The following is a 58,132-nucleotide window of genomic DNA, read 5'->3' as shown; positions in this document are numbered from 1 at the left end:
ACTACAAGGGAGGGGGGGGGGGATACATAATTACATGCACCAAATTATGTAACGAGAACCGACCGGGATAGATTAAATACTGGTTTCCTAGAACATAAAGCAAACCACGGTTCAAACAGTATATACAATGTATTTACAATACATAATTAGTACATAATATACAATATTCATCACACAAAATCAGAATGGCTCTCTCTCTCACTATCAACTCGCTAACGAATGACATGTAATATGTACATATATATAACTAACTAATAATACAAAATGCCATAACGACACCCTAAAGTCTCTGTAGCTTGTTGGATGCTGTTGTGTCGTCTCCAATGTTGATGACGCCGTCCTCCCTTAGACTTGTCCAATCTCAGTGAAGTCCCCTCCAAGCTCACAAACACATATAGAATGTAGCAGGTCACACAGATCCAGCCGGTACATAAACAGGTCACACAGACCAGTCAACAGCAGGTCACACAGACCAGTCAACACTCAGTCACACAGACTTGTTGGACACAGGTCACACAGACCAGTCCACTGTACGGGTATAAAGTGTTACCCTCTCCACGGCCACACAGGTCCAGGTAAGTATATACAGTAATAGGTCACACAGACCAGCCAAAGACAAGGGTATTAGGCTTTACCCTCTCCATGACCACACAAGTACAGGTAGTTATATATGTAGGTGAAGNCGTTGTCCTTCATCACTCTTCACTTCTCCCGTGATAAGTTCTTGTTGTCAAACTTTGGTTTCTGTCTCTTGAAGAAACTTGCCATATTACCTCTGGCCTCTGCAAATTGATTAGCGAGTGTTGCCATGTCCTTGATACACTTTGGTGATCTCTCCTTTAAAAACAATTTCAAGTCATTACCACATGCTTGTAAAAATTGGTCCCTTACCACCAAATCCTTAAGTCCCTGATATGTCTTCTCTACAGCCGACATCTCCAACCACCTAACCAATTCGCTCTCCAGCCTGACAGCAAATTGTGCAAACGTCTCACCATGATCTAGTCTTCCCGTTCTGAATTTTTTCCGAAATCCTTCCTCTGTCATCTCAAATTGCTTTAATAAAGCATACTTTAACACATCATAGTTGAGACTCTCTTCGACTGGTAATCGAGTAAAAACATATAACACTTTCCCTTTTAGAAGAGCACTTAGGTTAGCTGCCCAGTGAGTTTCCTTCACCCATCTCTGTGTCGTGGCATAACGCTCAAATCTCTGCAGGTACGAATCTATATTGTCTTTTCCTTCTTCGAATGGGGGGAGTTTTGGCCCTTTTGTCGTGGCTTCTATCTGCCTCATCTCATCATGTCTGTCAACCCTAACCTGTTGTTGTTGTTTCTCTAACAACTCCATCTGTCTAGCATGTTCCCTGTTAGCCCTCTCCTCTTGATCTCTCTCCTACGCTCGTTTCTCTTTTAACATCTCCATCTCATGTTGCCTCTCAGCTTCCTTTTCATGTCTCTGAAGTTCTGTTTGCTTCAAATTTCTCTCAGAGAGTCTATCTTCTCTGTCCTTATCTTGTGTATCCCTCACAAACTGTTGAAGATCTTTACCAGTATAACCCAGGCCTTCTCCATCTTAATGAATTCTTTAAGTGGATCCATGGTGAACAACCCCCTGCCAATAATACCACCCAAATGTTCAAATACAAGTAACTAGAATTCTGCAATTAAATAGTTACCACAAATATACTTACACAAAACGGAATCCTGAACAAATGATCACTAAATATAATTTTCACTTACCTCAGATCCATTGGCGTTAGCCTCATAAGTGATTACATGGTGACCAGGTACCTATCTAACCAACTTATAGATCTATGTCTTATGCTTAAGTAAGTTAACCTCGCAAATAACCTTTCACACCTATGCCTAATGTAACTAGGAATCATTTAATCAATCCCACCGCTGCCACCAAATTATGTAACGCAATAGTAGAGATGATCAGGTTGACGCACCACTGTTGTCGCCTGCTTCTGTCATTTGGGACTAAGTTATGTTGGCTCTGGCTGACTTTTCTTAAGAGGCTCAGAATAAGTTATACGATTGGTGCGTGTGACATGATGTTTTATTGCCCCTCATGATCGCAGTATAAAGATGAGGTAGTATAGGTATTAATCACTGATCTGTTATGGACGGTGGAATGGTCGTGGCGAATAAAGTGATTACTCATTTGAAAGATACACAGGCATTGTAACACTCATGTAGTAACATTAGATAAATTATCAAAAAGGTAGAAGTTCTGCATTATTTGTGAGAATTTACCAACTCTGGCCAGAGTTTTATGGACTTCCTTAATTTAAGAAAAACAATTGTCTTTTTTTTTCTTCACTATAAAAAAAATAATTCCATAGGATAGAATTTCTGAGTTCAGCAAAATTTTCTTTACTTTTTGAAACTTCATTAATGCTTTCTTTTGGAAACACTTTTAATACGTAATTAAGGAATTTGAGTGAAGGAATGATCATGAAACTTTGGGTTAAAGCTTCATATAATATTTCATGATTCAGGTTGACTATATGTTGTTTTGACCTGCAGGAGCTAGATGAGTTTTGGCCGTATCAGGATCTGTTTGGTAACTTTGTACAGCGCTTATCTTACTGCGTGTCCCCAGAACTGATACCATTGATGGAGATCCCAGGCGTAAAACTGGTACGTACATCACTTGTATACTGAGTATTATTAAAGTAGGTCAAATGTTACAGTAAGCACAGACACAGTTTTAAAGGTGCTGATCGGGGAAAAATTTATAAAATAAATTGGTCTAAATGCGTTCTCTGGCCTTCCAAGCGTAAATTTAGCACAGATCTATTTATATATGTCACGTGATTGTTTCGAAAGTGAGGCAGTGAAGATAACAACAATAGCACGCCGTCATGTGCCATGTCGGACTCAACTAGCGGACAAGACAGCAATACTATATGTAAATAATTGTTTTCAAAGGTCATGTATGATGCAAGTGTAGTATTCCTACCTATATGTTGTCATATATAATGGTATTGATACCTCGTGCCTGTCATGACTTTTGCATGCATTTTTTTTTCTCGCCGCGATGTTTACATTTGGATTTGTTGATGATGCGCGTGCGGTAAAATTACATCACTGATCTGGGTCAAATGAGAGTTTTAGACTGTCAGGTGACGATTTAGGATTTCTTTAATATAATAATATGTCCGATAATAAAAAAAAAATATTTTAAAAGAAAACCAAAAACAATTTGGCCTAGAGGCTATGGTTCCCGCAGCTATGTTTCTTAGTGTATTTCCTTGGTGTTCAGGGGCGAGCTAAACAGATGTACAGCGTTGGATATAGGACTCTGGCACAGGTGGCCAATGCCGACCCAGAAAACCTTGTCAAGAAAATCAAACAAATTCCTCGCAAGATCGCCCAACAGATTGTCACTGCTGCCAAGGTGTGTGTATATTTTTAATTGGGAGATTTTCGTATGAATAAGAGTTTTCAAACCGGACAAATTTTGGTGACTGGTTGCTCGAAAAATCTTCCAACCGAGTAACCAGTTATTCAGTCAATATGGTAATTCAGCAATAAATAACAACACAATGAGTGTATGTTTAGTTTTGCTCTGTTTAAAACATATTTACATGTGTTTGGATTAGCATGGTAGTTAACTCGCATGTTTTAATCTCTAAACACTTAAATGCATGACACCGATATACGTTATCTCACTAATTATATATTCTAACGGTCAGAATAAGGCTGGATGCAGGGTATTGTTACTCTACCTTGTATGGGGTTATATATTAATTTTACCAGATTACCAATCATAATTTGATTTATATCATAAACTCTGTCAGAAATACCTACATCTTTTTATAATAATAATAATAATAATATACAACATTTATATAGCACCCTATATAGTTTATACACCCTTCGGAAGATGGGACGTATTATGTAATCACATACGCAGTTGATTGGGCGCGCACGGTGTCCTCTCTATATCTCAAGTAATTTTCAACGGATTAACTTCAAACTTCATAGGAAGATTATTTACCATAAAAGCTTGAGCAAGTTCAAAAACCACCATTAACAGATCGAATTGTATGGAGTAATTCCCCTTTATTCAATTGCTGAAACTATCCGCTCGATATCTCGACTAATTTGTAACTGATTTACATTAAACTTCATGGGAAGGTCAATTACCAGGAGAGCTCGGACAAGTTCGATAACCACCATGATCTGACAGTAATATATTGAGCTCGGACAAGTTTAATAATAAGTAAATTCTCTTTTATCAATTGCTAAAACAGTGTTGCTCGATAGCTTAAGTAATTTCAATGGATTGACTTCAAATTTCATAGGAAGGTTAATTACCATGAAAGCTTAGGCCTGTTTGATAACCACCTTTATCAGATCAAAATTTTCTGAAAAATGCCCCTTTATTCAATTGCTGAAATAGTGTCCCTTCAATATCTCGAGTAATTTTCAATGGATTAACTTCTTGAGGTTAATTACCATGAGAGCCCCCGACAAGTTTAATAGTCACTGAAAGTTTAAAGAAATTATTTTGTTTTGTTTGCAGATGCTTCTGAATGAGAAGGCTGAAGCTCTTTGGCAGGAAGTCGAGGAACTTGTGATGGTGCCTGAGGCTGCGTCTTCTCATCCTTCACCAGATCTATCCTCTCAGGGGTCTATAGCATCCTCAGATATACTCGCATATCTCACTGACTGGGGAGACTAGACGACCTTGTTAAAGTCCCTGTGACGGTGCCTTCTCATCCTTCACCAGATCTATCCTCTCAGGGGTCTGTAGCATCCTCAGATATGCTCGCAAATCTCACTGACTGGGGAGACTAGACAACCTTGTTAAAGTCCCTGTGACGGTGCCTTCTTATCTTTCACCAGATCTATCCTCTACGGGGTCTGTAGCATCCTCAGATATACTCGCAAATCTCACTGACTGGGGAGACTAGACAACCTTGTTAAAGTCCCTGTGACGATGCATTCTTATCCTTCACCAGATCTATCCTCTACGGGGTCTAGCATTGTCGGATGTACTTGCCAATCTAACCAACTTGGGAGACTAGACTACCCTGTGACGGTGCCTTCTTATCCTTCACCAGAGCTATCCTCTCAGGGGTCTGTAGCATCCTCCGATATACTCGCCAACCTCACCGACTGGGGAGACTAGTCCACCCTGTGACAAGAGTTTTCTCATCCCTCACCAGATCTATCCTCCCAGGGGTCTAGACCATCGTAGGATATACTTGACAACCATACTGACTTGGAAGACTAGACAACCTTGTTCGAGGTACAGTGTCTTTATATTTTTTACCAGATGTATCCCTCAGCAGGTGGGTGTCTTGGTGTCCTCAGACTTAGTTTAGTCCCCCCCCCCCCCCCCAGAAATCAACAATATTTTTATTGCAGTACCAGGCAATTGTTATATATGATACTGATATATTCTATGTAACATATTTATTCTAGACATTTTTTTTTAAAGATGTTATTTTTTACAAATGAATAAAAAAAACTGTGATTAAAAAATTAGTTCACTTTTTCTTAAAGAAATATTTTATGTTTTATACCAAACTCTTTTTATTACAAACCCCTTGAAACAAGTTTTATTTCTGCACCTTCTTCTTAAGAACTGAAAGACCAAGAATCATATTTGGCCAGCAGCTACCTAAGATGGAGTGCTATGTATTTCATGAAAACACAAGTTAGATATGTTTAAAAAAAAAAAAAGTCTTGAGCTAGAGCCATGATACAAAATGATACTACATGTATATTTAAGAAAGGCTTAGTTTTCAAATTTTACCCTATTGTTTCCAGATTTGACCTCATCTACATATACCACATTTATCCGGCGATAAGCCTATGTTTGGTCAAAAGACCACCCTTACATATTTACAGTTAGCAGTACAGTAAACTTTTGTTTGTCCGGCAATCTCCTCCTACATTTTTCGACCCATCTCTTTGAAACTTGGTATACATCATAATCATGATATGAAGTTGTGTCACCCTTAAGGTCATAGGAGTGTATTGCTAAACGGAAATAGGAAGTACATCCCTAGTTGAAAATCCAATGAAGGGAGACAGTATCACAATTTCCGCATAATCTAATGTTTAATATTAAAGTGATGAATATCGTATGCTTATTATTGACAGAACAGTGTGTTCTTTCAACATTAAAGTATTGCAAAGCAATCCAGGCATTAATTCAGTTGTTTTTTAATCAATGAGTCACATGTGTCCATTTTTCTGTACTACCTATTTCACTACTGTGAAGTTTTTCAAGAACGATAACTCTTGCATGCAATTACTATGTGTACAAATGTATATGCTTTTATTATAAAATGTCAGTTTTTAAACATTTATAGATAATTAATTGTACACAATTTCAGCATTTATGAAATTGATATACATTAATGCAATACTAATCTATGTTAGTATCATTTATATTGACATTATTTTGCAAAAAATTGTTTCAATTTTTTTTTCAAAATTCACTCCTTTTTACATAAATTTCCTTTTAAAATCCTTAAAATTCAGACAACCTATATTTTTTTTGTGGCAGAAATTTTTCTTTACTTCAAAACAATATATCTACAAAATTTGAAAAAATTCTACTGAGAAATGGCGACACAATCCTATTACCGTAAAAGAATTTTGATTCGACAATTTTTCCGAAAGTTATTGCCCTTTGTTCATTTCAGTATTTTTGTCCGGCAATATCCTCCTACATTTTCCGACCGATCTCTATGAAACTTGGTATACATCATAATCATGATATGAAGTTGTGTCACCCTTAAAAGAATTTCGATTCGACAATTTTTGCAAAAGTGATTTCCCTTTGTTTATTTCAGTATTTGATTTTTGTCCGGCAATCTACTCCAATATTTTTCGATCCATCTCTTTGAAACTTGGTATTCATCATAATCATGATATGAAGTTGTGTCTTCCTTAAAAGAATTTTGAATCGACAATTTTTCCAAAAGTTATTGCCCTTTGTTCATTTCAGAATTTGATTTTTGTCTGGCAATCTTCTCCTACATTTTCTGACTAATCTCTATGAAACTTGGTATACATTATAATCATGATATGGAGTTGTGTCTCCCTTAAAAGAATTTTGATTCGACGATTTTTCCAAAAGTCATTGCCCTTTGTTCAGATCAGTATTTGATTTTTTGTCCTGAGATTTTCTCCTACATTTTTAATAGCATGTCAGCTAACCAATCTTAGAATGATGCAGATCTTATTTCAATGTAAGAAAGTATATAACACTATGATATTCGACAGGCGTTTATTGTTCGCCCCGCGGTACTCTTGTTCATTGTCCTGTAATAAGCCCACCCCCCTTTTCCCAGTCAGAGATTCTGTGTTGGCCTCCTGGGCTTATGGCAGGATATATGGTAATATGCAATACAGGGGGGGGGGGGGGGGCTTATCACTGGTACAATATGAGACATGTAACATGCCAAAACAACCATATAATATATACAGACAAACTTGTGTACAGTTAATTTATACAAAACTACAGTATTCAACCTAATAACTTACCATGACGTTAAAAACAAGTTGGGAAATACAGCAGGCACAATTTATAAGGACAAATTTACACTTCATGTTGGACTTGCATCAGTCATTGTACATATTCGTTACTCAAGACGCCGCCGCTAACTGGGACGGTAACCAATTCATGACTCTTTGTTTAAATGATTATAACAGTTACTGGTTAAGCTCGTAATGGAGTATGTTGTTTCCAGATTTTTGTTTTGCAACTTAACAGATTATTATTAATTACGTTTCGAAGAGCCATGACATACAAAGCCTCAGATATATAAATATATAATATAAACTTATTTATTTTACAATAATTATGAAACAAGTTATTTCAACTTATATAAATCACTCTTGTTGACCCAGATGTAAGCGCGCGTAGCGTCTAAATGTGGGAGGAAACTGGAGTACCCTGGGGAAAACCCATGTGGTCGAGCAGGTGACCCTATACCTTTTCACGTCCGATCGGGGAATCGAGCCCCGGTCGCCTTGGTGGAAGGTGAGTGCGCTATCCACTGCACCACCCGACCACCCAGATATAGATCTAGGATACATGTAAAGGAACACGAGAATCTTGTTGTCTTGGATACCTTTGGGGATATGGGCACATATTAGGTCGAATATGGTGCATGTACCTTAATCATGAACGAATATTCAATGAAAATATCACACAAAATCATTCTCACTGATTTTATTACATGTGTAGTAGTATAAAAAAAACACTTTGGTGAAACTGTTTGTAAACTGCAAAATGTACAAATAAAATGTGTAACATCATTACATAACATTTCACATAATTTTAAATATTCCAAACAAAAACATTAAAATGTACAACATATATAATATACATTACTGATATCTCAACTTTTGAAAATCATGACATTTTACTTTTCAAATTGACAACCTCTTTGATGATGATAACTCAGCTTGACAACCATTGGCATCAGGATATCTCCACCTGATATCAAATGACATCAGGATATCTCCACCTGATATTAAACGATATCAGGATATCTCCACCCGATATCAAATGACATCAGGATATCTCCACCCGATATCAAATGACATCAGGATATTTCCACCTGATATCAAATGACATCAGGATATCACCACCCGATATCAAACGACATCAGGATATCTCCACCCGATATCAAATGATATCGGGATATCTCCACCTGATATCAAACGACATCAGGATATCTCCACCTGATATCAAACGACATCAGGATATCTCCACCCGATATCAAATGACATCAGGATATTTCCACCCGATATCAAATGACATCAGGATATCTCCACCTGATATCAAATGACATCAGGATATCTAAACTTAACAATCAAATGAAATCAGGATATCTCAACAAGACAAGAAAAGGTGTTCCGATATCTTAACATTATTGACAAACACTGACATCAGAATATCTGAGTGCGATAGGCAATGAAGTAAGGATATCTCCAAAGAAAAACAATGGCTGAAATTTTACATCCTCATGAAAGGGATATCTACTGATTGGTGCACTGTCATTAGACGGGCAGTTTGGAACTGCACACCAATGTTTTTGTTAATCGAATCCCGAAAGTATTTCGAAAACAACATATTGTTATTGTTTTTCAATAAAGAAAGATCTGCTTTTGTTTCATGTTAGCGACAATTGTTTTGAACCTGTAAACTCTATTGAAAACGACAAATTATACATATATTGAGCTTGACGATAATAGGGAGATCCTCATTTATGTCAAAACATTGTAACTGATGTGGAATGTTTATAGTATATAAAATCTTAGAAGATATGATATATATATTAATGTATAACCTTGTGTATTACATCTCCCTCTCTCTCTATTTCTCTCTTCCTCTCTCTTTTCCTTGGGAACATATATATTTTTAAGTGCAGAATTTAGTTGAATATATGTTTCTACATACATACCACCAGACAATATAGTATTTCACCAAAATTGTTACTACACTTTCTAACACAATATTTCCACTAATTCATTTGTCAAGTACAAAATTTGTTCATTTCCATAAAGGATATATATTTAAACATAAATAGTATTATGCTTGGTTTTGAGTTTGATCTAAGAACAACATATAAAAGGGAGACAATCTACATTGTCCTGTAAAAAATGGGAAATGATGTACATGTAGGTTGCTTCCATGTTACTTCATACTCTGATATTACGAGTAATACATGTATTTAAATGAATCTGATCGTTGGATAAGTTTTTAGTTTGTACATGGAATTCGTTGAAAATAACTTTTTTAACCTTGGCATTCAAGATTAAGCACCATAATGGAACATTGTTTGCCAAATGCAGCATCCTTATTGACTCTGACTTTTAGCATGATTAGCAACTTGTCTCGCTTTCTGAATAGTTGCCAAACATTTTTCTCGTCGCACCATTTTGTTTCCATCAAACTGACCCTCATTTCTTGGGATGCCGTGTGTTCCATCAGGAAAGGTCACAATACCTGTATAATGAGAACAAAAGTATCATGGTGAAAAATATAAGAAATGTAATAGATTTAGGATACAAATATTAAAGTTACCCATTCTCCAGAGTGGCCCAAATTTATATTTCTGAATGCTCTTTTCTTCACAGACAATCAAACTGATTTTATATTATTCTGTTTTTAAGTTAAGTTTATTTTCTGATACAGGATCTGTACGATCCTATACACCGGACTCTGACATATTTAACCCTTTCACCACTGTAGACCAAAATGGACTCATCAAGATCAATGCATGGTAGAGTATACTAAAGTTACATAGGGGTGAAAAGGTTAAAAAAAACAAAAAAACAAAAAACATAATGTACACCTATCTGAAAGTTTGGTAATGGTCATCATTTGTTTAACCTAGTATGTGTCTGCTGTGTAATTATGATTATTTGTTGTTATTGCTTTTTTTTTTTTTTACAAAATTAAGGTAGATATCTATCCCATGTATTGTTTAAGTAGTTTTGATTATTAAATGAAACGGAAAATTAATAAAATTTCAAATAATTATATAAACAAAAATACTCACCTTGACCACGGATCTTGCCGTCTTGAAATTCACCTTCAAATTTCATCCCATCACACCTGAAGAACGCTCCCAATCCACTGAACTTCCCTTGCTGAAACTCTCCTTCAAACCTTAAAAGAAAAAGAAACAAAATAATATATGCCTCAACACACCTAAAACACAAGTTAGGAAGGCTATTAGAATCAAGATTTACAAAAGATAAACCCAAATTGACCCTACTTTTTCAGTTATCTTGAATGCATAAGCTGTTGGGCTATACCATAGGTGTTGTAACATGCGGGCGGTCACCCATACAACTACTGACCACGCTCGATGATGCTGAACTATAGTGAGCGGGTCCCCGGGTTATACTGCATTACTGGAAAAGCTAGCTTGCCAGTAAGGCAGTATTTCCCCTCATTTATCTTAGCTGTTACATGTACACTATCCCCCCCCTCTCCGAGAAGACTTGTCTCGAGACTTAGCCTTGGGAATCCTGTGGGTCTTCCCTTTGTATCAATGCACAATCCCTAACCACCGGGAGCTGGCCTGACATGATCACAGAGTCACTATGCTGCCACCAAATATAACATGCAGGCGTCACCCTTCCAACTACTGACCACGCTTGACGTTGCTGAAGTAGTGAGCGGGTACCCGGGTTATACCGCATCACTGGAAAAGCTAGCTTGCCAGTAAGGCAGTATTTTCCCCTCGTATTTCTTAGCTGTTACAGTGTCAACTCTGAAACCTTCAATTAGGGAGATCTCCCTCATTCCACATATCCAATGAGGGAGAAAGAGTGTAAAACACGACTGAAACTGCTTTGTTCAATTTGTCTTTTCATGTATCAAAATAACTCCAAAAAGCATTCATTTGATTCAGACACACCTGTTATGATCATTACACACACCCTGCTGTATAAGTAGGAGATCACTTGACCACAGGATGTAGATTGTTGAGTTTGTGTGAGTTTGGAATGAGGAAGTTTTAAGGGAGATGGATACATTTTGGTCAAAATGAGGGAGTCTCCCTTCTACTGAGGAAGGGTTGACGACTAAACTATGCTCACCAGCTAAAAATGCAAAGTATTACCTTGAATTATCAGAAAACACCATGACACCGAGTCCCTCACATAGTCCGTTCACAAACTTCCCATAGTACTGTGCACCATCTGGAAATTTCATGTGACCGTATCCTTCACGCTGTCCATTGTCCGACCACTCCCCATTGTACTCGCTCCCATCTGGATATTTATATGCGCTTTTCATGGTTGATTAGAATGGCTTAAACTTTCGAAATAACTGCACACTGAAAATGACAATACAGAAAAAAAATATCAGACAATGGTTAATTTAAAGATAGAAAATCTTTTTTCAAAGAGCATAAATCACTTAACTTCTTCTTTATATCGTTTTAAAAAAAGAAGACACTAGCAGGTTTATAGACATTTTATTTGCTAGTCCATATCACTAGTTAAAACATAATAATTTTAACTGATGTCATGAAGATATGGTAGAAAATTTTGATAACTATCATGCAATATAAACTATCTGTATTTTAACGATTTTTACCAAAAGGAATATTCTTAAAGCTTTTTATTGTGATAACATATGTTTCAACAAGTCCAAAGGACCAGATAGATTAGATAATTCACTAGACCTTGCTTAAATCTACTAGTCTCGGACTAAAGGACTAGTGTTAGTGTCGAAGCCTGGACTTGTGTCAAAATTATTTTGAACAGTGAAATTGAAGGTAGTGGGAGGCAAGCAAATTGGTCTTATTGTATTCTAAACGAAAACACTGGAATACTCCAATATTAATTACTGTAAAGTTGATCATTTTTGCGAGGGGTTTTAATTTCACAAGAATTTGCGATCACCAAGATAGCGCAAAATAAAGTACCCAGGAATATAAACACCTCAAAGGGGATAACAGAAAACATCTGTTTACGCTTTTACTTCTGAATAATGAAGATAAATCAACAATTCAGTATCGTATAATTTTGTGTTATTTCAATATTTAAAACACTTGTAAAATGAATCCCATCACCAAAACACAAAAGTATCCTTGTGAGCGCAACATTTATACCGGACAACGTTGCACGATATTTAGTCCCCACATTAACTCTAAGCTTAATTGGGGCAGCCACGAAATATTAACCCCACGAAATGAAATAACTACCATGGTATACAGTGTATGGCTTATATCACACTTTTATACACGTAATCGCGTTTTATTAGGATATATTGGTACTAGATACAGAAAACAAATAACAATGACTGGTCATTTCCTGATCAGTCAATAACAGTTACCGGTACTTCCTGGCCCATCATTATGGTCAACAAATAGGGGCTGAAGTCGTAAATATTTTGACATCTTCAGTCGATGACAGGATACGGATGGCTTCCTGGTCGGAAAGATTTTAGAATTTTAAAGATATGTGGATAAGATTTTGACCTGGCGAAAGTCTGAAATCAAATCATACAAAGAAACGATTTTGAATAAATACAAAATGTACTGGTGTATATATACATGTATATGTGATAGTGTATCAGTCGCAGGGGAATCGGTGCAGAAGCTATAGGAATAGGATTTGGTATGGACCATCGTTTAGCCAGAGGAATAGTACAGTCTTGTAGAAATAAATTGTATGATACTATTGAAATAGTTAAACTGTAATGTTCTCATTAGGTATTTACAATACCAACATTTTGTAGCAAACACATGTAGATTAGAATATCTAAGTTATGCCCATATCAGGTTTTGTTTTTGGTAAAGGTGTAAATCACAACAACATCAGAGGTTTTTGTTTGACAAGGTAACACAGGAGAATGACCAGGTAACACTGGAGAACGACCAGGTAACACAGGTGAATGACAAGGTAACACTGGAAAATGACCAGGTAACACTGGAGAACGACCAGGTAACACAGGAGAATGACCAGGGAACACAGGAGAATGACCAGGTAACACAGGGGAATGACAAGGAAACACAGGAGAATGACAGGTAACACAGGAGAATGACCAGGTAACACAGGAGAATGACATGGTAACATGGGAGAATGACAAGGTAACACAGGAGAATGACAAGGTAACACTGGAGAATGACAAGGTAACACAGGAGAATGACAGGTAACACAGGAGAATGACCAGGTAACACAGGAGAATGACATGGTAACATAGGAGAATGACAAGGTAACACAGGAGAATGACCAGGTAACACTGGAAATGACCAGGTAACACTGGAGAATGACCAGGTAACACAGGTGAATGACAAGGTAACACTGGAAAATGACAAGGTAACACTGGAGAATGATCAGGTAACACTGGAGAATGACCAGGTAACACAGGAGAATGACCAGGTAACACAGGAGAATGACCAGGTAACACAGGAGAATGACCAGGTAACACTGGAGAATGACCAGGTAACACTGGAGAATGACAAGGTAACACAGGAGAATGACCAGGTAACACTGGAGAATGACAAGGTAACACAGGAGAATGACCAGGTAACACTGGAGAATGACCAGGTAACACAGGAGAATGACCAGGTAACACAGGAGAATGACCAGGTAACACAGGAGAATGACAAGGTAACACAGGAGAATGACCAGGTAACACTGGAAATGACCAGGTAACACTGGAGAATGACCAGGTAACACAGGTGAATGACAAGGTAACACTGGAAAATGACAAGGTAACACTGGAGAATGATCAGGTAACACTGGAGAATGACCAGGTAACACTGGAGAATGACCAGGTAGCACCGGAGAATGACCAGGTAACACAGGAGAATGACAAGGTAGCACAGGAGAATGACCAGGTAACACAGGAGAATGACCAGATAACACTGGAGAATGACAAGGTAACATAGGAGAATGACAAGGTCACACAGGAGAATGACATGGTAACATAGGAGAATGACCAGGTAACACAGGAGAATGACCAGGTAACACAGGAGAATGACAAGGTAGCACAGGAGAATGATCAGGTCACACAGGAGAATGACAAGGTAACACAGGAGAATGACAAGGTAGCACAGGAGAATGATCAGGTCGCACAGGAGAATGACAAGGTAGCACAGGAGAATGACCAGGTAACACAGGAGAATGACAAGGTCACACAGGAGAATGACCAGGTAACACTGGAGAATGACCAGGTAACACAGGAGAATGACCAGGTAAGACAGGAGAATGACAAGGTAGCACAGGAGAATGACAAGGTATGTAAACCTGTAGAATGACCAGATAAAACAGGAGAATGACCAAGTAACACTCAAGTATGACAAGGTAACACAGGAGAATGACCAGGTAACACAGGAGAATGACAAGGTAGCACAGGAGAATGATCAGGTCGCACAGGAGAATGACCAGGTAACACAGGAGAATGACAAGGTCACACAGGAGAATGACCAGGTAACACTGGAGAATGACCAGGTAACACTGGAGAATGACAAGGTAACGCAGGAGAATGACATGGTAGCACTGGAACATGACCAGGTAACACAGGAAAATGACCAGGTAACACGGGAGAATGACAAGGTAACACAGGAGAATGCCCAGGTAACACTGGAGAATGACGAGTTAACACAGGAGAATGACATGGTAGCACTGGAACATGACCAGGTAACACAGGAAAATGACCAGGTAACACGGGAGAATGACAAGGTATGTAAACCTGTAGAATGACCAGATAAAACAGGAGAATGACCAAGTAACACTCAAGTATGACAAGGGAACACAGGAGAATGACCAGGTAACACTGGAGAATGACGAGGTAACACAGGACAATGACATGGTAGCACTGGAAAATGACCAGGTAACACAGGAGAATGACCAGGTAACACAGGAGAATGACATGGTAGCACTGGAAAATGACCAGGTAACACAGGAAAATGACCAGGTAACACTGGAGAATGACAAGGTATGTAAACCTGTAGAATGACCAGATAAAACAGGAGAATGACCAAGTAACACTCAAATATGACAAGGTAACACAGGAGAATGACCAGGTAACACGTGAGATCGAATGACCAAGTAACACTTCAGATCGAATGACCAGGTAACACTTCATATCGAATGACCAGGTAACATGTGAGATCGAATGACCAGGTAACACTTGAGAACAAATGACCAGGTAACACTTGAGATCGAATGACCAGGTAACACTGGCGAACGACCAGGTGACACAGGAGAATGATCAGGTAACACTGGAGAATGACCAGGCAACACAGGAGAACGACAAGGTAGCATAGGAGAATGACCAGGTAACACAGGAGAATGACAAGGTAACACAGGAGAATGATCAGGTAACACAGGAGTCTCAATGATCAGGTAACACAGGAGGATGGCATGTGCAATGTAACCCTGGAGAATCACTAGGTATTCTTGGAAATGGCAAGGTAATACAATGTATCAGGTAAAAATACGTTGTATTATCCACCTCACAGCTGACAATATAGGGAATAAACAATTGACAAAGACTATAGGTTAGCATGCATTCAACCATTTCCCTCTTACCTTGAAAATTATTCGGCGGACGAAGAATCTCCTTGTCTTCTATTTTACTTGACCATGTGTCACCTGAAGTAGTTGGCTATTATGTACAATCGTGACGGGTGTGGTGTTGATTGCAGGTGTTTATATTTCTTCCGTGATGCGTACTACGTCACAAGAACATGTGCTTCCTGAGGTCATGACGTAGCATTGTATACATGCAACATGGTCGATTGTGGGAATATACGATGCGTCCAAGAGAGAAAGTCTTTCAAGAAAGAATTGTTGTCTTGGAGTAAAAAAGTTCCCATCGCCGTCGGTAAGTACATTTTAAAACATCCTCGTCGTCTGAAATCATTCATTTGTCAGGCTAAAATCGTTTAATCCAATGACACGGTGTCGGATCCATTGTCAAAATTTGTTCCTTTTAGCTATTCTGTCAATTATCCACTCCCCCCTACAACGAATGCGACAATCAACATTAATTTGTTTTCCATTTATTTTGGGTTAATCTAAAACCAAAACATTGTATTTAACCTTATGTTTATGATTAGATAGCTATTTTAGTATAAAGGTATTTCTTTTAATGAGCTTTCGTCCAGGTAAAAATCGAGATAATTGATTCAGCATCCCAAATATACAGTACCCGCTGAGGAGCCTGATGTAGTGATCGATGACGTCGCTGTATATTACCATAAAAACATAATTAAAATATTGATCCAGGTTTGATACGAGTAACGTATTTTATGTTTCAAAATGTTTCCAATTAAATCGGTAATAAAAAAATAGATGAGGATGAAGTGCAGAAAAAACATATGGTTCACATTTGTGAAGATACTGAATGCCAAAAATGGACGCTGTTGAAAATTATTGATCGAATGACAAACTCATTGTCGCACGCCGGTTGTTGAGCAGTTTGGCTGTCGTGACCTTCTGTGGAACCGAAGCAATATGCTAATGAGTGTCAATCTCCGTAAATGTATTGATTGCCTTACTATATGGACAAGATAGGTAAACTGTTTCCATGCCAAATTATGTGAATATTTTGTTCCTGGTGCAGAATTTCAGTGCTACTGTACTGTATATAATATGCAGTAGATATATATATGTAACAGTGACCTCTATTATATTTTCTGTTAATATTTATATGTTTATTTTAGCAGTATATTTAATTTACCAAAAGTGTTAGTATACATCCATGTATAGATTTTTCCTTTGATTAGTTTTGTTAGAAATTTTTTTTTATTGTTTATTTTTTTTGCCAAATATGATTTTTATGCAATAAATGACTGTCTTATAAATGATATAACTAAAAGAAGCAATAAATTGGATTATACTTGATTTTGCTTTGAAATCAGCAACCGATGGTTAAGATGATGATGATTGTCAGATAAATATACATTAGATATATATTTTAATGTTTTTGTACTGTACCAAATATTACTACACGTTAATCACTATTTGTGATAATTTTTGTATTGTAGAAATCAAATTTCAAACAACAATAAAAAAAGTATCAGAAGTTCAAACTTCAATTTGCTGGATTGATCTTTCAAAAATCGGCATTAAAATCAGAATTTGGGTTTTATGAAGAAAAAAATGCACATACCTTAAACTGTTGGTGAACACTATTAAACATTGTATTACACTGTTTAATTTTACAGTGTTCAATTTTTCCCATCTGCAAAACTCCACAGCATTGATTAATGTTGTAAGCAAGTGAACTTGATCACCCCTGAGGACACATTTTAACTCCTCAAATTCAAAAGGCTGGAGTAGTTCATTATGGAATTTCAGGGGTGAATGAGTTAACGAAGTGAAACCTGTTTGATTGCTACCTAAAGAGGAAGAAATTATATGGTCATCATCATTATCTGTTTTAAATTTCAATTCCACCTACAATATTTGATGTAATTATATAATGATGCATGGTGCCATGCTTGATTGAGGTTATACCTCCAGAGATTTTAAAAATATAACTCAAATACTTAGGCAAACGAAAAAATGTATGTTTCAGGTACCTCGACAGACTGTTTTTGTATGTACTCCGACCGACCCTAGTTTTTGCGTCCAACCCATTTTATTTCACTCAAACATAATACACCAAGTGATGGAATAACTTGTCCACTGGATGCAAATAAATTAATGGACAAACAAACACTAAGTTCTTGGCAACTATATATACCCTCTCTTCTTCATAGGCAGGTATCAAAACCAAATTAAATTCCATCATATTATTTAAAGGCCTAAAAAATGCGTTGTCATATCTGTAATCTCTAAAATTCTTAAAAAATTAAAAAGAAAAATAATTAAAAACTAAATCCTGGCCGACATACCCAATTTTTTCAGTCATGTTACCTGAAACAAGTAAAAAAAAATATTTTTCTTTGTTTTTGACTTTGCAATTCCAAGAAGTCGTCTTGGTTTTGTTATAATAAGACCAAAATGGCCTAGTATAGTATATTATCTACAAGCTGACTGGCTACCATGGAACATAATATAATGAGACAGCGACCAATGCTTTCCCTATTGCTCTCCGGTTTGACCTCTTTTTATTTTTATGGGAGTTAATTTCATAATGACATCTTTCTTTTTGTTTTGGTATTTCCTCAAAACTTACAATGTTCACAGGGTTTCTAAAGATGTCGGTTGCTGGATACGATGGACAAGCTGCAGGGAAATATGCTATTGCTTTGTGTGAAATGAAGGTCAATGTTTTTTATTATGCTCACGAGAGTTCCTCATGGTTCTGTTGTCTCTACCCGAATCTCGATGTGAGGACATGCCGTTACTGGGATTTGACCTAGATTTACATGGCGTGTGTTGTCGATGAAGCAGAGCTAGGACGCTTACCTTTTCATTTGGTCCTCCATGTAAATCTTTCCTTTGTTCATATCTTGTCCTAGTTTTATCAATTTTGAGTTCAGTTTATGGTTTTGTTGACGTTTCGTTATTCTATTGTTGTTTTTTGACCAATTGTTGTCTTTCCGCATTAACATTGTTTTTGGATCTTATTCACAGGTGTTGACTATGTCCTACTTTTATTTCTTGACTTGCTTTTCCAACTGATCAATTAAAAATAGATCATAAGATGTTGTCACACAAATTTTTCGACCTTCTATAATTTGCTTTTTGAACTAGAGACATACATGCGTGTCTTATGTGCTTCTTAAATTTGTCAAAGTGAAAATTAATGAGCCACATGTGATGCAGTGTCTTTTCCAGGTTTGAAAAAAAAATGCTGGGCATTGATAGTGTGATATTGGCAGCATATAGAAATTTATTGCGGGATGTGCACATCTGGTCAGTCCTAAATCTGTTTCAATATATGATGCTACATCATTGATTCCCCTGCGTGCTTTGATATTGGTAAAATCAAAATATTTCCGAAATGTGGGTTAAATTACAGAAATACTAATAACATACAACATTCACGCCAACAGACTCAGAATGATAAAATCTCAAAATTTCTATAAAATATTTTTGATAGGGACATGTTTCCAGGTCAGTTGGGTTTTAGTAAATAATCAATATTTTGTATAAGGCCTAGGCCTTGTTGTCATGTTTTAGTAAAATAAGACTTACAGTATTATTTATTGATGAAAGGGATATTGGTAGATTTCTGTGCTAATTTTCAAAATGATATATAGGGATTGAATGGATTTTAAATTATAGAAATACTAATAACAACATTCAGGACAACAGACTCAGAATGATAAAATCTCAAAATTTCTATAAAATATTTTTGATAGGGACATGTTCTCCAGGTCAGTTGGGTTTTAGCAAATAATCAATATTTTGTATAAGGCCTAGGCCTTGTTGTCATGTTTTAGTAAAATAAGACTTACAGTATTATTTATTGATGAAAGGGATATTGGTAGATTTCTGTGCTAATTTTCAAAATGATATATAGGGATTGAATGGATTTTAAATTACAGAAATACTAATACATGTAACAACATTCAGGACAACAGACTCAGAATGATGAAATCTCAAAATATAGCAGTAGCTGTTTTGATAGGGATATCTTCTCCAGGTCAGTTGGTTTTTAGCAAATAATCAATATTTTGTATAAGGCCTTGTCATTTTTCAGTAAATTAAGACTTGCAGTATTATTTATTGATGAAAGGGATATGGTAGATTTCTGTGCTAATTTTCAAAATGATATATATAGGGATTGAATGGATTTTTTTTCATGTACATTGTGGCAATGAATAGCAGTAGCTGATCTACATATCCTGTGGAGTGTGTTAGCGCTCCTCAGAAGATACGTCTAGATCAGCTACTGCTATTCATTGTCGCATGAAGATCAGCTACTGCTATTCATTGCTGCAATGTACATGAAAAATAAATCCATTCAATTCATATATTTACATTACGATGAGCTACAATAAAAAAAAGTTACCACACTTTATGTAAATTTGATATTTTTGATATTAGTATCTGTACTATCAGACAGAAAACCGTAACAAAGGAACAGCTAGAACTCCAGCCTATACACAAACTTCAAATGTTGGACTTCTGCCGATCAGCTGATTTTGTTGAAACGAAAATATATGTATCTAGAATCTAATTATTATCAACACTTAATAGTCCTTTCATTGTTGAAAGTTGATCTTATTTGATGTTTTTTGCATTAAACACAGCATATTATATATTTAAAAAAGTTAATGTCCCCACTATTTCAAATCATCGGTCTCCATAGTAACCATCGAGGACACTTGGCGGCCTAGAACCCGTCTGCAGTAGGCATAGAGCTCATTAAAAGTTAAATGTTCAGCCGTTGAATGTGCTGTTTACCAAAAAGCTGCAGATGTAAATGATGATAGGTTGGTGGATGAAGTGCCCTGTGTCATTACAAAGTTTTGTGAGTTTAATGTCACGGGATTACCCAGCCGGACGTGTGGTTGTTAGAAAGTTCGTGACCACGAGGAACCGATTGCGAGTCGGAAGTCAGTATTTAATATGACAATATTATAAGTAATTTTTTTTTTATTGAAAATTGAACAGAATAATAATAGTACAATGGTGCACCATTTATGATTTTTGTAATGTTTATTATTATTCCTGGCAACTACATGTGTTATCTCGGAGAAGGGGAGATGACTTTTCTCAGAAACGGTATCATGTGTAGTAAGTAATATGAAGTGGTCATTGTGTGTGAAATCAGCTGATCGGTTGCACGAGAATCGTTGTATTCATAGTGCATTCATAGTCTAATGGAAGTTGTTTTCATTTGGTAGATTCATGTGCAGAAAAAACATTAAGAATGTAAATATATATGTATGTCTCTTGGAAGTGTGCTGTTATTATAACACATGAATCTGAAAACTCTAAAATGTCTAAAAGGAAATACTATTTCAACTTGCAGAACACAGCTATCGTTGGATATGTTTAACAAGACATGAAGATAGTTTTTACCATCACAAAATTTGTGTGGTATATTCATAGGTCTATGAACTGCCAACAAAAAGTAAAGTTCTTAAAATTCAGGCGTGTAGAATATTAATGCTGTTGTCGTGAATTCGATGTATGTTATTTACACACCGTCACAACAAGTAGTTGTAAATGCTCTCAGCTCCTGAAATCAAAGACAAGGTGGAGGAAAATCACTCACATGTTGTATGTTCGATTCAAGATGTATAAGAGACCGCGCCGAGATCTAGATGTCACATCCAGGTTGTCGGCGCGGTTATCGGTCTAAGGGAGATAACTCTAACAAAAATTCACCACACTGTTACGTGTTAGTAGATAAAAGCTATGCTAAACTTTATCATTGTTTGCATGCAACACAGTAAACGGTTCTGCTGAAATATTATTCATAAACTACACAAAATGGCAGAAATTCAACCCAACATAATATGTGCTGTGATTTTTCTTCGTACTGCATTCATAACGCATTGGTACATTTGTACAACAATTTCACAAATAATATATTGTTTAAATACAGTTCAAACATTGCTGATTCTACATTAAAATGTTTAAAAAAAAATAATGGTTTCAAACCCACATGACATTGCTGTGTACCGTATTATATTAGGGACACACTTATATCACACAGAGAGAAGGGTAAACCTCTTGTCAGTTCAGCCCAAATCAAATATTGCCAATTCTGTTTGAAAGATACGAAATTATAGCTGCTTGATTTGAGGAAAGTTCAAACGGCCCAAGGCAGCAAACTTGACTTGCTGCTTCATCAGCATTCAGCAAAAATCACAGCAAATAGTCATATCGCCGATGTGGGACTACAATGGCCTATTACAATACAAATTCACAAATCTGTCACTGCATAACATCAGATATGTCATTCTATTTACTTGCATGTTCAAAGTAATCGATTATCAAGTTCATTGTGTTGTTACGATACACAAAGTGTTGCAATATGTTACCATATATATATCGTTGTAGCCCTACCCTAAAGAATAACAAAAAAAAAATAGGTGGTCATACTCGCAATTTATGTAAACTATTGTGTATTTACAGGTAAGAAAGAATTGCAGAAGATTTAGGCAGCCAGACTCGCATCTTATGTAAACTATTGTGTATTTACAGGTCTAGAAAGAATTGCAGAAGAATTAGGAGGTCAGGCTCACATCAAGGAGCTGTTATTGCCATTTAATGGTAAGTTAACTCATTTGGAAGCATATTCCGAGATACAAAACAGCAAAACATATATATGGCAATATGCTGCATACTTATAAGCTAAAAAATAAATATTGAAAAATGAAAATCAAGAACTTTATCTGCCATGTGTTTGGTCAGTAGCATGCTCGGATGAAGGGTTAACAAGCTTGTTCAATTGAAGATATAACCCATATTCAAGATCACAGGGGTCATGTATGTTAAAATATTCTAATAACTTCTTTTGAACAACCACAAATGGTTTTTTAAAAATCTGCAAACAACTATTTGTCAATAAGCAAAGAGCCCAAAGTGATGATATATGAACATGCAGTAGCCTGCGGGTATGAAGGGCTACCAATGCATGTTTGCTCAACTGAATGACCTTGACCAACTTTCAATTTCACTGGTGTGCAATGTTTAAAAAATCTTCAAACAGTATATTCTCAATAACCAAAATGTTCAGTGTGATTACATCTGGCCAGTAGCATGCTGGGATGAAGGGCTTCCAAATTTGTTCAAATGAATGACATTGATCTCCTTTCAAGGTTGCAGGGGTCAAATATGTTAAAATCTATAAAAAAAAATATCTTCTTCTTTATACCCAAAAGACCCAGGGGGATGATATCTTGCCATTAGCATACAGGCCCAGTATGAAGGGCTATAAAGTCTGCTCAAATAAATGACCTTAATCTTGGTTTTGTCTAATATATTGGTAGTGTTCGAGCTTTCTTAAGATCAATGACATTGACCTAAATTGGTAACTGACACTTGCTATGAACTTTCAAGGTCACAGGGATTTAATGTTTTAACAAATCTCAGACAATTTTGTCTTAATAATCAAAAGACCCATGCCATGCATCCTATGCCCACTTTCAAGGTTACTGGTGTGAGATAAATACCAGGTGAGTGATTCAGGCCCATTGGGCTTAGCTTCTTAAAATCGTCTAAAAATATCCTGACATAAATATAAATAATTATATAATATCGCTTTTCCTTATATACCATGTTTATACTTCTTAAATAAATATTTCACCTTTCAATGTAGAAACAATTTAGACTCCTTGTCCTGATGTTTGGGCAGTATTTTTTCAATTTTGCAATCCAATTAAGTGCCAGTTATAGTTTATAGACGATAATTGCTGAGTGGTTTCAAATGGCCATCCCTCTATGGTTAATGAAGGTTCCCGGTGCGTTCCAAATATTGGGAAACAGTGACAGCCATTTTGACTCGAGCAGATGATGCTGAAACGAAAATGCCAACAAGCATTCCGCCGAGTAATTAGAAGGTGGCGACCCAGTGGTACCGATTATCCTACATGGAATTGGAAATGCCTGCAGCGCTCCAGGAAGGGCTGCACGTTCGTGAATTGCACTGTCTGCCGATCAGACTTCCCTTGCAAGCATGGCAGTAGGTTTAAAATCAACTGAAATGGTACCAATTATTTATTTGATATTTTCACTTACAAAGTTATCAGGATACACCAGAATTCACCTCATAACAATTAAGAATTCTTTTTTTTTTCGGGGGAGACCCCTTGTACCCCCCTTGCAAGGGGGGGGGGGGGGGCTCATAGCCTTACCGCTACACAGCTCACACTCATGCAATGTCAAACTACACTTTAATTCTTCTTTGACAAATAATAGTGTAAGCAGGTCTGTGTATGTATGATGTACTTGATAACGTTTTGATATTTTACATCTTTGCAGACTTGGAAACTGATGAAATAGAAGATTGGGAACCCGACAGGAAGTGTTCATTCTGCGAAAGTAGGGTACAACTAGTCTTTGTAAGTACATTTATCACACAACCATTATCATTATATATAGCTTTTCCCCCTCCCAACTCGTTGGATAAACCTGCTGGAAATTGGTAACCAGTTTTGGTTTCCCACTAGTGGGTAACACCCTCAAGGTCATTTCATTGGTCACTCTTCTAATTATGACTTTAAGTAACAATGCTTGGTGACCACATCTTCCATTGTGACATCATATATTCCGTCTTTTCTTTTGCAGAGTTATCTTCTCTTATGAGCAGGTATTGATTGTTATGTCATTGGTTTGTGAGAGTAACGTCATCAATTTTTTAGAAAACGACGTAATTTTCTCACACAGACTAATGACGTGATGTCCAATCAATACCTGCTCACAGGAGAAGATAACTCTGCAATACGCAAAGACGGAAAAGTTTCATGGCAGTTGTTTCCCCGATCAAAAAATAGGAATAATGTATTTCCAAGAGAAACAATGGTTTTCTGGATATAAGACCAAAACGTTGTGGGGGGAAAAGGTCCCCAAACTCGTGATGGCTGATAATTATCACGTTATGTAACTCTCGTTAGTTAATGAGAGTAAACCTCATGACTTTATACAATTTGAAAATTAACTAACTCGAGTTAGATAAACATGATAACCAACCATCAGGAGCTGGGAAACCTCGACCTATCACATGTGTACTGTGTTATATAAGTTAACCCATTCATCCCTAATGTCACATTTGAATCTTACCAAATCAAACACTGGGCAAGTCCAGCCTAAAACTGTAGGGGTGGGTGAGTTTATACACTGGTGTCCTATGTTTACAGCAGGACATCAGAACAAGACAGCAGTATGGAAGGGTATTGAACCACTCTAAAATATAAACGTTCATAAATGTCAATATAGCGGTGATACAGATTGCTATTACCAGTAACCATTCAAGAGTCCTTTTCGGTCGATTTAGACTGCACTGTCATTTATCTATTTAACCCTTTCACCCCTTTGTAACTTTAGTAGACTCTACCGTGCATTGATCTGGGTGAATCCATTATGGTCTACAGTGGTGAAAGGGTTAAACAGCATTTCACAACAGTGACAGTGGTAGATATATGTTTTTACTTGACGGTACTCTTTTATTTACGTTAATTTTACTACAGGAAGCTGTAGAACAACTTATTGACGAAGCAAAAAATGGAAAAGGGGTCCAGGACAACGCAAGTGAGTTATTTCCAATGACAGAGCAAAAGAAGAGAAAGAGGATGTGTATGATTATATAAGTCATGATTATATAAGTCATGATAATATAAGTCATGATAATATAAGTCATGATAATAATAATATAAGTCATGATAATATAAGTTATGATCAATATAAGTCATGATAATAATAATATAAGTCATGATAATATAAGTCATGATAATAAGTCATGATAATATAAAAAATGTATTGGGATTAATCAGTTTTAAAGTATGATGAAAAAAATTAACGTAATTCGCAGTAAAACAGTACATGGTGAAACAACAAGGAAGTATAAGCATTTTACAGAAATTAGAAACAGCTAATAATCCTCAAATCTTTAGGGAAGTTGGAAGGCTGTTCCTCATAATTCTTGTTCTTATTTGCAATAGGTGGAGACTACCCTAACTAGTTCTGATATTTATAGATGTTTATTATTAGATGATGTGTAATTACAGATATTAGAAACAGCTTATGATCCTCAAATCTTTAGGGAAGTTGGAAGGCCTTTCCTTATAATTCTTGTTCTTATTTGCAATAGGTGGAGACTACCCGAACTAGTTCTGATATTTATAGATGATGTGTAATTACAGAATTGGTGACTGTATGTGTTTGTGGACTTTAATTTCCTCCTACACAGGTATGCGATATCTGCAAGAGATCCTGCCATACTGTCCCCAGTTCTACACCCAAAACATGGGGCGGGAACTACTCGCAGAACTCAAATCTTCAGGGCAGAATGTAGAAAACAGTGAACCAGACACCAACGTGCCACAGCAACCCTCCTTGGTAGAACTTAAGATCCCACATATAGTCACCCAGGCAAGGTCAGTGTGTCCGTTGAAATTATTGTTATATTTGATCAGAACTGTTTGAAAAAGTCACAAATAATTATTTCTCCTGTTTGAAACGTTTTTTACAATATATATATGTATGTCATTTTTTTCCATTGTGTAAGATATGTCAAAAGAGAATGATTAAATGTCCAATATTTTACTGTAAGAAAATGAGATATTTCAAATGACTTGCTGTCTCTCAATTTAAATATTCTCAAATTATTTTCAACAGTGGTGGCAGATAATTTCTTAATTGTGATCTCAAAATTTAGTCCGCAGTTATGGCAAGACATTTTCTTGAATAAATGAATGATTTAATTATCAAGTTATTTATCAAGTCCTTCAAGTTTCTTCACTTTTGCGGAGATTCCCAGGAATCAGCTAGAGAAGCGGTCATTAACCCTTTTCCCGCCATTCACTCATGTGTATATAAACACACCACTGCTGTGTATACAATTTGTGGTATACCTCCCACTGCCAAATAAACAACAGCTATATTAATCAAAATTAATTATCTGATTAAACCAACAATAACTTTTTATCTTTATAGAATCCAAGAAAATATAATTTTGGATATCTCGCTTACCTTTCCCGAACTACAGGTTAGATAAGCTGAGTTTTGTGTGTATTTTGTATGTAATAAAGATGATTTACATCTAATAAACAGTTTATTTATTACCATCATCTGTAAAACAATTCCAAGTTTCATAATCAAAAGTACTTAGTATTCTGTCGTAAGAGTCGTCCGTATACTGACATCAAAAAGAAGAGAGAGAAAAATGAATAGGGTCGCCGTCACCTGGAATATCTTTGTTCAAACCGGGCCGTCCCGTGAATGGGGCATTTATGGAGGTACGCTGTGTTGTCGTCGTCTTCAGGAATGTCCAGACCACGTCTTTATATGATTGATCAAAGTCAATATCTTGTACGATTTCTGCGTCACGTAGTAAATCTTCAGGTCCGAATCCCTAAAAGTCATTGTCAAATATATCGCTGATAATCTACAGTCGTTCGATTCATCTTCTGTCAGTTTGTCGTCCGCCATTTTTCCGCGCTGTCAACAAAACCTAAGCTCTCGCGGTCATGGTGGCTTAGTTTATAAATAAACTGTGGGTATCACGTAGTCGGCCAATGAAATTAAGGTATAAACGAATACGTCATCATTTCTAAGTAAAGCTAGCAGTGATTTTCTCACCGCAGTTCCGTACTTAAAACGGCAATCCCGGAATCGACATATGCCGCGATCGGCAGTGGAAGGCATGTTTTGCGGAACGACATATGCCGCGCTTGGCAGTGGGAAACTGGTTTATAAAAACGACATATGCTGCACTTGGCGGGATAAGGGTTAAGACTCTTTTTACTGGCCAAGATTTAATCGCAGGATTTGTAATAACGATATGATCAGTTGATCACTTGAACAGAATTTAATTAACTTACTTATATGTGAGTTTTTAATTTCATTTATGAATAATAACTCAATATTTTCCATGATTTGTAGTAAGCACAAGAAGGAGAATATCCCGAACTGTAAAAAGAACTACACAGATGATGAGCTCACAGAGGCTGTGTCCGAGATACAAAATGGCAAACTAGGAACAAGACGGGCCTCTGCTCTCTACGGAATCCCTCGCTCAACGCTCCGTAACAAAATATTCAAAATGGATGCAGACAAACTGACCCTGTTGCATGAGGATGGTTTGGATGATGAAGATAGCCAGGAATCTGGTATAAAATGGTCAGAGCTCATTCAGGGCAACCTTCTGCCCCTGGCTCTACCTCAACTTCCTCCGACACTCCCGTGTGATTTGAAAGAGACCAAGAAAGTTGAGACAGATGAAAACACTGAAAGGAAGTTAGACACCATCCGTAAGAAACACAACCTGTCTGGGAAGGAGGAGCTTTATTACGAGATGTATGAACACGAACTAAAAATGCCCATTTTGAAAGATATAATACGCAAACTCGCAGAGGAAAGATTAGAAATGGAGAGAAATGCCTCAAGGGTTAGAGTTTTAAAACACGACGAGATCACACTTGATGGATTAGGTAGTCTTAAGCGGCCTTCAGTTGGGAGGACTGACGAAGGATCAGAACCTCCCATCCCATCTTACCAAGATATCATCATTCCGTCCTACAAGTCGACTAGGAGTCCGATCAAGCAGGAACATGCCTTTACCAGTTCACTTGATAAGTTGGAGAACTCTGCTATTGGTGATACGTTGAAAGAAATTATCATGAAAACAATTAGTGAGAAAGTAAAATGTAAGTCCCACCAAGTGGGTGACCTAGTTTTACATAAGAGCCATCACCAGACATTCCAGCCAAACGGTGCCTCTCCTGCCAAGCAAATAAAGAAAGAAGACCACGACAAGAAGAAGGGATCGGTAGATTCTCCAGGAACTCCCGCCAAAAAGACGCGCCCCAAAAGAGGCCAGTACCGTAAGTATAATAGTCAGCTGCTTATGGAAGCAGTAAAGGCTGTGCAGCGGGGAGAGATGAGTGTGCATCGCGCAGGAAGCTACTACGGTGTGCCTCACTCCACATTAGAATACAAGGTCAAAGAGCGACACCTCTTGCGACAGAAGAAGATCAAGGAACAGCAACAACAGAAGGAAGCAGCATCCGCATCGGCAGCTACTACCGCTAAGAAGACCTCAGCCTCTGTGGATGTAGGAGTCACTGGTAGTTCCAGTGGCAGGAGTGGTCAGGGCAGCAAAGCTACCCACAGTGTCAAGGAGGAAGTGTCGAAAAAACTCGAAACGCCGGAAAAAATGGAAGGAAGCTGTCCATCGTGGTACACATCGTATTTAGTAGGTGCCTCTCACTTGGACGGCTCCCCTGGGCTAGGTTTCCCCTCAGGATTCGCCTTAAATACCCCCGCCTCAGAGTTACTGCGTAAACTTCAACACAAGGTTCAGAGTAAGTCGGATTCTTATGCCGAGGATAGTAACTACAGTAAGAGAGGAGTCGGAGCACTCGGAGATGGCTATTTCTACATAAATTAAGCAGGATGTCCACTTCCTGCCGTTCCTCTACCTGAACCCGTCTCAGCCAGCTGTTACAGGCACCAAAGTGATTCTGTTATTATTGTGGGATTAGATTTTAACTTTATCTTAATACTGCCCATGTATCTGATCTGTACCCAGAATCAACTTAAGGGAAGGGTCTGATATCATTCCACTACAGGGTATTATAGGGGGAAAACAACATATCTTCATTATCTAAATCATGATGTAATTGGTTACAATTCAAGCCTAGTCTTGTCCTGGACAGAGTGTTTGGTATTCACTGCAGTGTTTTTGTTACCTAGATTTCTGTTCCTACATGAATTGGGAAAATATAGCATTACTTGTACTGAAGTTGGGAATATATTCCTCAGTTTTTGGTCATTTTGGGAAAATAAAGCACTTTTTAGGTATGGGAAACGGCCTGTATTCGGCAGTAAAATTGAGCAAAAAAAATCACTGCACTGATATAGAAAAAAATATTCTCTGTTGAACACTTTACAAATAGGTGGGTCATGAATATTGTTGAATATCTTACAAATGTTGAACCTGTGTCGAGTTGAAAGTTTGGGGTGTTTTTTATAATATTACTGCATAATGGTTTTGTGTATGACATTAAGAAATTCCAGAACACAACAGCAATAAAATGTACGTGTGGTTTTTAGGGCGTTTATAATTAACTATCCATTTAAAGATTTAGATAACAAACTGTTGTTCCTATCACGAGAAGTAAAATGTCTGTAATATATAAAAAAAAATATGTATGAAACTGACTGATATCAAAGAATGTCTTGGTCTTGTAATAATGTCGGGTTTAAAGAGTCGAACATGTTACAACTAGGCTCATTATCTCCCTTTGACAAGCAGTGACACGCTGGCTGAGACAGGTTTTGTCCACAGGAACAACAGCCTTCAGCTGTATACCTTGCCTATCAATGCTCAAAGATTATACTTTATTAATATTCATACAGAATCTGAGAAATATTGCAGAATCTCTAAAGATGCCAGCAGGCACTCAAACATTTCCTATGTAAGCAGCAGACGTTTGTTCTTACTAAGATGCAATAAGAACTCAAAGTTATTTTATAAGATGTTGATTTTATTTGGGAGTATAATAATTGTTGCTAATTTTGCATTTATGAAATGCAGCATGACAATATGTATTAGTAGGAAACATGTCAGAAGGTTTCACAATAAAACATTACCTGGGAGTTACGTTTAGTAGGGCTTTCTGTAGACCACTGAAAGAATATTTTTGATTCCCCGAAACAATGATTGACAGCTGGTGGGTTTGAAATGGAGCATGTCTTATTAACATGTTTAACTTTACAAATTTCACAGCCAAATATTCTTCTGAAAATGTCAACTGAAAGCCCTGATTAATTGTATAAATTGTTCAACGTTCTGCTGTATCATTGTCATCTACAAAAGTTATACTGTGTTGTGTATGTGAACAACAAATACAAGATAACAAATACAAATACAAGACATTTACAACAAAGTTCTATTATTTAATACAAGACATTTACAACAAAATTCTACTATTAAATATAAGACATTTACAATAACGTTCTACTATTTAATACAAGACATTTACAACAAAATTCTACCGTTGAATACATGTACAACAAAGTTCTACTGTTCAATACAAGACATTAACAACAAATTTCTACTATTTAATACAAGACATTTACAACAACGTTGTACTATTTATTTAATACAAGACATTTACAACAACGTTCTACTATTTAATACAAGACATTTACAACAAAGTTCTACTATTCAATACAAGACATGTACAACAATGTTCTACCATTAAATACAAGACATTTACAACAACGTTCTACTATTTAATACAAGACATTTACAACAAAGTTCTACTATTTAATACAAGACATTTACAACAAAATTCTACTATTTAATACAAGACACGTACAACAAAGTTCTACTGTTTAATACAAGACATTTATAACAGTTCTACTATTTAATACGAGACATTTACAGCAAAGTTCTATTTAATACAAGACATGTACAACAACGTTCTACTATTTAATACATGTACAACAAAGTTCTACTGTTTAATACAAGACATGTACAACAAAGTTCTACTATTTAATACAAGACATGTACAACAACGTTCCACTATTTAATACAAGACATTTACAACAAAGTTCTACTATTTATATATTTAATACAAGACATTTACAACAAAGTATGTGTGCAACAGTTCTACTATGTAATACAAGTACTACTAAGTTCTTACGGGTATTACATTGTACATGACCGCAGTAGGTTTTATACCTTCATGTTCTGTCCAAAATGGTTTTTAAGAAAATAACCGATAGAAGTGTGTAACTCCCAACATTTATCATGTTATTTTGAAATGTTTGTTCAACATTTTGCTTTTTGGTGGTTTTTGTGATATATTGTATTGTAATCAGAACAACTAGTCATGCATGAATGACTGCTATTAGTGTTTTGTTTTGTGATTTGCTCTGAGGGAGTTTTTTTTTGCTAATAGTGTTTCTCTCGGGTCAATTTAATGAGAGAACTATTTGCGTTGAAGTATTGGGATTATGTGCAACAGAAGGAAATTGTTGATCTTGGTTTTCAGCCAAAAGAAGAAATCTAGACAAAACAATAGTCTGGATTAAAGCCATTATAGACTATACATGTACATCAGGTCCAACAATTATCATTCTAAAAATTGTGTTTTAAACGTATCGGCACAGGGTTATTTTTAACACAAAATCCACGTATATGTTAATGTAACAGTCTACGTCGATAAACATTTTTTATTGTTATGTATATACTATTCAGTCATATTATCAGATTGGACAGAACTCTGTCTCTTTGAATATTGAATGATAATTATCGACATTTTGACCTATTATTAGGTTACATGTAGTATTTATTGAGAATTTTTCAAGACATTATCCTTTGACGGGCTATCGTTTACCGACATATTGTCTTAAAATTTACATATTGTATACATTATATATTTAATGGATTTTGTTTTTTGATTTAAAGGGTGTTTTATTTATGAAAAGCTTGGAATAGCTTGACTCACAATCTATGTACAGTTCATAAAGAAACAATGTACATAAAGTAAATTTACTAAAGAAACTTGATACATGTACGAAATGGACCATTGGTGACAAAACATGTATCATTATGTCAGAGTTTGTGTCAAACAATGATATTTATTATCCTATATATGAACCTTATTTATCAGATCATGAAATATAATTTATTTACATGTTTTTAAAACATCCTCATCATTAATTAATTTCACTTTATGTAACATTCCATTTGGTACTCCAATTTTGTTTCCAGATCTGATTTTTATGCCTTTTATTTAATATTTTTCTTGTGCAATACTACAATACATTCTAGTCCCTATACTGGTATCTTCATCTGAAATTTAATATTTATTTCCGACAAAATGATTATGATCTGTGTATAACTATATATTTTATCCACTTTGATATAATAAGTGCTAATCAATTGATCTTTTTTTGTTTGGAAGTGGATTACCATAGGTAAATATTCTAGACAACTTCCTGTAAATTGATTTTGTGTTAATATTTTTTGTGTTTTCATTATTTATCTCTGAACAGGTGCTTGTTCATTTATGAATATTAACAAGTTTCCTTAGTTATGGGTTTTTATTGTCATTATTATTAAACAAAGTGAAGGACTTCTGTTATTTATGTAAGTTATTGTTAAAGATACTCTATATTAATGACTGCCAAATGAATCTCCACAATCTACAAAACCTACCCGTTATATCTTATGAAGGGTAATCTCAGCTTGAATCATTAGTTCATGCCACACTTGAAAAGTGCAGAGATTGATATCACTGTTTATCGTGCAGAAATTAACGATACTCCAATAATCGTGCAGAGATTGATAACCCTTTGGTATTGGTACAGAGATTTATAACTCTGGTATTGGTACAGAGATTAATAACTCTGGTATTGATGCAGAGATTTATAACTCTGGTATTGGTACAGAGATTTATAACTCTGGTATTGGTACAGTGATTGATAACTCTGGTATTGATACAGAGATTTATAACTCTGGTATTGATACAGAGATTTATAACTCTGGTATTTGGGCAGAGATTGATGACATTCCAATGTTCATTACAGAGATTCTGACAGATATTCTGATATTTAATACAGAGATTTGTAACACATGGTAGCGTAAGGGGATCCAACTTTTAATAAGAGGGTTAGTGGCCTCAGTGACGCCAATACAGAATTAGGATTTGTGATGGATTGTTTATCTGTTTTAAACTCATTTCCCCTTAAAGTCATCTTTTTACCTTACCAAATCAAGGACTGGGCAAGTCCAGTTTAGATATGTAGGGGTGAATGAGATAATCAGTAATCAGATCGGATGTCTGGCCCGTTTCAAATCTAGCAATTTCATCTGATATAGCATTTTCATATTCCAGGGGTTAAGCTTTCTGGTATTCTCTGCACCCCAGGAATTTGTCAAGGCAAAACTGAAGGCTCCGGGTTAGTTATTTGATTGGTTCAAGTAAGAAAAAAACCTGACAAATCACTCGGCAGATATCTGTCGTTTGAAGATTATAGATGGGGAAACACCTGATTTCAAAGCCGGGAAATTTTAACATTATGCTTGCTGCGATTCTTTGACGTACACCAAAGGATCAAACTAGTCTTCTCGTGTCATCCACACGTTTGAGCATACAGAGCCGTTGATTTTGACATGACATACTCCAGGGATGCATAGTGACTACACAATATTGAATGATACTAAATCAGAAAATTCACTGCCCAGCTGATGAGACAAATCACAAATACATGTTTCCCCATAGATTTTTCTGCCTATTTGTTTCTTTATTGATTTTTACAGAAATGGCATGCATGTTATGTATGAATATGTACTTAGTGTTGATTACTTCGACAATGGCGTAAAATATCAGTGATAGTTGATTTTCATGCTTTTGCATTGAAATAAATCAGGATTAAGGATTATACATGTAACCTATTTAATGGCCTCTTCCTGCCTATAATTTCTTCAAACATTTTTTTTCTATGTTTTACATAATTATTTTGACATTCCATTCAATTTTATCATTCCATTCAGAGTGCGGGCTTAAGATATTGGTGTTTTTGGGGCCAACTACTAAATTGATTCAATAGTGTTATACAATGTTGTGTCATCTTCGATACAAATGTCTAGTCTTCTTGGGTCTGCCTACGTTTAACCATGTGGATGGCTATTTTTTTGTCAAGATTAATCTCTATAAAAATATGGAATTACTGTTCAACTTTCTATCTGCAAAATGTCGTGCGTTTGTACAGAAAACAATACTGCTTTTTTTTCTGGAATATGTTAATTAGCATAACCGATATATTTTTAATTATATTTCTAAACAAGGTTTTACACAGCTAGATTAGATTATATCACACAGCTGTGATCTGATGTTGGAGGGATGTTTCTACCTCTTCCTGAAAACAGACATCATCAACATATTCGCATGCAGATACTAAATGCACTTGATCTTTGAGGGTTAATCGTCATGTTTTGTTTGTAAATAGATATCGCTGGGGAAAATATACGAAAATATGCATTCTGCCAACAACATCATAAGAGTGACTTTTCACCGTATTTTTCCTCGGAAAGACTCAATTCTGTGTCTGCAGTCAAAAGAATTACTGATTCATAAAGTTCAGTCAAGTTTCTTACAGAATTGTGTATTGTGGTTTTGTGATAAGTTTAAAAAACTGGTACAGTATATATTTATATTGCTGGTGGTGTGTTGTGTATTGCTGTGCCCATTAGTGTCTACGCTAATTTTGTGTTCTTCAGTGAAGATAAAAATAGTAAATTTGATGGATTTGTATTCATGTGTATAGTTAGATAGATTTATTGAGAAGTTAATTTTTGTTTCTCAAAATTCGGATTTAAGACATTGACCAGAGTCAGATATTACACAAAAAGTTGGGGTATGAAATTTCAAGTTATCATTTGTCTTAGAAGGACAACATTTGGTGTTTTTCCATTATATCAGAATCAAAGTATTTTTTTGTACAATGGATTACCAAGTATTTTTTTTGTACAATGGATTACCAAGTATTTTTTTGTACAATGGATTACCAAGTATTTTTTTGTACAATAGATTTCCAAGTATTTTTTTTGTACAATGGATTACCAAGTATTTTTTTGTACAATGGATTACCAAGTATTTTTTTTGTACAATGAATTACCAAATTGGTTTTGAAACTAATCAAGGAAGTAAAATCTAGCATTTGTTCAGAAACAAACATTTTAAAATCCTTGAAAAGAATACGAAGATTATCGCGGTCTTTCTTACGATATAATTAATACATGTACTGTGTGGTGTCTTGAAAATGCTTCAGAAAGCCGTCCTCTTTATTATTGAATGACATGTTATTGTTTCCTGGAGTGGGTGAATATTGTGTGGGTTTTCAGGTTATCAGTGTCTTTTTCCCAGATATAGATAATTGTTTATGTAAATGTCCAATTGTTTATATGTATATATGTGTCATTTTGTGTCGTAGATCTCATTGAAAAATATTCTGAGTTCTGTTGAACAAAACTTGATCAGCTCATGAGGGCTTTCTTGGGGGGAAAAAACTTGATCGTAATTACAAATTCTTATTCAAATAGAAATTTTCCAAAATCTTGTGCTTTCAGTGGCTTTTGAAATAAGCGTTCCTTAATTAAGCTTTGTTTATTTTTTTACATTCACCCAAGAAGACGCATTTAAATTCCTCCAATTCAACGGTTGGAATAGTTCATTATAAAATTTCAGGGGTGAATGAGTTAAATAGATCACAGTTTAGGAACAAATTGGTTGAATTGACTTCAAAAAATAGTCTACCGTTAAAAGTTAATCACATGAGTTACAAATTACTCGTCAATTAAAGTAATTATATATCTAAGGATATCAAAAATCTTTCTTTCTGGTTTTCGGATTTACATGAATTCTTCATAAAGGACAACATCATTTGAGAAACGACTTTTGGGGAAAAGAAAGTCAAGCGTTATTGTGCTTTAGAAAAAGACGATTCCATATTGTTATAACTTATCAGGCTCAGCTAAAATGTTTGTGATTTATATGTCAATTTATAGTGTGTTTTCTTTTCAAAGATTATAGAGATTTTTTATATAACATTTGTCCTTTTATGTATTAATTGTATAACTTCAGGATATAAACTGCCTTCCTGAAATGTACATCTGCTTTCCAAAAGATTTCTGATCAAATCAACGCGTAAAGTATGTTTTGTTATGAATGATATATTTTGACATGTTTGATTAAACCATGAAACACTTGGAAGGTAAACTGGAATGTTGAGATTGGTAGCTGACAGTTAAATCTGATTTATTACATACAAAATGTAGTTACAAATATGTAAGGTAGATAACTCAAACACAATAACTCGTATTATTTATAAGACAGTGTACTCAATAGGTAAATAAGAATTGTGAACCAAGAGGAATTACTTGTACATAAACATGGAGATCAAAGATATGTCTGGTTTAACTTTGTAGGCCTTTCTTTCAGTCATTAATATTTGAATTCCATTTTACAAAATTTTCATAAAACACTTTTACTTGTGAAATTTTTTTATACGATATATTTCATTGCATTTTGTAAAAAGATATGTTTTTAAATGAACCTAATCAGAAAATAATCATTAACCCTTTCACCACTGTAGACCATAATAGACTCATCCAGATCAATGAATGGTAGAGTCTACTTAAGTTACATAGGGGTGAAATGGTTAAGGGTCCTTGTTCCATTGCCAAAAACTGTTTTTCGGCATCACAATATCATGGAGAAATCCTTTCTGAAAGAAAACCATGCAGATTTTTTATGGGGAAAAAAAATGATAAAAATAAATAAAAAAGAACCAACATGTATTGAGCATAAAATAACCATGGGTCAGAGGAGGACTTGAACCCTAGTCCCCCGGTCATTATACTGTTAATCTTCCCAGTCCCTACTTACAATTATGTCTAAAACACAGTTAAGGGGAGGTAACTATATGACTCTTTCAGTAGAACTCCAGTATTTTGCCGGCAGTGGGACAGAGATCCTGCAAATATAACTCGCCTTTTCACCAAGTTTAAACTCAACAGCTGAGGTTCAAACTGATGTCCCCAAAATAGTCATACTATGTTAATCTGAAATTCAATAGAAAACCCTGAAGGTTACATTTCAGAAATATTAATTCAAGTAAATCTCAAGTGCTCTATATATATACCCTTGTGTGTGTCGAAAGACCTAGACAAGAGTCTGAAACAATAAAATAGGAATCTCGGCAATGCGAGGCTATTCAACAACTGAAAGAGTTTAAATGATAAATATTGTGAAATAAAAAGAACCAGATTATGGTTAATTTTGGGATAATTCCGCATTATAGTATAACCTAACTTTGCATGACAACTCTCCATCTTCACTCTTTAGTGTTGTACTATGGGAGAAATAAAATATTAAATCATGTTGTTGAATGTGAATTTGCATCATCTCTTGTGAGTTTGTTGGTAAGTGATAATGTTTTGGCTGAAGCTTGAAGGTTTAATTTGAGAATTAACTCACTTAAATGGATTAAATTATAAACATTCTTCGTTGGTTAGATATCAACTATATATTTATACCATGTATATATATAATTTGTATGTGACAGTGCAATATCACTCACTTCAGAAAATGTCCTTATTCCTGTTAAAAGGCTACAATTGTGTGTATCGTTTTTGTATAAGTAATGAATTCCTATTATTTTCTTGTTTTAATTAATTTTTTATTCAGTTAAATTATGTAGCATTCCATTTTCTTTTCCTGTTGATATTTTTTGTTGGATATTTTTTACTTGTTGGTACTCTGAAAGTGTTCCAGAATTTTGTGGTTGGGTGTTTGTTCATTAGTGTATTGGTATTGGTGCGAGGGTGAAAAGACTTGAGTGTTAGTTGCAAGTGTTATTGGTTTACATTGAAGTGGACAGTAATAGAGTATCTTCACCGCCTGAATTTATTATTCAGTCCACGAAGAAAAAGATCTATTAAATATTTAATACATGTCTGAACAAAATTGTCCATTTATATTTTATAACTTATTTTCTATTGTGCATTTGCTTGTTAAACTTATGTAGAGTAAGGAGGGAACCAGTAGAGCGTCAGTTCTCTTTGTATTTCAGTTTTTTAATTAAAAATATATGAATTCGAAGAATATTAAGGATCCCTGTCCCACTGCACTGCCTTTTTTCCTATACACGGTATAACCGCCCCTTAACTTCTGTTGGGATAAAACTGTAGCACATTTGGGAATGTACACATCTATCTGTTTCAGCGATGGTATGACAATCTGAAGTCGAGGGTTCGAATCCTAGCCTAGTCCCGCGAAACAATTTTGCACGCAGAACATGTTTGTTGTTTATATTTTGTGTATTTAGTCTCCATTATGTTTTCTTGAAGTCCTGAAAGGTATACTTTTCTTTTTCAAAAATGACTTATCAAAGATAGTGTTACCAGAAAATTATGTTTTGAATGCACAGTTTTAATATTTTGGCAGTGGTACGGGGTTCCTTGATTTTTGTTTTGTTCAAAGCCTTGTTATTGTTACAATTTTGTGGTAAGATCAACCACCCAATCTTGATGCAACTAAGAACTTTTATCAAGTTACACTACAAACCTTAATTTTTACCGAACAAGTGCTAAAGTTTTGATTTGAAAGGAAATTGAAACACTGACACACAATTTCAGTATTCTCAGGTATAGCATAGATATAAAATAATTAGTCAATATGATAAAGTACCAAAAAATATTTCAAACAAGAAATGTGAAACTCCTTAACATTGATGATTTGGGGATTTTTCCATCACATTGCAAGTTTGAAAATCGTTAAGATTGTAAAGCTACTGTTCAAAATTTTGTTTTTCTGATACAGCTAAAATATAATAAGAATGTCTATGATATCAAAAGATCACATTGTTGTTTACAGTAGTATACAGCTATCATTAATTCCATTGTCCCACTGTCCAGCCTGTGTTTTACGGGACAGGTAAACCTCTTTCTGCCGAGAAAAATTCAGGTCACTCAACTGATAACCCAGCCAACTAGCTGGAAATAAAGAGAATTCTGGCTCCATTGTACATTACAGAAGGTTAGGTGTGATATGCAATTCCGTATTCAAATTAATACTTATTTTAACCAGAGTTTATTCTATTTGAATTTGTATTGCATGTGAGAGTTCAACTAGCACATTCATTCAAATATAATCTTCAGTGTGTAGAGGTGTTAAAAATATCTTTGAAGAAATTAAAAAAAGCTCAGATTTTTATAATAATGGCTGACCAGCGCCTTCTGGTGGCAGAAGACATTAAAGATTGTTGCGAAAAAAGAAGAAAATAACTCATTTATTGCTTGGCTGTATCTGTCATTATTGGTATATAACTGCAAGCAAAATAAGAATAGTTTAATTCAATTATTGCCCATGTATTTCAGCTTACATATTTGATATTGTAAGAAGATTTACAAACTTGCCTGTATGACATGATTTTGTTGTCAAGACAAGTGAATTACAATAATTAAAAGCTTGAATGAAATATTTGCAAAAGTACCAATTTTGTGGTCACCAACATTTCTTATTTTTCTTCTTACAATTGATCATTCAGCAATACCTGCATAATGCTTTTTTCATCAAATGATCGAATGAAAAAAGATTCATGGACTAGAAATATAAACAGTGGTTTGGAAGTAGATTTTTTCCTTAAAAAATATTGTCCAAGTACGAAAACACTGGCACTCCGCGAAGTCTTGACTGATATGGATGTAAGATATTTTTTCACATGGGATTTTTGTATTTGCCTTGGGATGATCCAGTGTGTTTAGATTTCTGTTATGTTTGTTACAATGTCTAACGGGAGATATATATATACAACTTTTATGTATTGTACCGTGTAACCTGACTGTCCATTGTACGCTAGGGTATATATCAATGTGCGCTACAGTTTTAATGGGTACTGTGTATATGCATGAAGTGCCTTTGAGATTTGACCTGTGACACTGGTTCTATTGCTTATGTAATCATTACATTAAATATGGTATTGTTACTATACGTGTTGGACTTGTCTTTCTATGTAAAAAAGAAAACACCATTTAAGAAAAACCTGGTAGTAAGGGGTCATGTGGCAAGATTTCTCTCAGATTTTCTTTCTTCGTTTATCTTGGATCTTAGTTGTGCATGTTCCGTTTTCAGATTAATTAGGGCCCGTATCGGAGATACAGGTGCCCTATAGTAATCACTCTGTCTGTCTGTCTGTCCGTCCGTCCACAAATTTTGTTCCTGGCTGATAACTTTGGTATTTATTGACCAATGTACATGAAACTTGATCAAGATGTTCAGTTCACAAAAATACACATTGAGGTAAAAAGTCAAGGTCATTAGGTTCAAAGGTCAAGGTCAAAATGTGTATCTTTTCACTGATGAACATTTTGTTATGACATGATGAAGCAAAGTTAATCAGAATTAAACAAGGAGTCAACCTGACCAAATGTCAAGGTCATTGGGTCAAAGGTCAAGGTTCAATTTTGTATATTTTCCCCGATGAACATTTTGTTATGACATTATGCAGCAATGTTGGTCGGAATTAAACAAGGAGTCAATTGACCAAAGGTCAAGGTCACTGGGTCAAAGATCATGGTCAAATTTTGAATCTTTTCCCTGACGAACATTTTGTCATTATGCAGGAATATTGGTCGGAATTTAACAAAGAGTCAACTGACTTAAGGTCAAGGTCACTCGGTCTGCTGGTGAATTTTTCATTATGACACTTTGAAGCAATGTTTGTGGGAATTAAACAAGGAGCCATTTGACCAATTGTATCTTTTCACTGATGAAGGAAAGTTGGTCTGAATTTTAAAAGGAGTCAACTGACTTAAGGTCAAGGTCACATGGTCAATGTCAAGATCAGTTATTGTATATTTTTACAGATGAACTTTTTTTATGTTATTATGTAGCAAACTTGTTCAGAACTTAACACAGAGTCAACTGACCTTAGATCCAGGTTACGGGGTCCAAAGGATCAAGGTCAAGTTTTGTATTTTTCACTGATGAACATTTTGTTATGATATTATGATGCAAAGTTGGTCGGAATTAAAGAATAAGTCAACTGACCAAAGATCAGGGTCACTGGGTTAATGGTCAAGGTCATTTGGGTCCAAAGGTCAAAGACAAAGTGGATCTCTGACTTTGACCCTGGCTCTTGATGGAGAGGTATATAAGGTGAAATAAAACAAATCATAGCTAACAAATGAGTATTGCAGCGGTATTTACATTTCTGTTAGCCCAGCAAATATGGCGGTGGAAGGAAACAAGACTCACATCATAGTACATGTAAAATGTATATTTTGCTTCCTTGCGATTCTTCTTGAAGTCCAAATGTCAAACGTCAAGCTCAGCTATATGGGCAGATTGCTTCTTGATGATTCTGGGGGATATATTGCCCTGTCAGTGTTCTAGTATAGATTACTATTGTCACTTCAAACGATACAAAACAAAAGGAAACCTCGTTTTGAAAGGACAATGTCAAATAAATACAGATATAAGATTTTTTTTTATCAAAAGTAACTACATAATTAACTGCTGACATAAATGTATCAAAGATAAAAGATGAAGCTTAATAGAACTGATGAAGGTCTCTGTGGGGTTTCTTTGTGTCAGTCTTGTATTTTACCACTTACTTGCTCCTTCCGGGTCCAATACTTAAGTTGGTAGCATACTGAACAGAACGCAGCAAGTGTTTGATGTTAGCTTATGTATGATAGCGCGAAATCTAAGACCCATGTGTGTTTATATTGTTGAGCAGTGGAAGAATCCGCCGAGTGGTCTAACTCTTTTCGGTATATTTCTGAGCATTCCTCGTGATCTAGCAATTGAACAGAAATATCATAAGCCCTAACATAAATAACAAGTACAGGTCTGGTTTTGGATGACATTATATTAACAGCTAAGGTCATTTAAGGACGATCAGCATCCTCGTATGTAGTGTATGCATCCTTGCATGTGTGTATGCAGGAGACGGGGGTATGTTGGTGTATTTGCCTCCTTGTGATACCGCAGACCTGATGCCGACTCTAAGAGTGATACCTCACTGAAATTTCATACCGAAGGGTGTTCCATAATAGCACACCCGGTCACATAATACTGACAACATGCCGTTAGTTGAGAGTACCGTAATTACTGAACATAAAGCAGGCGATAGCATGTCCCGACCTGGAAACAGGATCCATATTCTTCCCAACTTTGGCGACGTTCAATACGAAGGCCAAAAAGTAAAGCATTGCCAAACGAGGCGAAATATAAGAAACAGTTGGAGAAAATAAAAATATCTAAAAAGTTGAGATATTGCCAAGCAAGGCTCTAGGAAATAACTGTAGAAGTTACATAAAGATCCCAATTATTGCAATGGGTGCAGCAGATTGATTTTGGTTGCTTTTCCTAATTGCGAATTCTGCAGGATTTTGCGCATTTGTCGCCTCTTACAACCTACATGAGTGGTAAACAGCAGGCGGTTGTTACTGATTTGATGTCGGTTTGAGTCATGTTAATGATGGCATACCCCTGTGTTTAACCATGTTGATATAGATAGATTCGGAAAAAATGAAGTTTTTCAATATCCTGGAATCGCGCGTCAATGGAAGAATGAATGAAAACTGGCAGCAAGACAGGAAACGTTGATATGTGGAATCTGTACCAAGATTGAAGGTCAGAATGAAGGTATAGTCAGTAAGGAACTTAACATATTTCAACAAAGTGCTCGAAAAATGGCCGTATTTTGTCCAGCCACATATAAAAAACTAGAATAGAATGCCGAAGTGTCAACAAAACCATAATTCGAAATTGAAATCGACGAAATCAGGGGAAAATATGAACAAAGAAAGGATTTTACATGGAGAAACTTTAAAAGTAAAAGGACATTAAGACCAGGAATTTCGGAAGGGTCAGCGTCGTCTTCTGCTCAATCGATGACACCCGCCATGTAAATCTAGGTCAAATCCAAGTAATGTCACATCTTTATATCGAGGACTCTGGAATTAACAACAAAACCACAGGGAACACCGGTGAGCATTATCAAAAACATCGACCTTCATATCGACCCTCAAAGAAATAGCAAATTTCCCTTTTAGATCACGATAACGACCAAAAATGTGTCATTAGTCTTCATCAACCTCGGCTGCATGTTTGACAATCATGTGTTGTCATTTTGTCCGTTAGCAGTCGACGTCTATCACGCAAGCTTTTAAAAACTGAATCAACTGTGACATGTAAACACCGTAGGTTAGAAATTCCGGGAAGCGCGGGTGTTGCTATATCAAGAAAGGGGAAGAAAGAAATCGTCGCGCTTATCGCAGAGCTAATAGAGAGTCGTTCGTCATGCTGTACTAAAAGAACGAGGAAAGCAGCTAAAGTAGCAGAGTCTGTAGTGTCCTAGATGTCAAGCTGTAGAGGATATATACAATCGATGTAGTCAACAAATCTAAATGGTTATTTAAAGACAATAGTTCATCGATAGATCTGAATGTTAAAGGACTCGGCCAACATTGTTACAATTCCCGATAGGCTCATCAATAAATTCAGATTTGTATGGAACAAAAAGCAAATAGGCCAGAGGCGGGACACAATTTGTTTCCATAGGAATGTTACAACCAGAAAATCTTGCCATCGAACTCAACAATTAAATTAATATTCAATATTTTATTTTGGCCATTGTTGAGCTTTGCACAAAATATGACCCAAAATAACTTACAACCATGTATTTACATCGCCATTCGCCTTTCTTAGAAAAGAAAGCGCTCATAACAAGATTGTATGGTACTGAAAAGTTCATGTACCATGTGTACTTAGAAGTGTTATAGCGTGATATCCAATAGGACGTTGCTGATTACTGACCAGAACCATGAAGAATGAGAAATATATTTACCATTCGTACTAGCAGTACATGTACCATTCGTACTTAGAAGTATATTTACCATTCGTACTTAGCAGTACATGTACCATTCGAACTAAGAAGTATATATACCATTCATACTTAGAACTATATTTACCGTTCGTACTTAGAAGTATATATACCATTCGTATTTAGAAGTATATTTACAATGAAAAATATATGTACCATTCATACTTAAAAGTATATTTACCATTCGTACTTCGAAGTACATGTACCATTCGTACTTAGAAGTATTTTTTACCATGAACAGAGTACCGCAGGGCGGAACAATATACGCCCGTCGAATGCCATATATTGTTATATACTTTCTTATATTGAAATAAGATCTGCATCATTCAAAGAGTGGTTATAAAAGACATGCTATAAAAATGTAGGAGAAAATCTCCGGATAAAAAGATCAAATACTGAAATGAACAAAGGGCAATAACTTTTGGAAAAATCGTCGAATCAAAATTCTTTTCAAGGAAACACAACAACATATCATGATTATTTAGCGTACTGAGTTTCAAAGAAATCTGTCAAAAATGTAGAAGGACATTGCCTGGCAATAATTTTCGGAAAAATTGTTGAATCAAAATTCTTTTAATGGAAACACAACTTCATATCATGATTATAATGTATACCAAGTTTCAAAGAGATCCGTTGAAAAATGTAGGAGGACATGGCCGGACAAAAATCAAATACTGAAATTAACAAAGGGCAATCACTTTTGCAAAAATTGTCGAATCAAAATTCTGTTCGAGGAAACACAACAACATATCACGATTATTTAGCCTTCTAAGTTTCAAGGAGATCCGTTGAAAAATGTAGGAGAAGATTGCCGGACAAAAATCAAATACTGAAATTAACAAAGGGCAATCACTTTTGCAAAAATTGTTGAATCAAAATTCTTTTAATGGAAACACAACTTCATTTCATGATTATAATGTATAACAAGTTTCAAAGAGATCGGTCGAAATGTGTAGGAGGAGATTGCCGGACAAACAAAAGTTTACGCCGGACGGACGGACAACACCATACCATAATTGTCAAATTTGACGGGCGTATAAAAATGAGAAGTATATGTACCATTTGTACTTAAAAGTACATATCTCTTTTTTTGGAAACAATTTCAATTCATCTCATAATGATCTTATGAGCGCGAGGAAATGTATTGCACATCATCAATACGTACATTATACATTGTATATATTGCATTTATGCATGGTTTACGTTCATCTGTATGTTAGGTATGGCAATCAAAAACATTATATTCATTAAACGCCGTGTTAACGTTTAGATCTGACGTTCCTACAACGCTGAGCCGATGGACAAATTGGCGTCGCCCTGACGTTGTCTGCCGACGTTTCCCTAACGTATGAGCATACATTTGCCTACGTTGTACTCTTAGCTGCACCCCGTTGTCCGTCAATATTCTCTTTATTTGAAAATATTCCTCTTGGAAACCAAAAGGCTCGGGATCCTGATAACTGGCATTGCGCCGGTGGAGTGCTAGAATGTGTCATTGTAAAGATGACATTGAACGTTCTTTCAAAGTAACAGTGGTGAATAAATAAGGTAAGTTTAGATAAAAGTGATATTGTCTTCAGAATCATAAGATCTATAAGCATGATAAATATATACGTTATATACACCTTAAGTGTTCCATAGAACAAACTGAGATCTCTTAAATTGTGAATGCCAAGATCCCTTTGGGATCTTTTAATTACATTTGCAAGATTTCTTGCAAGTGGTGGACTAATTAATATACACCTGTTCAACGCCGTAATGATATACCTAGAATTCTAATGATGCATTCTTATATCAAAGTGTAACGGGAAGGAAATATTTGTATTTCATTACTTCCGTGATAGATGTCGCCTGCTGTTATACCTACATCACAGGGTTTCCAAAGGTACTGGCTGAGGAAGACCATAGACAAGTGTTATGGCCGACTTCACGATGTCATTGGGGAAAATGATATTTCTTTGTGAGATACGAAGGTCAGTATTTTCTATCATGATCATGAGTGTGCCTTCTGTTGTCACGACCCCTGTTTTTGCTATTATGATATGGTTTTACTTTCGACCTCGTTTTATATGGCGGGTGTCGTTGATAATGTGGAAGACACCCTTGTTTTTTAAGGATTATTATGATTTACTCTGTTCATATTTTGCCAAAGTTTTATTGATTTTAAGTTTTGTGTACGATGTTGTTGACACTTCTGCAATCTCTATTTTTGTTTGTTATACTTTTTTTTAATTGGCAAAACAATTCAAAAACTTCCTCTTAAGCCTAATGTATGCTAATAATTATGAATAATTCTTCATAAATGTTCAAATGATTTTATTATAAATGCGGATTTCATCTATTTCCCTTAGATCGGTCATAGCCAGCTGGGAAAGGGGGATTTATTATGATTTCTATAGGTAAGTAACATTTGTCAGTACTTTTTGTTTATTTTGATTTTGGGAATATTGTATCTTGGTTGTAATTATCACGGTATGGCAGTTTGAGGGTAAACGTTTGAAAAATAAAGTAAGGGGGGTTATAAATGGTGAAAGGACATGTTACAGGAACAATAGAAGTCAACCATAAGAGGGTTTTATTTGTAGCACCCTAGGAGACCAATTGTGGTACGTGTATACAAAATTCTCAAGACCCGGTAGCATGTGATATGATCTACTCAGTGCCGCCCAACATACGTGTACAACAGACTGTTGTATAAGATATAATTATCAAAACAATGTTGTAAGTTATCAAACGATATCACATTGTTTAAAGTTCGATCTGCAACAAATTATGAGCTCAACTAAATACTGCACAATTGATAATGCTAGTATTTTCATGCAGTGAAGTAATACACCCACTTTTGGTTCTTCTTATTGGACTTGTACATAATTAGTTTCAAAATGTTTCAAAACGAGGTTAACATAGTCAATAATAAGACATTAAGGCTGAAATTTTCATCAAAATAGTTAACCGGACGTATAACATGTCATTCTATTTGAAGCTCAACTGAATGCTACGAAATGACATTATTTAAAGTTCATTTAAACACCTAGGCCATGCGAAGCTAAATTTCTCTAAAACTAGCCGTGAAGAGGCATACAGGACTTAAAACGTAGATGATTGTTGCTATGGGAATGCACAAAAGTCATAGTAAAATGCCCGGGTAACATATTTTTCCGGTATATATATACCGTTTGGAACACAGAAACTTTCTATAAAGTGTCCTTTCGTAACATTTAATTTTGTTATAAAAATGCTAGACATGTTATAAACATTAACGCACTTTTTTAAGTTTCAGTGTTTATATCGTGAATAGCACATTTTATAACATCACAGACAGGTTATAAAATGGCACATCCTCTAAAGTTCATTTATCGATTTAGATAACGTATCATTTGTTTTTCTTATTTATAATCTGCTAAAATATATTACCAACGAATTTCACTATGATTTAAGTAGTTTCGTATAGAGACATCCATCTTATTTTGAGGCCAGTAACCCTCTCCACAGCTTGTAAAAGAGCAATGAAGCTCCGGATGACTTAGATATATATATGAACTTCAGATAATTATGTCATTTCTTATTATACATTTGGGTCGCTTAAGAGAATGACATTTTAAAGTCCGGTGAATATTTTTATGAAAACATCAGCCATAATGTCTAATTATTGACTACGTTAACCTCGCTATGGAACATTTTGAAAGCTGATGTTAAAGTTCAATCTATCCAAACTACATATGTAAGTTCTGATCTTTACTTGGGGTATTTGAATATAACCTATCAGGGGGTTGAAATTTAGGGTGACTATAGCCTCCTGCTGGGGGCTTGTTGAACCTTAAACTATCAGAAAACGTAAACCGTAACAGTGCGCGTACGTGTCGTTGTCACGAAACCGATATTTTGATATATTGAACACCAGCTGTTGTACATTTAACGGGTGAATAGATCGTATTTCGGATTCACAGATACATTAGACCTTTTGACAATTTGAGTGACATATTAGATTCTAACTAGGCATGTTCCAGGTACTAACACGTGACCAGTTGTACTATATGTATATGCTCACCCACGTGTGTAACACTATCGAGGTATGAGTTGTAGTAAGCTACAAACAATTATAGAACGACAATTAAAGCAGGCATCCAGGAGTGTTGTGTGAAATATCATTTGAAGATTAAGAACATTTTGACCCCTGTGACCTTGAAAATGGTTGAAGGTCATTCATTTGAATAATTCTGGTGGTCCTTCATCCATGCGTGCTGCTGGCCAAAATACCATTACCCTAGGCCTCTTGATTATTCAGAAGACGGACGGACGACGGACGCGGACCACGGCATAAGCTGACTTGTTCCTTCGGGCTTGGTAAGCTAATAACCAAAGGGCTATATATATTCGTGTCTAATAGTTAAACAAAGTTTGAGATGATTTTAACATTCTTTAATACGGAAAAAAAAATCATAACACATTTACTTTAATATAATGATCATAATCAGATATTATTTTTCAGCTATCAAAGTGTTTTTTTGTGTATCCTATTGAGTTATGAAAACATTATATAACGAGAATATATGAAGTATATACATTGATTGCCCCCAACAACCCACTGACGCTCTAAAAAATGCCTTTTAAAAACATGTTGCACGCTAAAAAGTTACCTTTTTTCTGATCAGCGCCCTGCCCTTTTCAAATCCTAGCTGGAACACTGTTAACCGTAGTGGGCCATGCCCCTCTTCTCAGGGAATCACAAACTCCTGTTATATAAAAGTGAGTCCCTGTTGGACCAGTATATACTCCTTTACCCAATTATGATCAAGGCCAAATTAAGTTAAAATCTACTAAGCCGTTCAGGACAAGGAGTGTTTTAAATGAAACTTGATGGATGGGTGGACGGACGGACGCCACGCCATGACCCCATAACTAACATTTCATACATTTTTGATAAATGCAACAACACCAAATTTACAAAGTTTTATTCAAAATATATGTCAAAAAGTAAATAATTTCATAGAATTGCATTTTGTATCTCAGTTCCTTTTTTTTTTTTTTATATAAAGTAAGGAATAAATCTGAAGTAACATAACGAAATAGATATCTACATATAACATTGACCTCTCATCACAAATTGAAGATACTATAATGTTAACTTGTATGGCTAAAACAAATTCTAATCACACATTTAGCTGATTTTTAAATAAATTTGATATTAAACTACCAATATTTTTAATGTATCTTTAATTTAAATTAAATGAATAAGACACTATAATGAATATATTGCTAAAATAATTTCCGAAATTAATTTTATTTTGCTATTGGTTAAAATTAATTAATTTGACACATCTTACCACAAAACTTTAAGGTATTCTCAAAATTAAAATAAATTTATTTTTTTAAGAAAATTGAATCAATGCTGGTTACTACAAATATAAAGGTATCCATAACATTAGAAAAAAAATCATCTTCCACCAGGGAATTTGTAACAAATTTCACAATTTGTGAAAACAGTAAATATCAAGATGATATAAGAGAAAAGTTTGTTCCAACTCTGTTGGATGCATCACAAAATTTGTTTTCACTATAAAACAAAACTAAAAAAGCATTGCGGGTAACTATATATTATTAGGTAAGCTCTTAATACAAAAATATTGTTTAACAACATTGATCTAACGCATACAGAAAGAAAGTGCGAGACAAACGTCTGATATTGTGACGTGTGAAGTTTGGCTTAAATATCACCACAATGCATTATTTTTAGGGTATCTTCTTGCTATTTTAAAGTTTGCAAAAATGATTTTGTTTTGCCACACATGAAATGAAAATATATAAACCGTATGCTATGGTTATACTACCTTATTTACCCTTGAGCCGAAACCAAACAAAATCTAGTACATACATAATAAACATGGTACAATCATAAATATCTTCAGAGATGAATATAAATATCAATGAAACTGACAAATTTTCATAAGCCAATGCACAGCAGGGGCCATTATCATAAATGTCTGTCCACAGATATTTACAGGATTCAATAACAACCTGGACAATCATTCAGTCTTCCAAGACAAAAATGTCCATCAATATTCAAGCCTTCATAGAAAATAATGTTAAATTTCACTGCAATATGTGGTTAATAATTAAGACATTTACTCAATAGTTATTACTTGCCCTGAAAACTTCATTGCAAATAGCGGAATATTTTACTGAAAATTACTGAAATAAACCAACTAAAATATCATATGACCATTTATGGAATATTTCCAAAAAGTTGGGGCTTTTGCCAAATTCCTGTATTTATTCAGCTGAAAATAAATTAAACTGCTGAATTATAAGTATAGTGTTTTGATTAAGTCTTTATTTGGATAAGGTAAATATATTTTTTACGAAATAGTTATAACTTAAAGCAGCCAAAAAAGTTCAGGGCAAACGCATCCTCAGCAAAGTAGAACAAAGTTTAATATTGCAAGTTATTTCATTTCTCATGTTTAAAGGACAACAAAAGCAGTCCACGTTAATATAAAAATTGTGTTTGATCACAAATCTAAGTTATGTTCTATTATTATGTTAATAAAACTTAAGGTTAGTAGGAATATATCGTAATTGATAAATATATATATATACAAACATTTAGTGTAACAATAATAGACCTTATCTAGACACTTGCTTGCAGGTGATGTAAAACAAAATCTTAATTATTCCCACTAATACAAAATAAATCACCTTTGATTCAAAATCACTTGGTGTAAATATCGTGTACAGTCCCTATTGAACTCAGCACAGTTCTTCTGCACGGACATGGCTTTTACTGTACTATCTATTTACCCATTCTACATGGATTTGATTCTTACTTTACGATATATTAACTAATTTCAATAAGGATATGGTTCCTTGACTTTCTTGTTTAACATAGTGTACTAAAGGTCATAGTCATATAGTTAGTTACAAAACATCACACTGTAAATATATATGAGGATGTGTGTCTATTCTCTACTATGTGTATGCAAACAACTGCTGACAGTCGATTCATACTACAAACATGTAACCTGTCTTAACATGATATGACATGGGCAGAAATAGTCAGGGTCAAGTGTATGCAGAGTAGTTTATATTGGATATTAATATTCCAAATATATTTTACATGGTTTGAAGTTTGTGTACTTCCAAATGAAGCGCTGTAAAGCTTCCAAATGAAGCGCTGTAAAGAAGCACTGGTAAAAAAATCAGTAAATATTCCATTTCAAAGTTTGATTATTCTAAATACAATGCCAGTCAACAACAGTACATATTTTACACGTGGAATAACGTATTTGTTTAGATATTTTGGATCAAGGAAAACATAGAAAGGAAATTCAGCAGCCCTAATTCAAAGCATGGTATGAAAGGGGATCCATATTTGATTGGAGCTGGTTAAGACAGGTTATAATGCAACAAAAAGTATGAGGATTAATTAATAGCAAATTACACCGGTACATAAACCTGTCAACTTAATGCACAACTTCCAATAAAATGATATCACAAAGCTTGCATTGGTAATATTTTTGTCAATACCATCCGAGCCAATAAAAGTTATTTAAATTAATATAACTTTATCATTTAAAAATATATTGAAGTTGAATTGATCTTATCTGTAATATTACGAAATATCAAACAATCATACAGAAGTTGACAGGTAGACAAAGTTTTTTGGACAAAGTAAACAAGATAAAATGAAATACAAAATAATTTGGCCATGATATCAAAAAGTGTATTATTAGCAAAGTATTTCATATACACATAGGGAATTTCCTTTTGATGAAGGATAGTCTGATTCACCGTACAATATCTGAAAAAGAAGGAAAAAACCCATCATGAACCTTCCTTAGGACTTATATATAAATGCATTGTTTCGAAAAAATAGAATATTTAAAACAAATACATGCACAAGTACAAGTAGATTGTAACATATAACTGTTACATGTCATATAGCATCAACTAAGATTAATTGCATACCAAAATGACATACTTAGAACCCTTCTGTTGCATTTTTGTAACCATATAGAAATGTAACAAATTACATTTGAACTATAATTATAATTTTAAGTTTTACATGGATGTACAATTCAGAGGAATTTGAAACTTACTCTTTCCTTAAATAACCGAGTCTACTACAGAAAGTTTGAGTTATTTTCCTTGATTCATAGCGAGGGAAGCAAGCTCCCACAGTTGTTTGCTTCTCTACACCAAGGTTGAATGTGAATATTTACTGGGTGTTTGGTCTGTTAAATGTTTGGACCATATATAATCATGTAATCAAAGAAATGCACCTAGTGAAAAATATCATCCTTGATATATCATTGATCATTTCCCCTGGACTATCTATTCAAAAGCTACAGCATCAACTTATTCCTACATATCTCTTAAATTGCTCAACTGATCCTTCAAAATCAAAGGCACTAGCTATAGATAACCGAGTAATTATAACACGGTGTGATATATTTATATGGGCAGAGCATTACCTTGTTTAGGGTGGTGGAGCCGTGCTGGTTTCTGTAAAAGATAATATGATAGTTTAAGGCAATATTTCATGAAAACTTGTTACTTTAAGTCACTACAGCATAAAATTTGAAAATTATTCAGGGAAATCATTAAAGGTAAACGTGATGTTTAAGGATACGCACAGCCTAATGGATTAGTGGTATAATACTATTCGATATGATGAAATAAATGCTTGTTAATCTGAATTGTATAAACGTTCATATAGCACTACCAGTAAAACATTTATGTGAACTTTAATATATAATCCATACTTACCGATCTGAAACAGATGTTCAGAAAAACTAGAGAAACTGACAAAGGACAGAGATATATCCCCAGCTTTATTTTTATCTAGGGATTCTAGGTTAAATAGTTGAATCACAAATTTATTTCTTCATACACTTCTACATATGCTGTACTATCTTGCAATGTGTCAATTAACAAAAAAATCCAACAAACGGTTTAGTATGAGTTGAGCTTACGAAGTAGTCCATAGACAGACGGACAGGGGATTCCTATCCCCCAACTTCGTTATCGTTTGCGAGAGTATACAAAATTTACGAATGATTTTCATATTCATAGTAGGTTTTATTTTGTTAATTTGAGTTAATTGTTTAAATGTTTTAGAAAGGTGGTCATGTATTTGAACAAACTTGATTGTCCTACATCTCAGCATGCTACTGGACAAACATCACCCAAAATCTGTTGGCGACTCAAAAGAGATTGTTTAAATGTTTAAACAAATTTGAACCCTGTGACCTTGGAAGAGGGCCAGGTCATTAATTTAAACAACTTGATAGCCCATCAGCTCAGCTACTTCAGGCCAACTATCATCACCGTTAGCATATTGGCTAAACGTTGATGTTGGGAGGAAGGACAAACGAACAACAAACACTGCATACATGAAGAGTTCAAATTACCTGTATCATTTTAGCTATCGCACATGGTAACATTCACATGTGGATATAACACATTTTTCCAGTGTTGTCCTTCGTTCCATGCTTGAGCTTTCTGGTTCTCAGTGCACATCTCACCATCGGTAATTAACATATAGGGTTGGTGAATACACTGCTTGAAAGCCTTGAACGACCTACAAAGACAATCATGTCAGTCAGACTTATATGAAGGTAGAAAAAACGCTCATCAAACAGAGGCCCAACTACCTGTTCGATAGTTAGTGGGTTTTTTTTTAAAAATATTTTTAATGAAAAACTGCTTGTAAAGAAATTATTTTGAAGTATTCATCAGTTTTGATTTCTGTGATATTGTATACCAGTCACTTGAAGGTAGATTATTGATCAGTGCTTCTAAACCTTCATGCTACAGCTGAAATGAGGGGGATTCTGGTTTGAGATCGTTTAACTTATATGACCTTTGCTAACTTATAAATGTGCCAAGAACATTTCTTTGATCAATGATTAACCTTTAAGCAACATGAATAACGTACCTCTCCTCATTAAATTCCAATCAATCTTTTATAATAAAAAAAATATCAAGTTGAATTGGAGCTATATACTACTTCACTGAAATAGATATTTTGACCCGATAGAAATCCTTAAAATCGATGCAATACTTTTGAAACTCTTTCCACATTGCACACATGTTTTAACATCAATACCAAATAGCACTTGTAAGGACAACCCTAGCTTTATGGATGGTTGGCAATTAATAGAAGGCTGATAATTTTAAAGCATTTTCAATATTTCATGAAGTCCGTAAACATGTTAATGCTTTGTAGTGAATATATCTTCTTCATTAAAAGGATATTATGTTTGTAAAATGTGTATTGGAATTATAGCAAAATAATGCAGAGAATACATATTTGAGTTTGTGTGCAATACCTTCTGAAAAGGATAATGGCCGTTTACATAGAGATTAAGATGCATGCATATTGTCTCGGTCTAAATACATTTTGAAAGGTTTGAACTTTGTATGATGTCAAGTTATCATCTGGACAAGCAGAGTTTTATTTTTAGCAATGGTGATGTTGTCCTCTGATGGACCATGCCTAAAATCAAATGACTGCAATTCACACCATTTGAACTATGATTGATCAACTGTTCTCATCTGTACAAGCCCAACCAAGCCGAATTCTGTATTCAGCAATACTAACTCCGATCTCTGGCGTACAACGTCCAAAATTAATAGTATTTACTAGGACAATCCACACACCAACTTTCAACATTGTATGATCAATCGTTCTCATGTAATCACCCGGACAAGCACTAAGTTCTGACGGACTGACACGGCACGACTATATCCCCATTTTTTTAACAGAGATGAAAATCAAACACAAGATAATGTTAAACTCACCAGCACTCATCTGTGGGATCACTCCAACTCCAAAGATACAGAGAATGTAGGCACTGTGATGTAAGCTTCAACATCAGTTTATTTGGGTGATTACAAATAGATCCATTCAGCTTCTCAACTATAAGTAAAAAAAACCAAGACTGATAAGATTTTTGAAACTATTCAGTTTCCTCCCTGTATGCTCTCCCTATGGGCTCCTGGATGGTTGGAGCCATATAATTTACAAACTTCGTTTGATGTTGGCCATTGACACCCCAATTTGTCACCAGATTGATAATGATATGAATCACAATACCAGTTTTCTTGTGATTTTCAGTAGAGTACATTTATATATTGTAAATGAACTATGGTAAACAAAGAACAACTATTTCGTTTACTTACTATTTATACAGTAAATAGATTGTATTTTCTGTCTTTCTGAAGGAATATTTACCTGTCCCGTTACATTTCCCCAGTAAACTAAGGTCAACCTTTGATCCAATATATTGCATCGAACGTGTAGCAGCCATCTTCCCAGACAATCTGAGATTACTAATATCACATTTCTCTCCCTCTCTGTCCAAATGTGTCAGGATGCATCCAAGTTCCATCTCATACACACTGAAAGTATAAAGATCAAGGAATTTGAACTCCAGGTAATGGTTACTACTGGTCAGGGTAATATTTTTCGTACCATTATGCTACAATCACATGATAATAAAACCGAATCTAGATTATTTCCAACTGAAAATAAATAATCAACACATGAAAAGGTTATTTTCCTAAATGTGCGACCCTAGAATAACGAAATTCACTCCTTTGATAATGCACTGTAGGACCTTTCAGTCCATGAGATTATCTAATTCTATCATATTTGGGGATGAAGACAATTGTTAAAATTTTAGCCAATTTGACCCATTTCATCTCCACACATCTGGTCCTTTGTAGCGAAATAAATATAATTCAAAATTTGGTTTGCCTTTGGCCATGAAAGCTTCTGCAATATTTTATTAAATAATGTGAATTAATTGAGGACGCAAGAACAGACAATTACAATAGTTTTAATGGGACTCATGTGACCTAAATAATAGTAAAAGAGTATTTTCTCTCTTTCTAAGAGCTAGAATCAGCGTAGCAGGCACTAAAAAGTGTTTTGACAAAATGCCAATTTGCATGCATGTGACATAGGTTTTAAGATTGATTCACACCATCATGTCATGTAGTACAACCATATCACAATAGATTGAGTGTCATCAATTTTGTCCCATATTTCATGTAACAACAATGGTGCGATACATTTGGTTCTAAAGATCATCTCGAGAGTAATTTTACACAATCGGGAATTGTGAGAGAAAAACATTAATGTTTAGTCAATCCTGTCTGATGTAGAATGACAGATCCCAAAGCGAGCGTAACATATATAAGGTTCAGTACGAGGAATTGTCAAGTCTGAGAATCTATTAATCTAAACTGAGAAAAGCTTAAATGTGATATATAAATTATATCAATGTAATACCTGCACACAAGGGACTGCAAATGAGGTGGAATCAACGATGTGTTCACTGTATTCATGGGATAATACATTTCACCATTGTAACTGCCGTTCTGATGTGTGGATGATCCATTCATAGAGTCAGCTCCAGTTGTAATGTTTTGTTGATTGGCTGTTCCATTGGTAAATGGTCTATCCGTTGTGAAGTTAGACAAATAGTGGCTGTACATATTGGAGGCCAGTTGGTAGAGCAAGTAGGATGTTCCCATCATACACTTGTTGTACAGTGAGTAGTAATGGTTGGAATGTGTGGGTGCCAGCAAATATGCAGGTAAGGCACAGAGCTGTCCATCACTGCTATTACCTAGAAATTAAATTGAATATAAAGTCAGTGTTAATCCTTAGTTGGCCAAGATATAACATATAACAACATTCAATGCAAAGATACAAACATTATTCTGCACAAAATGATGTGAAAATATTTACATAAAATCAAACCACATTACGTTCAAAATGAATAGTCAGAAAACTGTTTAAGACTCAGATCAATGGAGAACATTCATGATTCCAAACACATTTATGTATCAAACCTGAACTTCAGTAGTTCATACAAACTTTAGCCCTATACTTATTATAATCAAGAAAATAATGCTCAGAAAATAGTCAAATTTTGTCACATTTATGACAAAGGAAGGCATTGCAGACAGCATTACTATTCCTCCAAGTACTAGTACAGCATCATGATTATGTTCAATAATAAAGCTTTCATAGGTACCTAGACATTTACACAGATACACAATATTTAAAATCTGACCTGTTGTTACAATATGCCACAGGAAAATGTAGCCTTTATATATACTTTCGCTGTTTGATAATGTTTTCTTTCCTCCATTAAATTGTTTGTATATACTGTTAAATTACTTTACCAAACAACTGTAAAGTTCTGCTATGCATACTTTGACAGGAACCTGGTACATATTTTTAACCTAGAGACACATTAATTAATACAATTTTCAGTCTACGTATCTCTTTACACGTGTAAAAAGTAACTGGACGTTCAAATCATACATTTTGAAGAACAAGAGATCCCAGAGCGATCTTGGCGCCCACCTTTGTACCATCTTCATTAGTTCTTTGTCAGTTCGATATTTTCTCTTCTTTCCTCTAATCTGTTTGATCGAGTCATGTTAACAGTAAATGCACCTTGAGGTAACTTTTGATCTAAACTTAATACTGATGTGTATGAAAGCCAACCTTCAAAGTGAGTTTGTCATTTCACATATTTACTAGTACAGTACTTAATGTGAAAGAAATAGAATCGATCATTGCAATATGAGAAAGATCTGTTTAGTTCTTC

The 58,132-nt window shown here is 35.2% G+C and overlaps 4 protein-coding genes across 8 annotated transcripts in view; 2 read left to right on the top strand and 2 right to left on the bottom strand.

The window, feature by feature from the left end:
• Nucleotides 1–5,363, top strand: part of LOC110448661 (helicase POLQ-like) — a 27,407-nt gene extending 22,044 nt beyond the window's left edge. For 3 of the 4 annotated variants that reach the window (XM_021495033.1, XM_021495032.1, XM_021495030.1), the window contains exons 17-19: nt 2,538–2,651; nt 3,277–3,411; nt 4,543–5,363. In XM_021495033.1, coding sequence (XP_021350708.1) covers nt 2,538–2,651; nt 3,277–3,411; nt 4,543–4,701 — 408 coding nt within the window. In that variant the 3' untranslated portion in view covers nt 4,702–5,363. The remainder of the gene's footprint in view (nt 1–2,537; nt 2,652–3,276; nt 3,412–4,542) is intronic. The other variant, XM_021495031.1, reaches the window with a different exon arrangement.
• Nucleotides 5,364–8,198: 2,835 nt separating this feature from the next.
• Nucleotides 8,199–16,178, bottom strand: LOC110448660 (MORN repeat-containing protein 4-like). Of its 2 annotated transcripts, XR_002462751.1 has the most exons (5): nt 16,050–16,178; nt 11,624–11,839; nt 10,553–10,662; nt 8,699–9,996; nt 8,199–8,481 (listed from the first exon to the last, which is right to left on the bottom strand). XR_002462751.1 is itself a non-coding variant. In XM_021495029.1 (4 exons), exons 2-4 carry the CDS (start codon nt 11,797–11,799, stop codon nt 9,848–9,850), a joined length of 435 nt encoding a protein of 144 aa, XP_021350704.1. In that variant the 5' UTR covers nt 11,800–11,839; nt 16,050–16,178; the 3' UTR covers nt 8,199–9,847. The 2 variants fall into 2 exon arrangements, 1 of the variants encoding a protein (XP_021350704.1); XM_021495029.1 differs by having other exon boundaries at nt 8,199–9,996.
• Nucleotides 16,179–16,227: 49 nt separating this feature from the next.
• Nucleotides 16,228–35,587, top strand: LOC110448659 (mushroom body large-type Kenyon cell-specific protein 1-like). Its single transcript, XM_021495028.1, has 6 exons — nt 16,228–16,344; nt 22,578–22,646; nt 24,357–24,436; nt 25,562–25,622; nt 26,281–26,467; nt 27,975–35,587. Exons 1-6 carry the CDS (start codon nt 16,251–16,253, stop codon nt 29,479–29,481), a joined length of 1,998 nt encoding a protein of 665 aa, XP_021350703.1. The 5' UTR covers nt 16,228–16,250; the 3' UTR covers nt 29,482–35,587.
• An 18,334-nt stretch (nt 35,588–53,921) lies between these two features.
• The window catches only part of LOC110448651, a 150,099-nt gene continuing 145,888 nt past the window's right edge, over nt 53,922–58,132 (bottom strand). The window contains exons 58-61 of the mRNA XM_021495017.1: nt 56,866–57,139; nt 55,738–55,904; nt 55,305–55,422; nt 53,922–54,081 (exon numbers count right to left, since the gene is read on the bottom strand). Of these exons, the coding sequence (XP_021350692.1) occupies nt 53,922–54,081; nt 55,305–55,422; nt 55,738–55,904; nt 56,866–57,139 (719 nt within the window). The remainder of the gene's footprint in view (nt 54,082–55,304; nt 55,423–55,737; nt 55,905–56,865; nt 57,140–58,132) is intronic.

This window comes from Mizuhopecten yessoensis, unplaced genomic scaffold (assembly GCF_002113885.1).
Source record: "Mizuhopecten yessoensis strain PY_sf001 unplaced genomic scaffold, ASM211388v2 scaffold4123, whole genome shotgun sequence".
NCBI classification, from domain to species: Eukaryota; Metazoa; Mollusca; class Bivalvia; order Pectinida; family Pectinidae; genus Mizuhopecten; species Mizuhopecten yessoensis.
Note: the sequence above shows the minus strand (reverse complement) of the source record. Positions and strands in the feature narration are given on the sequence as shown.

Excerpts from the sequence above, each read along its gene's own strand:
- LOC110448660 (XM_021495029.1), bottom strand. The coding sequence starts at position 11,799 with ATGAAAAGCGCATATAAATATCCAGATGGGAGCGAGTACAATGGGGAG. Across the intron at positions 10,663-11,623 it reads GTGTTTTCTGATAATTCAAG|GTTTGAAGGAGAGTTTCAGC; the intron begins GTAATACTTTGC and ends TTTTCTTTTAAG. Across the intron at positions 9,997-10,552 it reads CGGCAAGATCCGTGGTCAAG|GTATTGTGACCTTTCCTGAT; the intron begins GTGAGTATTTTT and ends CTCATTATACAG.
- LOC110448659 (XM_021495028.1), top strand. The coding sequence starts at position 16,251 with ATGGTCGATTGTGGGAATATACGATGCGTCCAAGAGAGAAAGTCTTTC. Across the intron at positions 16,345-22,577 it reads AAAAGTTCCCATCGCCGTCG|GTCTAGAAAGAATTGCAGAA; the intron begins GTAAGTACATTT and ends GTGTATTTACAG. Across the intron at positions 25,623-26,280 it reads AGGGGTCCAGGACAACGCAA|GTATGCGATATCTGCAAGAG; the intron begins GTGAGTTATTTC and ends CCTCCTACACAG.